The 72089-nt window shown below is 34.7% G+C and overlaps 1 protein-coding gene across 1 annotated transcript; it reads right to left on the bottom strand.

Moving 5' to 3' along the window:
- Positions 1-40708: 40708 nt before the first annotated feature.
- Positions 40709-71775, bottom strand: LOC144252295 (1-phosphatidylinositol 3-phosphate 5-kinase-like). The gene is given in 13 exon segments (XM_077794712.1): positions 40709-40887; positions 41425-41484; positions 41487-41571; positions 42922-43033; positions 44168-44325; positions 46610-46748; positions 54387-54476; positions 56386-56557; positions 56560-56592; positions 63719-63890; positions 64815-64933; positions 70126-70277; positions 71606-71775. Coding segments are annotated over 13 exon segments (1641 nt in total).
- Positions 71776-72089: the final 314 nt, after the last annotated feature.

Here is a 72089-nt window from a genome sequence, read left to right as displayed (position 1 = left end):
AATATCCCTTCTTAGTACCTCAAAGTCAACTGATTAGAGCAAGTGACTCAATGGGGAGGCCACTGGGATGTACAAGGCCATGTGCAAGGGCTTAGGCCACTGGGAGTCAATGCAGAATTCTACCTCCAACAATGATGAAGCCCTCCATTCCTACACTGCTCTTCCACGTGTTAATTCATGAGTGTGAGTTATTCAAAATTTAAGAATATTTAGAATATGTAGAATATTTATTTTGTAGTATAAAAATTAATGAAATAAATCATGTATTTTATTACTATCAATTATGCCAAATTCAAGAAAATGTTAAAATAGGAAATAAAAAAATGCTGTGGAGTTACTGGATTTAATATATTTGGGTGATAAACGGAAATAATTCAGACACTGAAATAGGCACTTCATATATTTTTTATTAATTCTCACAATAACCCAGTGAGATGAACAGTATTAACAGATTAGGTTCTGAGGGGCTAAACAACTTTCCCCATATCACAGAGCAGATAAGTGGTAGCCCAACATATAACAGTTTAAAAATAAATAACATGCGAAAAGGAAATGAGAAAGATCATGTGCTATATTGCAAAGTGTACAGGACTTTGTCCAAAGATTCTGGTTTACTAAGTGAACCCAAATCATTTTCTCAATGTTTTTATACTTTAATTTTATTTATTTTTATATGGTGTTGAGGATCAAACCCAGGGCCTCACACATTCTGGGCAAGGGCTCTACCGCTGAGCCACAACCTCAGCCCCTCAAATTTTTTTTTAACCTTGATTTTATTGAGAAGTGCTGGGGTTCAAGAAGAAAAGGAGCAGCTTTCTATTCCTCACAATCAAAACATGTACACATGGGTTTAGCAGATGGAGACCATTGTCACCTTTACTACTGATACAGAGTTGATAGGTGACTTAAGACCACCATATAACAATCCCTGCCTGATGAATAGAGGGTCTGGGTCCTTCTGTACAAGGGAAGGAGGATTCTCTGGAACAGGCACACTTCACAAGCCCTGGGTGAAAAAGCAGAGAGACCTACCTGCATGTGGAGTTTTTTTTTAATTAGACCAGTTCCACACTTGTGAAATTTGACCAGTGGCTGCACCTACCAGCACAGTAACTCACTTTTATCTCCAAAGACATTAAGAGAATCAGGGGAAAAGGCCAGGGGCATTTAGGAAAAGTCTTTTAAGTTGCAAGGGCAGTAACAATGCAATAGCAACTCAAAACACTGAATCATATACATAAAAATCTACTATTTATTTCCAATAAAATACAAAGTATTTTTCAATCATGAAGATGATCAAGTCCTGATGTGTATAACTTGTAGACAGGATTTTTATAAAGCTCAAGATAAGAAGAAAAAGTGATGACTAATTTATAAATATCATCATTTATGTCAGGCACTATCATAATTCACATATAAGCATCTTGTGAGTTTAAAGTTTGTTTTCAGTTGTTTCCTCTGCTGTGTATCTCCCTGAGGCTTCTTCATACATTTAACATCAATTCTCATGATGTACAGGAACTTGCTAAGGAAAATAACATTGACTGGAAAGTTATTCTGTGCCAGGGAAACTTGATGCACACTGTTCACTGAACCCTCACTACTGTCCTATAAGACATTACAGAATTCTGTGGTCAAATAACTTGTACATGTTCATACAAATCACATGGATGGTATCAGGAAATGCCAATGGGAAACTGGTTTGGGATGAATTTTTTCAATGCTAGAAACTGGGTCTAGAATATTTTGTGTAGAATACTCCTTACCAAAGGTCTCTTTATGTAGAACTTAAGGTCCGTTTTCCATTATTAAACTCCTAATGTGTTAAACATCATTGCTTTGCTGCTTTGACAACTTTCAGCATAGCAAATATCTTTTCAATGAGCAGAAGGCAACTATTACTAAAGTTTACCTATGAAGAACAATGGCTGAATTAGTTACTAACTAATTCACTTACTCCAGAAGTCTTCCTTTATGAATTATTAGCTAAATAACTATAAGATTCTGGCCACCAATTGTATAAGTGTACATTTAACCCGACTTTTCCTTTTTGTACCAAAATAAAGACATTTCAACAAAGAACATTATCTCTGTAATTTATTAATATACATTTTTCTTGCCATGTAAATAGAAAGCTTAGCACCCAGACTGGGTTCAAACATGGTGAAGTCAACGACTTGGTAATAAGGGTGGTAAAACTGTAGAATGGGAATTTGGATGTTGCCCAAGAAATCCTATGATATGTATAGAACGTGTTTCCCTAGTTAACTCTGGCCTCCAACTACCTCCCCAGATACACCACATACTGACACCAGGCACTGTCCTGGCCAGTGCATGCACACATTCTGTAATCCTCTCAACCACCTTGAAAGGCAGCTCCACACCTCAAGCAAACGAAGGCTCCTTGGAAGAACTGTCTCCCTTCCCACTAGTGTCCATTCAGGCAGCCATGGACTGCATGACTTAACAAAAATGTTATTCCTCACAGTTCTGGAGGCTGGGAAGCCCATGATCAAGATGCTAGCAGATTTGGTGTCTGTTGAGGGCTTTGCTTCCTACTTCACAGATAGCTGTCTTCTCATAGTATCTTTGCATGGCCAAAGAGGATAAGAGAGCTCTCTGGGGTCCCTTTTATGATGGCATTAATCCCATTCACAAGAGCTTGACCTTCATGACCTAATTACCTTCCAAAGGCCCTCTTTCCCAACACCATCACATTTGGGGTTAAGATTTCAACATATGGATTGAGTAGGGTGGGTACTGCTGAGGGCAAACATCAGTCTTATCTGAGCTATTTGAAAGAGGCCTTTTCCACTCAAGAGGGTACAAGGGAGCACATATTGAGAAGCAGGGACTGAAGTACTGCAGAGAAGAGAGGACATAGATAGGAGTATGATCAAGGCTCACTATTATGAGAACAAGAAATAAAATGATATTACTATTGAGTGGAAACTAGATTTTAATACATGATTCAGACAAGGACTTTTTTTTCATACTTATTACTTAATTGCCTGTGTGGGTTGTAGAGCAAATAAAAAAAATAACAGCTAAACTATGTTAGCACTCTTAAAAATTAATTTACATTTTATAAATGAACTACTGATTGATTCACATGGTAACATGAAATTTTAATCTCAGCAAAGAAAACGTTTTACAAAAATAAAAAAGCATAAACAAAAAAGCTTCAAACAAAGCATATGGATAAAAATCACATATTTGCTAGCCCAGATTTTATTTATATGTGTAAAACACATTAATATAAAACAGTAGGCACTTTAATTTATATTAGAACTATTCTAAACTAATGTGGATAACAAAATTCCTTCTCAAGCTTACCTGGTTGGTTTTCTTTGTAATATTTTTTAAAGTACTGGTTTACATATTTAAAAAGCCTAGGATCTCAGCCAATACTATTTAACACTATATTATCTTGGCAAACTCGGCCATTAGCTACTAAAAAATGGTGAACTAACATAAGGCTAATTGTTAATGGCCTGGCAAACTGACCTGCTGTTCACTGATGTGTGGAATGGCAGGGAATCATTCACTCCTTTTAGAATTATTGGTGCCTAAATATAGTGCAGATTCTTACAGGCAGTAAGGAGCAGCCGTGCCTCATTATATGACAGGCATTTATCGTTTGTATGTAGGAAGACAGGAAACCCTGGACCTATCGGGCTGTGGCAAGAACTAGAAAGTTCAGTGCCATTCATAAGAGAAGGGTACCTGGGCAACATACAGAAGTGCCTGGGCCAGGGCAGCGAGTCATCCTTTAAAAGCTGTCTTATTCTCTACTGAGCCCACTATACTTCCAACCCTCTCGCATTCTGTCTCCACCATCTCAGCTTATATACACTGCTTCTACTACACTCTGGAAATTAAAAAGTCCATGAAAGTGAATTTTATTGGATTCATAGGCACCATCCAATTTAAATTCTTTTCATTGGACAGAGAACTCAAACTGGATGGCCTCACAGGCTGCCGGTCTCCAGCATATCGGTGTGCCGAGTTGCTTTGGGCTTAGGAAAGGGTTGGATCAACCAGTAATGGTCATTGTAATCAGGAAACATGACAAAAAAATGTCTAAGTTATACAAAGAAATTGCTTATGGTCTCTTTATTATTCTAACAGGAAAACTGCCATGGATAGTCCTAAAGGTCTGTGGCCTAGTCATCTGGCCTACAGTTCAACTACAACTGTGAAAAACAAAAAAATAAGTATTTGTTGATTCTGGCCTTCATAAAATAGTTTTGAGCTGCTCACAGCAGGTTTTCAGCAAGATTAAGGTAGGTTGTCTTCACAAGGGTTTTGCATTATCCTTCTACCTTAGTTTACATCAGGTTCTGTGAGAGATGCTTGAAATTAGGTATTCAAGTTAAATATATTTTCTTCTTCTCCTTGAAGTTTGGGGTGGGAGGAGAAATAGGGGGTATATCACTTTTAAAGTAGCTGTGTAAAGTTTACATCTATTTAAAAAATCAAAGATTTGAATTACATTATCATCTGAAATTTAAAATGTGAAAACAAATCTCTAAATTCATTTACAGATAACTTTCTTCAAGTCAACAAATTGTCATGTTGAAAACTGAACCAACACTCTCTGAAAAATGTTTACTGCCATCCAAAACAAAACAAAAACAAGAAACAGACTTTTATCAGTCTTTATCTCACTCATGATTATTTTACACCTATTGCTACAACTGTTCTGCAAGCTCCTTAAGGCAAGTAGTGGCATCTTTCATTTCTGCAGCACTAGTACCTAGCCAAGAGTTTGTAGCCAAGTTTGTTGACTGAATGAGTGCAAGCACTGCCTGGATTTAGTTGCTTAAAAAAAAAGTCTTTTCAATTAGATTTCACAAGTGGGTTAAATAAAAAATAATCTTCAAAGGAGAAATCAGTAGTGGGTAGAAGGCAATGAGTAGGGGGTTGGGGGGGTTGGTACAAGGTAGCAGTAAATGTGGCATGAGCCTTCTCAAAGTTCTGTAATGAAAAGTGACATAGAAATGAAAAAGCATGGGAAGAATAAGGGCCACTTTTGGGAAAAGAGGCAATAAGACAGGAGAATAAGGAATCAAAAGCTGAAGAGGGGAGTTGTGAACCCTGGACAGAAGGAACTCTTCCTCCTTCAAGATGCAATTACCAGTAATACAAATGAAGTGAAAATAAACACATCCAGTTCACACAGTGATTTTAAATATATGCAAATATGAATAAACTATTTGTATTACTTGGTATTCTGAGTAATCTGAGGACACATTAAAAATTTCACCTATTTTATTGCTGCCCTGAAAACAAAAACATTCTTCACTCATACATTTGTATATATTTTTATGGAACAATGGTAGGAACTGTCAATTCTTGTTTACAATATTTAAAATCAGTGAATGCTGTAGCAAATATAATTACCAAAATTAAAGCTTGTAAATCTAATCTATGAGTTAATTTAAGCATGAATATCTCAAAATCATCAACTTATTTATATTACTACATGAATCAACATAAAATAGCTTCCATTATATACAATGTAGGTTTTCCTAGTTAAGTAAATTTGGTTAGAAGCAGAACAAAGAAAGTATTTTAGAATTATCCAGCTATGCTGATATTTTTTCCAGTGAATCACATATCCCTGTACACACACACACACACATACACACAGCAATTAGAAAAAAAAAATTGCAAAATCTGAAAGCAAGGGCGGGAGGAAGAACTTAGTATTATGGGGCTGGGGATGTGGCTCAAGCGGTAGCGCGCTCGCCTGGCATGCGTGCGGCCCGGGTTCAATCCTCAGCACCATGTACAAACAAAGATGTTGTGTCCGCTGAAAACTAAAAAAAAGTAAATATTAAAAAAAAAAGAACTTAGTATTAAAATGATATGAAGCAAAACAGCCATGGATGGATTTATTCTAAAGGAATTTCTATCCACCAGGGTGTCTTCACTGACAGTATAGAACAAAAGTGTTGCTGAAATAGCATTATGAAGAGCACACACATTAATGACAAGTAGAAGGTAAAATTACTACTCCTATGGTAGGCAGAATGTGTCACCAGAAGCTCCCATGCCTGAATTAATCATTAAGACAACGAGTATCAACTCCCATCATAGCCAAAGAACTAGGATTTCCCAAAGATGTCTCATCCAGTTTGTTCAGTGTCACACTTGCATTCACTTCCAAAAGACAGAAGAAAAGAGCAATCTTCTGAAATTAGGCTAATGCTTGATATTTCCACCTATGAGCATTTAGAAATGAGCACAGTAAAGATAAACCAGGGCCCCTAAAGAGCAGTGGTGTGGCCAGGCAAACAAATGTTGCTTAGAAGAATCACTTAGAATACCAGGCAGACTCTGCCTATGCACACCTTCTCAGGAGTGCTATGTGTAAGTGATGTTCCTGAAGGTGTGATGACAGCCAGATCCTGTGAGGCTAAAACTGCCAGGAAGTTTTCCACAGATAAAGTAGCATGTTTGCAGCAGAAATGTTCATCAAATTCTATGTGGAAAAATCTAGATGTACTGATAAAGCCCTGCTGCCAATAAGCTAAACTCCAACTAATTATACTGGACATTCTTAAAAACTCTGAAGTTCAGCAGCACTTCCCAGACATGAAGCTGAAATGCAAGGCTGGCAGCAATTCCAGGTTCTCCACTCCCAGGAGCTTGCTCTGTTGAGGCAATGACATGCATTCATGTCCACAGTACTGACTATCTGATGGTACCTCAGGCATATTTTTGTATATTGACTAAATTATCCCTCTCTTGTTATTGTCAATTCTGATTTGTTGCATAAAATAAGGACTTTAATTAGAGGAGACTGGATTTTTAAATGATTTTTAAAAATAGTTACAAATAAAGAATTATCTCTCCAACAGATAAAATGTACCAAATACATCAAATATTCAATACAACATTTACCCAATCTTTCTAAAATTCTATTACCAAGAAGGCCTCTACTTCTGAGCAAGACAAAGCAACAGGAGGTTTAACCTCCCTCCAAAAACAGCCAAGAAAACCAAACAAAATTAATAAAAGCAGTTATATATCATCCTGGAAAGGACAATAATCCTTTAGAGATGGGAAATAAGGTGAGCCCTGTTTGTCCCAGATTACACCTGGGAAGGTTCTAGGTGAAGCACAGAGGGGAGCAATTAAGAAAAACTTGTTCCACTTCCTGGGCTAAGACAGGACTGAGATTTGGGGAAATCAAGGCAGCTCAAATTCATATGAGAGAGTACCAGCCTGGTAAGAATCGAAGAGAAAGAGAACCCCAAAGATTTGCTAAGGGCTCAACTCAGGTGTTTAGCAGAATACTGATCACATAAGTGAGAAAACTACCCAAAACCAGGGAAAGAACCACCAGAAACAGCAGCACAATAGGCCCTCTGTACCTGCAGGGTTCATATTTAACAGACTCAACCAACCACAGATCAAAAATACATTTTAGAAAATTGGGTTGAATATGTACAGATTTTTTTTCTTGTCATTATTCCCTAAACAACTATTTATGCAGCATTTCCACTGTATTATAAGTAAGCTAGAGGTGATGCAGGATGATGTACATAGATGATATGCAAATGCACTGCCATTTTACATAGAGGAGATTTATATCTCCAGATTTTAGTATCTGTGGGGTGAGGGGAGTGTTTCTGGAAATAATCCCCCACAGATTCCACAGATTGTATGTCCTCTTTTCATTTCCTGTTTTTTAGAACAGTTGGTTCTCTGAATTGGGTAGGGGGAGAGTATTTCAGTAGCATAGTAAAAATGAAGGGCAAAAAAGCCACTCCCACTGAATTTCATTAAAATCAACATCATTAAGTTAGGGCTATTCCTATATAAAAAGTACAGTCATTCTGTTTTACAAACAGCCTTGGATCTACTATTTCAATGACACATGGACATCAAGTACACATAAAACCTGTGGTACTTTTAAATATAAAGCTTTCAGTGTTGTTTTCATTTGAAAAAAATATACTTCTGAATACAACTTAAGCAACTTAGCAAGACCTTGTATCTAAATAAAAAAGAAAGGCCTGGGGAGTAGCACAACAGTTAAGGACTCCTGGGTTCAATCCCTGGTACAAAAAAAAATAGTTTGTTTACCCCTGTAGATACAACGCCAAATATTTGTTGAATAAATATACACCTTGTAACAAATATCCAAAAGGAAAAATTTAATGCCTTACAATAGAAAAAAAAAATTTGATTCAACACCTTGGATTCTATTTAAACGGTTGAACCACTGTCAAGATACTTTTATGATCAAAAAGCTGAGGTTTTTTAGACATATCAATATTTTTAAAGTGGGTTGCTTCTTTTTTTAATATTTATTTTTTAGTTATAGGTAGAGACAATATCTTTGCTTTATTTTTATGTGGTGCTGAGGATCGAACTCAGTTCCTCACAGGTGGTAGGCGAGCACTCTACCTCTGAGCCAGGACCTCAGCCCAGTGGGTCACTTCTTTAAGACACATGATAACTATGTCAGAAAGTCAAATATACCTACGACTTAAGGAATAGAAATAGCATTCTCAAGGTAGGAAAATTTACCTAGTGTGTATAGGAAGCCGAAAGGAAATGAGAACAGAATACAAAAACAAGATATTCACCTGTTATTAGGAAAATATGTCCCACGTATTATGTTAATAAGTAAATCAAAGTAAGGGATACAGGGGTACAAATTAAACAGTTACAGGATTCAAGGGGCAGTAAATAAACTCTCTAGTCAGTTCAGTTATTAGGAACTTGCTTAAGACTCATGCTATACCCCATTATTTGAATAAAGAGAAGGTTTTCAGGTACAAAGAGAACAGACCACCATGCTGAAACAAAAAGTATTTTTATTAATCATTTTGTTATGCTTTATGTGAACAATCTCCCAAAAAAGAATTATAGATATACATAAAATACACAGATATAACCATTGGGGAAAAAGTCCCAAGAACAATACCTGAGAGCAAAAGCAATGATGGAGCTGGGTTCTTTCTCACAGACTGCAATGGGCACCCATTCATGTTCATACATTAAGTAGTGTTTATCTGGATCACTGTTTAAATTTTTAAAATGCATTAAATAAATAAAACTAAAATTAGCAGAAAATCAAATACAAAATCCATTAACACTCTGTAAGTAAATTTCAGGACAATTTTACCTAAATACTACAGAATTATAATTAATTAAGCAAAAATGTATGCAAATTATGAGAACTTGAATCAAAAGGAAACAAAAAACAATCAAGAAAAAAATTGAAGGCAACCGGAAAATTGTCAGAATTAGGTTTCAAATCACAGGACTACAGAATATTGACTCCAGAAAACTTTCTATTGCACCAAAATTTTGGCCATATTAATCTCAAAGAGAATTTCCAAAGAACCACAGAAGTCTAAAATACTTTGTTCCAGTATAAGCTTGAGAGAAAAGTCTTCTAGAAACTGTGAAGAAGACATACTACTAGTCCAACAAGAATAACCCAGCCACTCTACTGTTATTACATGAAAACTCAATGGCGACTCCCTCTCAATGGAAATTTTGCTCCCCTGACTTCCACTCTAACTCTTCTAGGTACTGTTAAGGCACATTCATTCATTTTATTTAGGTGCCATTTACTCAGCCCCTAATGGGCAAGGTTACGACATTAAGGAAAACAAAGCATTTTACATAATTAAGAAATTAATAATGGTGAAAAAACAGACATGGTAGAGTTTGGAGTGGAAAAAAGAAACACAAAGTTTGTATAATACTCACAAAGGAAATGGAATACGATTATAGCTATTTCCTGGAAGCAAATTTGCAAAGATGGCTTTCATGGTTGACTTCTCTTTCACCTGGCTGTCTGTGGATCCCAGAAATATCCATCAAACACATCTAGAATAAAAAAATATTCCACTTGTACACTAACATTCAGGAAGAATAAAAAATTAAAGTGTCAACTTTATTTCCCCTTGGGGAATACTGGCAGACATATCAATATCATAATTATCAGATGTGATTCAAAATTTCTAATCTAGGAAAAATGACTCTTATGGAACGAAAGAGAAAGCACAGTGAAATATATATATCATTGACTCTAGAGACAGGTTTTCTTCTTTACATTTTAGCACCTCTGAAACTGAGATTATTCTACCATCAATGGTTTCTGCTGCAGGAGACAATGAGTAGCCATAAGGGTATAACTGCCCAAATATACATGAACTTCATTACAACTATTCATGTGATCAAGTTCAGGTCCAATTAAGTAATGAGCACTGTGGCTATTATACCTGAGATTAGTAGCAATTGGAAAGTAATTCCAAATTTTATATTGAGCAATTTATTACTTAAACAGAAAGCAAGGAAAGAAAGGACAAGGCACTAATTTACTGTTAGGAAGTAAATATTTTTTTTGGAAGAAATGGCAGTGATTTCTCTTATTTCTTTTTCTTTTTTCAAAGCAGCAACCCTATACTTCATGGAACTTACAGAAGTAAGAGCGCCAGAAGGTAGATAAAGCTGAATCACATTTTGTTATTGTAATAATTACATGTCAAGTAGTGCAACTAAATAAAGAAGTGATAGAATGAAAAGCTCTATCTTAAAAAGCACTTTTGGTAAGTATAAAATAAATATCCTAAGAGTTAAGAAAGCATTATGTCAAAGAATTAGCAGTGATTTTTTTTCTTTCTCAGAGACCCATATAAGCCAGAGACAACTAACAGCCTTAGAGTCAATGAAATATAGAAAAAGTGACTTAAACTGTACCTTCGGAACCACTGGCTGTATCTAGTTCAGGTGGGCCTCCCACTGACTGCTCAGTCATGACTTCAGGTGAAGTAGGCAACTGGAGATGGGTAGAACTGGTAGAACTTTGGCTGGACAGTGTTGTCAAGAAACGATCCTCTAAAAAAAAAATACAATCCTAAGAGTCATTTAAAAATATTAAGTCTATTTCAACTTAACATTAATGTTTTTAAATGCCAATTCATATTTTTAATTGCTAAAACACAGAATTTTAGCTTTTTAAAAATTATCAAGGTCAGGTAGCTCATGTCACAGAAATGGAAACAAAATTCCATATATGACTTGACCACAATCAAATCTCAGGGGACTATATCAATCAAATCTGACTCCTATTTAACACAATACTCTTTCCACTATAACACAATGTCTTAGGACACTATGGGAAAAAAATCAGATGCTCATTCTGGGGGAGAAAAGATACTAGATCATAATTATTATAGAAAAATACCAAAAAAATTGAGTTGAGCTCTTGCCCAACAAAAATAGTCTATGAAAATTCTCCCACAAGGTTTCTACAATAACACCAAATTATCTAATAAGATACTAGAAAAGATATTTTAAGCCTAGGAAATATTTTAGTGACATTAAAAATATAAATTAAATGTTAGAAGATTTTTTTAGTGAAACCTAGGGATTCAGGAATGAGCAAAATAGAAATTCAATTTCCTGTTCTCTATTCCTTCTTCCTTCAATAGCAGTCCTCTCTATATTTCATGTGTTTCTCTCTCATAACTTATCTTCTTACAATATATTATATGATAAGCTTAAGATGATAGAGTTACAAATGATCTATACGTAGGGGGTTAAAAGTTTCTGAGTAATTGTATTGGGGAAAAAATGCTAAAATTGGCAGTTAAAAACAATTCATTCAGTTATAAAACAACAACTTATGCAAACTTTCCAATGGCAAGTGGTCACTAGACTCAAGGACCAACCTTTCTCCCCATTTTGAAGTCCTGGAGAAATATTCCGTGGAGACGCATCCATTGCATTTATCTGTAAAGAAATAAATACTGTATTCTTAAGGGAATACTAAAATCACATTTTTAAAACTGTCTAACCAAATGAATCTTGAACTTTTTCATGTCAAGACCTGTTATACTAAAAATAACAAAGAACCACCTTTATAATTTAATGTAGCTTTTAATTAGAAATTAATCAATCTACTTTTTATTAGAAATTAAACCTGAGAACATTTTATAATATTCATTTATTCATTTAAAAATAATAAGCCCAAGATGGGCTTGGTGGCACAGGCCTATAATCCCAGCGGCTCAGAAGGTTGAGACAGGAGGATTGCAAATTCAAGGCCAGCCTCAGCAACTTAGAGAGGCCGTAAGCAACTTAGTAAGACCCTGTCTCAAAATAAAAAAGTAAAAGGGCTGGAGGATGTGGCTCAGTGGTTAAGCACGCCTGGATTCAATCTTCAGTACCCTAAAATAATAATATAGTAATAAGTCCATTATAATATTAGCACAAGTATAAAAACATTGAGTAAATAAAAAATACTTATTTTCCAAAATTAAAAACAATTGGTGAAAAAGTGGCACTGTTTTGCATTTTTCAATTATCTTTAGTGTCTAGCTAGCTATATTCCTATTTGGCTTCTGCATTTAATCTGATGAATACACTGTTATGATTAAAGTTCTGGCTCCATACAGATATGTGATTAATAAAGAAAAACTTACAGAAGCCCTGAAAAGGTCATAAACCCTCAACAGTCCTTGAACCACACTTTGAGAATATTGTTCTAAACAGAAGCTTACTTCTTGGCATTATGGCATCTAGAAATACGTAAGATTATCATTAAGCTGGTAAACTTTTTTTATCCATTGAACCTTCTCAAGTCCTAATTATCTGTGGATAAAATATATTTAGAATGACTATCAGTGCCACATGATTTCAATAAAGTCATTTCTAAGTTCACTGATTAAATATCATCATATCAGAGAGACCTCCTTGGGCACCCTACATAAAATAACCCACCACCACTACCTACTCTTTCAGCAAAACTATCTCCGGTTATTTCTTCCTTCAGAGCCTTTTTATAATTATAGGTTCACATGTGTACTATCAGTCTCTTACTTACTAGAAAAATATTTCATGAGGACAGTAACTATATGACCTTTATTTCTAATTGCATCCACTATAACCTAGAAAAGTTCCCAGCACATCATAAGCACTTGAGAACTATTTATCAAATAATTAAATATAAAGGCAGTGCAACAGAATTTCAAATCAATCTTTAATCTTTCAAAAAGATAACTTTCTGTTGAATGATGGTATCTTTTCAATTCTGTATCAACCTCTTACACCATTACCTTTGCAGTTCGTTCAGTGGGCAAATGGAAAGGTCACCAGGGGTTTGTGCTTATTAATAGCCCTGAACTAGTTGGAAAATACTAAAATTTAAATGATCGTTAATAATCTTTTTCTTACTCTCACCTAAACTGTAAGGGAACAGGATTCCTACACATTTGTTTAAGAGACAAAAGGAAAAATCATTATATATTACTAAAAAGCAAAAGTTTCCTGGATCCATCAGTGCATGAAAATATTCCTTTACAAATACAAAACACTACATAAAAAGAAGACACTCGCTCAAAGCTGTTGTGATATCAAAGCATGAGGACCTGAAAAATACTGGTAGCAACTCATGTGAAATTTGGGCAGCATGATAAGAATTCTAAGATGGTCACCAGCCCCTGGTGTGTATATACCTTCTTCCAACTACTCAAACACTGAGTTAGTTACTGCTATGAAGGAATTTTGCAGCTGTAATTAAAGTCCCAAGTCAGTTGACCTCAAACCTCAAATTCCAGGTGGGCCTGATGTAATCTCATGAGTCATTAAAACCAAAACCGAGTCTATAAATAAGAGACAGAGGAAGTAAGTGATCTGAAACACAAGAGGGATTTGACTATTGTTGCAGGCTTTGAACAGGTCAATGAATGCAGATAGCCTGGAGGAGTTAGGAATGGCCTCCAAATCAATAGCCACCAACAGAAGGGAAGCTCATTCTTTTTTTTTTTAATGGGGAATTTCCACAGCCAGACATAATCTTTTTTTATTTGTTTAATTAGTTACACATGACAGTGCAATGATCTTGACATATCATATATTTGAATCAGATGCGGTATAATTTCTCATTTTTCTGAGTGTACAGGTTACAGAATCACATTGGTCATACAGTCACACATATACATATAGCAATAATAATGTCTATTTTATTCTGCTGTGCTTCCTAATCCCCCTTCCCTTCCCCTCCCCTCCCCTCCCATTACTTCTCTCTACCCAATCTGATGTGACACACTTCTTTTTTTTCTCACATCATTATACATATATTCTGTAATGATGAGGGTGTCCTTCCATCTTCCGTGCAATTCCCCTTCTCCCTCCTTTTGCCTCCCACCTCTCTTCCCTATTTAGTGGTAATCTTCTCATGCTCTTCCTCCCTACCCCATTTTGAGTCACCCACCTTATATCAGAGAAGACATTCAGCCTATGTTTTTCAGGGATTGGCTAAACTTCACTTAGCATAATCTGCTTCTTATCACCACCAGAAAATGAACTCTGCCAGTAATCTGAATGAGCTTGGAAGAAGACCCTGAGCCTCAAGTAAGACAGAAGCACTGGCCAAAATCTTCATTTCAGTTATGTGAAATTCTATGCAGAGAACCTAGCCATGCTTGCCAGATCTCTGGCCCACAGAAACTATGAAATTATAGATTTATATTTTTAGACACTAATCTATGGCAATTTGTTCCCCAGCAAAATAAAACTAATTCACTTAAATTAAGATGTAGAACTTACCCAGTTCAGACACCTTAAGAACTTCTCATTTTAAGCACAGAGATAAATACTCAGAGTAAAACAAACGAGGACTATATTACACACTCTTGAGAACCCACATCTCTTCCTTTGAAGCACTTGCTATCACCATGAGAGTATCTCAGTGACTCAAGTGGAGAACAGATTTATGATAAATATTTCAAATAAATGAAACAGAACAGATCATTTATTTCAGGTTAGTACATAAAAGTATTCCAAGTCCTATATCTCCTTGAAACCTCACAACTTCAAGATGGAAAATCTATTAGATATTAATCAATTATGTATTAAACTACCACTTCTAAGTGTTATGAATGGAATCAATTATAGTGAAGGTAGGAAAATAAACAAAAGTTTATTTTCCTACCTTGCTTTCTTCTCCTTGTCTCAGTCTTTCAGGACTTGGAGGAACTGAAGGTCTCTTTCTACCTTTTTCCTGCTGAAAAAAGGTCCTGCAACCTGCAGTCAAAGAATATGGTTTGTTTTTTAGCACTTTGAATATTTATAAATTTTCTTTTTACACTCTGAAATCACAATTGTTTCCTATTTGGATTGCAACAGACTTTAAAGTTGTACCTATCTAGCACTAAATTCTTATCATATCTAACCAACAAATCAAGAGCTCTTGTTGATATCACTACAATTATAAAAGAATAGCAAATTAGTATAAAGAAAAATATTTCTAAAAATAAATATTTAAATAATGACATAAGATAAATACAGTAATATATTTGGAATTCTCACCCCTGTTATGGTTTATATATGGGTTATCTCCCAAAAGCTCATGTATTAAACAATGCAAGAAAGTTCAGGAAAATGATTGAATTATAAGAGCCTTGACCTAATAAGAGCATTAATTTCCTGAAGGGATTAATTGGGTGGCATATAGACAGGTAGGGTGTGGCTGGAGGAGGTGGATCACTGACGGTATGCCTTTGGGATATATATTTTGTACTTGGTGAGAGAAGTCTCTGTCTCTGCTTTCTGGATCTACTTCCTGAGGTGTTTCCCTCTGTCATACTCTTTTGCCATGATGTTCTACCTCCATCCCAGAGCAATAGAGTCAGCCATCCATGGCTAAGAACCTCTGAAACCATGAGCCACAAATAAACTTTTCCTTCTCTAATTGTTCACAGCAGCAAAAAAGCTAACTAAAATACTCTCATAGCAATTATTACTCATTGCACACTAATTATTCCAATTATTACTCATTGCACACTAATTCTGTCAAATTCCATTCAGCAGCATACACATTTGAAACAATACTGAAGGTTGTTCCCTTCTTTGGTTTTTATATCTTCACAAGCAATCTACAGGTTAGACCATACATTTTAAAGGATTTAAAAAACTGGAAAGGAGGGGGTAGGTGAAGTTTCTTTATAACTAAAAAATATGATGAAATGTCTATAATTAATAAATTATTTAAATTTATCAAATGTCACGGCACAGCCAATTTGGCAATAATATTAATTAAATTGCAAAATCATATACCTGTTATTCCAAGCTTGCAGAACTTCACAAAGACTTTGTTTCTTGGCAATAAGTGACTCAAAGACTGACTGCAGTTGCTGAGGAGTGTCTAAAGAGGAAGACATGAGCCTTACTTGCATCTTTTCAATCCAGTTCTTGAACTCACTTTCTTCCATCTACGAGGTAACAAGATAAAATTTCAGTAAATAGGCACTATATAGAAAACCCTTCCCCACAAAAAACAATTTCTAGTAAGCAGACAATTGACTTTTTGATTTTCTATTAAAGAAATGAACTACCTCTTTTTGTGCAAAGATATCTTCCATTTTATCCTCTCTTGTTTTGCTAAATGTATCAGTTTTCAAAGATGCAAGTCTTTCGTCAACAGCTAGATATACCTGTGAAACTCTAAAACCAGAGAACATTACATACTTTAAAGAAGGTGAGATCAAATTTTCCACTCCACATAAACAGGGAAAAAAGCAGACACTAGACACAAAACCATAACTGAAAAAAGTCCTATCTAATTAAAAATCATATAATTGTGCACACCAAAAAAGACCTGAAGGATATACTTCAAAATTTTAACAGTTGTTTGCATTGTCAGAGTTCAACTTTTTAAAAAATGCTTTTCTGTATTGTCTACTTTTTTTTTCCATAAAGCACATATAACATACAATTCAAAAAAGTTATTGACATTTTCAAAGACGGTTAAATGAACAAATCTTGATACTTGATCCTTGATACCTGTACATCACAGACTTTTTTAAAAAAAGAGGATCACCAAAGAAACTGAAACTTACTTCTGAAAGAAGTCCTTAAGGCTTGAAGAAGGGACACCTTTAATGGGGCCTGGCACTTAATGAATATTTTAGGGAGTGGAACACATACTTCAAGGAGCTGAATGGGAGAATAACTGAGAGAAGAAATACAAGTAACAGCAGAAAAATGAAAACTATTTTAATACCTTGAGCAGAGATATATCCAGATGGTCAATTAAATCCTAATAAGGCATAAAGAAAAATAAAGTTTCTATAAAGTTGTATTTTTTAAAAATCAAAGTTATTGAAGACAAATTTCAATCATAAATATTTTCCCCAATTTTAGATTTTGTTTTGTTTCATCACTACACTGTGATGCCATCAGTATCCTTTTGAAGTTATCCTCATTTGTTATAAAAACAAAACTGATTTTGATATAAACCTTCTCTATGAGTAAGGAAGAGACTCCTTCCTATAATAGGTATAGGTATAGATATTCTTTACCTTTCCACTCCTGAGGAATCTTCATGAGAATATTTCCTTTCCGCCTGAGGTACTGCCTAGTCAATGCTATGCCCCACCTACACAGTACTTTCACGTTTAAAGCTCTTGCTTAAGAAAAGAAATAAGTTCTAATTAGCAAATGTTCCCTCAGAGTCTAAAATGTCCCAGATGCTATTTTAGATACTGAAGATATTTCCTCATGATTCAGGAAAAACAAGTAAATATTTAAAATAAAACAAATAAATTGGGGCTGGGGATGTGGCTCAAGTGGTAGCGTGCTTGCCTGGCATGCAAGAGGCGCTGGGTTCAATACTCAGCACCACATAAATATAAAATAAAGATGTTGTGTCCACCGAAAACTAAAAAAATAAATAAATATTTTAAAAAATTCTCTCTTAAAAAAAACAAATAAATATTTAAAACACATACATCAAGTGCTAAGTGTCAGAGAAATACAAAACAAGAAAGAGAAGCAGGGGAATACTAGTCATGAGAGGGGATCAGAGTAGGGAAAACTGGAACAGACACTCATGCAAAGTAAGTAAACAGTAGGCAGATACCTGTGAATGAAGAGCTTAGAGAAAGAAGAACCAGCACAGGGCTCCCAGGCAGGAACCTACCTGACACAGGTGAGGCTGAGCCAAGGGGCTAGCACATGTGTGAGGGGACAGTGATAGGCCCTAGGCAAACAGACAGAGCCTGTAAGGATTTATAGGCCAGTAAATGGACTCTGGACTTCACTCAGGGTGAAACGGGGACTCTGTGCAGCATCTAGAGCAGAGAAATGACCTTGGTTGATTTTTCCTTTAATAAGATCATACTTAGCACAGGCTGTGGGACAAGGCCAAAAGGAAACTGTCTGAGACTACTAAATTTTGAGGGTAGTGAGAAGTGTTCAGATCCTGGATATATTCTGAAGCCAGAGCCTGAACCCTTCCTCAAATTATTTAATACCACAGTGGTGATTATTTACTTATTAAACTTGAAATTTTAGCTTTATTACAAGTATTTGATTTTCTTTATGGTAGTTAATACCTTAGCAAAAATTCTGACAGAGTTTCTTGAATGCCAAAACAAAGAGTAAAACCGAGGGGCTGGGGCTGTAGTTCAGTGGCAGAGCGCTTGCCTAGCATAGATGAGGCACTGGGTTCAATTCTTAGCACCATATAAACAAATAAAATAAAGGCATTCTGTCCAACTATAACTACAAAAACGTTTTTTTTAAAAAAAAGTGAAACCGATAGGTCAACCAGGGTTCAAATCAAGACCCCAAAACTTGTTAGCTCTATAATGAACATACAATATTATTATCCTCACTTGTAAGGTCTATAAAGTCTATAAGTAAGGATAATAATACATTTTTAGGTAGATTAAGTTAACACTGATAGCTCTTAGCAGTGTCTGGTTCTGTGCTTTTGCAAGGGTGGAGGTGGGAGATGACACATACAATTTAATTCAATCCAGTAACAGTAGAAATGTTGCAAAAACTTCAGGAAATATGACAATGTACAAGATCCCTTTGATTCCTTACCTGAAAGATGCCACCATCTGGTTATAAGAAAAATACTGGTGATAATCATGATGAATAGAGTGACCACAAGGCTCACCACTGGCTCTACGTGAGTACTGGTGCCCATAAAATCTAAGTTCAAGGTACTTTGCAAATGACATAGACCAGGATTCATTGGAAAGAGCAACAACTGGTGTTACCTGGAATTCGACAAAAATAATTTAAGTTATCTAATAATAATGAGAACTTCATTTTTTAAAATGTCTTTTCTAATACAAACAATATATTCTGAATGCAGAAAACAGGGAGAAAAAAGTTTATAGGTGAATGGAGCTGAGGGTTGTGAGGGAGAGAAATATCACTGATAATCACATGACCAACAACAATACACCTGTATGTTTACGTTCTATATATGAATATATATTTACACAGTAAATGTTATTTGTACAAACTCTTTTCCTACAATTTTATAAGCTTTTATTCTTTACTGAGCAAGAAATCATGAATATTTTTATCATAAGATAATCTTTACAACTTTTTAAATGGCTGTAGGATTATCCTATTACATTAGAATATTAAACCCAATCCCTACTTATGTGCATGTAAGACATTATAATTTCCACCTTATTTGGATGATGCTGTGTTAAACATCCTTGTACATACATAAAAACATTCATAGTTACATCCTTGAAATAAATTAATAAAATATCAAAGGACATGAACATTCTTATGGGCTTTCATACTTTTTGACACACTGTCTTCCAAAACAGTTGTACTAGTTTATAAAACCTCCAGTACCAACAGTATTTCAGAATATCAATCTCTACTTTCTTACCAATCCTAGGAATTATAAATATTTGAAATGCCATTTCTTAAAAAAAAGTCATTTTATTTAATTTCTACTTGATTTCATTGCTTTGATTACTAATGTGAAATTTATTTGCACATTTACTGTCCATTTGTATTAAGTTGCTATGTTATGCTCTTTGCGTATTGTTTCTATAACCATGGTTTCTAGAAATTTAATATATTTAATATTAAGTATATTTATGTTTGGTTTTTTTAAGTTGTAACTTTTCTTACACTAGAAGTTCTTCATTTTTGTATAACAAAACTCTTTTCTATCAGAATCCCCAAAGCAGAAAGTTTTGTCTTTAAAATAAAGTGCATATACTGAAGTATGCAAGATATAAAGTTCAAATTCAAGCTATTCCTTTAACGCAATGATCAATCTACAGAGTTCACAAAAAATATTACCAACTATCTAATGAGAACTAAAGGCCTATAAGATAAATATGAAAGTAAGACTGATAAATGGAAGAATGATTTTAGGCTGGTATATTTGCTAATGCAGGAGGAACTAGATTTGACAGCAGATATTATCGTAAGTCATACTATTATTTTCTAATTGTCATATATTCCTTCCAAAAATAAACTAAAAAAAAAAGCCATGGTAACAATGAAGTTAAACTGGATATATACTCACCGTAATTTGGATAAAAAATTATGTATGAAAAACATGATCATGCTGCCAAATATTTGCCCCAGAGTTAGAAAAGTAAAGAAAGGCACATGAAAGAAATAAAACTCATATCTTTTTCAAAATTGTACATGAAAATCAGTAGGGTTCACTTTCAACACTGTCTCATTCATACCTCTTCAGAGAGAAATACTGATATAAGCTCAGATTTATTGTGCAAACATCCTGATATACTGCAATAATTAACTTTACAAATCTGTCTTATCCCCTAGATGAAAAGTCTGTATTCTTTTTTCATTCCTAGGACCTAGCACAGTACCTCCTGACACACAGATGGTGCAAAATGAGTGATTGCTGAATGAATAAATAAAATAATTAATAACTGTCAAGATACGGTCTCAATATTTTTACTGAACACAGCACCTGAATTTTACTTAATGACTGATATATTTCAGTAGTGAAATTGTCAAAAAATGAACATTATTTTGAACATATAGCAAAGGAAGATAAAATAAGAGCCCAATTACAACCAGTTTCAAAATATTATATATTACTACCTCCCCAAAAAACTATACAAATAAAGAAATAAATGTCATATATTATAGTACCAAGGTATATTTACCTGTTTGCAGATTCTGCACCAGGAATATATGAGAATTGTATGTTGATATCCAGGTACTGGAGAATCCAACTCCTTAAGGATTATCCGCACACAACCTTGCCCATGGACAAAGCACCGAATGTGATGCACCATAGGAGTATCGCAGAACATGCTAGGGCACTGATAAGAAGGCCTTTGACAAACAAAAGAGCCCTTCTCATATTAAGCATAAAACATAGAAGCCAAGAATAATGAATACTGGTTACTCAGAACCACTGTCAATAAAGAGCAGCATTCTTGCTAGAGTATTGATGACCAGTGAGCAAAGTGTACAGCACTCCTGCTGCTCTGAGCTGCAGCTGAACCCCTGTCATCAACTACTGTGTGTTAAGTCATTTCTATTTGTCCAACAATTTCAAGATGATTCATTTTATCCATTAAAATCTAGACATTTTGGGGGACTGGTATTCCCTTTAAAGGGGGAATGATAGAGATTAAATTACTTGCCTTTTGTCGTGTAAGTGAGGAATGATAGCACTAAGATTTAAAATGAGGTCTAGCTAGCTGCCTCCAACACTTCCCTTGCCTGTCATTTGAATCACTATTGGACAAGACATTTGAAAAAGCCCTAGGGATGGCAAGGTTATTAGATTGATAAATATATGAGAAAAGTGCCGTATTAAGACATCCCAATTTGAATATGAAGTAGATTACTTCTTTGCATGGCATGGTTTAATGTGGTGTTAAAGTGAGGACCATATAACACTTGACATCAAACTCATACTTATGTTTTAGGTTGAAATTCTGGTCTTCAAAAAGCCATAATGGAACACAAGGAAATTAGCTCTTACCTGAAACAGTATCTCTCTAAAAATACTCCTAATGTAAGATCATTCTTCCCATAAAATTCCATTGTTACAATCCTAAAAGAAGAGATCACTTCTTAGAAACATAAGGACCACACAGCAAATACACTTCATGAGACCACACATTCTGATTATAAAATGGGCTTATGATGAAGTATTAAAGGAGGTAATATTTGTCGTTATAGAACAGGTTTTACATCATCTTGTAAAACAACTTTGGACTAGCAACACCATACCATCTTTTCCACTCCCAGTCCATTAGTACCTTATGAAATTATTTAATGAGGATGCATAAACTATAATATTAATTAAGTAAAACTGATCTGAGTTAGAAAGAGGTAAAAGTTTCCTTTACAAAACCTTATGCCTCCTAAACATAAAAAGAGGACTCTGTCGTCTGCTCTCTAGTCCACACCTTTACTGAACATGGAGAACAGCAGCTCTTCTTACTAAGCATCCAACTGTTAACTTTTTATCTAATCTACAAATGCTCACAAACAAGAGTTAGGTTATATGCCTTTAAAAACCCACTTCTTATTCAAATTTTGACCTAAGGAGTCCCTTTTCTCCCAGAGAAAATCCCTGTGGGCTTCCCCAACCCCCATCTGCCTACTGGACCTATACCACTGCTATACCACTTCCAGAATATCACTTCTGGAAGTAAGTGTTTTGTCATGGAAACAATACTGCAGAAAGTATAATTACATTCTTATAGTACTTTGTCTTGTTTTGTGTGTGGTACTGGGGATGGAACCCAGAGACTCACAAATATAAACACACACTCTACCACTGAGCTACAAGGTACATGTTAAACTAAAGGTAAGCTATGTCATGTAAAACTATATAGTCTATGTGAGCATCATGTGCCTGTGATTTGAAACAATAATTTATAACATTATAAAATGTGTTTTATATTTTCAACAGAGAATTAAGTTTTAGAATAAAACCCATTAATAACGCAAAAGACTGGGCTGTGGGTATGCTCAATGGTAGAGCACATGTTTAATATGTGCAAAGCCCTTGGGTTCAATCCCCAGCACCAAAAATAAAAACAATATAGCAAAAGGCTGATTGCTTTTATAAAAATGGTATCTGAAGAAAAATTTGCCTAACAGTTATCATCAAAATTCAACTTGTGTGTGTCAACTTTCTTTCTGTAAGTACAAAATTTCTCTTCTATCCCTCACATTTTTTTTCACTCTCAGGTTATTCTCATTTATTTCTTCCCATAAACAAATTACATATCTACAAATTTCAGAGTTTTGTCAACTTAGCTATGACCAGCAATGTGCCATATACCTAAAAACAAGTATGAATGTCTACATTTTTGTCAGTTGCTAGAATTCTGTTCTTAAGTGCAATAGTTTACAGGGAGAAGAATCCTACCAAGGACTGACACAGGCACTGGGAGCATTGCTGGACTGGGCAGATGAGCTGCTAAAAAGCACACACAGTCTTTGATGGTTAGCAGGATTCAGACAGTCCACCTGAAGGAGAAGGAACACATGAGCCACTGGAAGTCAGAATACATCTAATTCTACCTGCTTCTAACATACAATATATTCCACTCTATTGGTAAAGTCTCCTGTCATCACTGCAGTAGTTCTGCTGAGAATTTAATACTACAAGAAACTATATTTAAGGAAGAAGAAAAGTTGATATTTGAAGAAAGACAATCTAAAAAGTCTAAATTAAAATATAAAAAAAATACTAAATAGTTTGTTTTCTTAAATACTCTTTCAAAACTGTATTATTTGGGGAGAAAAATGAAACTAAAATGTCCATATGAAAGTCTAATCTGATAACTGAATATAACATTAATCATAGATGCCCAGAATTCTAAATTCTAAGGTATTTCCTCACCTATATTTTATGCCTGTTTTTGATCTCTATGAGGTAGCAACTGCTATCTGTTGAAATTCAAATTTATGCTACAGAAATCCAAAAAGAAGTTCTTAAAATACACGAAGCCTCTGTCCATCTGAGGAGAAGCCTTCCACCCCACCTCCCAAGCTCAGTGGTTTGTAGTTTAAAAACATATGTCCATCCTCTTTGCTAGCTCTCTAAAACATCCACACACACAAATACCCTCATAAGTATGAACACACAGATGATTTTGTTTTATAAAAATTATAAAATGGGGCTACATATATTAAAATACAACTTCCTTGTTAACATACAACAATATATCACAAAGCCAGATGTCATAGTGTCTGCCTATAGTCTTGGCAACTCAAGAAGCTGAGTCAGGAAAATTGTCAAATTCAAAATCAGTCTTAACAATTTAGCTAGACTATGTTGCAAAAAAAAATTAAAGGTGGGGGGCTGAGGATTAGCTTGGTGATAGAACATTTCTAGGTACAGTCACCATTACTACAAACACACACACCAAAAAAAACAAAAATGTATCATCAATTCTATCCATGTCATTAAATGCAATCCAAATCATTGTTTTCACTACAAACAACTAAACACATTGCTTCAATAAATATCCTAGTACATATATTCTTAGCAAATGCAAGCATCCTTATACAAACAGATTTAATTGGTTCTTCAGCAATAGATTATAAAAAGGAGGAAGACTGGGTCAAAGGTATATAAATGTACCCATACATTAAGATACCTCCCTATCACTTTCAAGAAATTTACAGAAGTGTATAGAAATTTATGCAAGTTGTTTTTTCCATACCCTCATTAATCATGGATCTTTTTGCCAGTCTCACAAATAAAAAAAAATGTTTAACACCATTACTATTTAGCATTTCCTTGATAAGGAATGAATCTGAATGTCTTTTTTATTAAGCAATTGCATTTTCTCATATTAAAGTAGATTTCTTCATTAATTACTACCATTATTAGTAATGTGCCCATAAACAAATCTTTCTTTATAGAAAACAAAAGAAAAAGATCACTTTCATAGCTAGATAACAATGCAAAGTGTAAAGCCAGTGCCGTGGCTTACCTTTGTGGACCACAATACATCACCTGGAATCAGCCCTCTCTCTTCATCAATCTCAGTTTTGCTTCCTGATTTGCCACTGGCAGTACCAGAAGCATCCTTTGAGTGAGCAAAAGGGTCTGAATGTTTTGACTGAATTCTTCCTCCTCTGGCTCAATAATCAGCCAGCATTCTACCCAAGCTCTGGCTATCACCCAGATGCTCAGCAATCCTAGTGCTCACTAGCTCATGTGAGGGCAAGACTTGAATCGACTTGGCCTAAATACTTCCATTTATGCCCTGAAACCCAGAGAGATCCCTGAGCAGCTGTTTCTTCCTCCTGCTCTCCATTTCTTTGAACTCTTTATTGAGAAGAGGAGACCAGTAAATCTGCTCTGGAAAATAATCTCGAGTAGAGCATCTCATGCCCTTCTCAGTTAAAAGGAAAGGTTCCCAGAATGTGATTACTGGGGAGATACAAAGGATCATATCTTTTAACTCCTGTTTAAAGGCCAAAGAATAAGTCTTTCGTTTATCTCCAGAGGGGGTAACTTCCTCAGTAACATATAATCCAGTGTCATCCTGTAGAGGGTCTCTAAAGGTTCTCATCTGGCTTTTGGGATCTTGCTCCTCTATTTGCTGCAAAATCTCTGGCTGTTGATTGCTGACAGCATCCTGTTTGTCCACATGAAGTGGCAACAATGATTCTGGTACCAAATGGAAAAGAGCACAGGGGACACCAGCTGGGCAAGCAGAGGTGGCATACTCTTGATGCTTCAAAGAGGCAACAGTCTGTGGAATACTTTTATTTTCCTGCTCACCCTTCTCAAACATAATCCTGGATTCCAGCAAAGTGTTATCATCAGAGGGCAGAAACTCAGGAGGGTAGTCAGGATCCTGGGGAAGGGAGGTTCTGCTATACTGCTCCTGCACAGCCCCATCTTCCTCCTGTCCCTCAATCAGAGAATGGAATGAAGGACTTTGCATTAATGTGGGAGGCATAGCAAATTCATCCATGAGGAAGGAGATTTCTAGTTGAGAATGATAGGCTACACAGATCATAAAAATTAGGATCTCCTTGACTCGAGCCAGCTCATAATCAGAGCCTCCTCTGAGCTTTATTGTACAGCCTAAGTGCTGCGGGCAGCCTTCAAAAAAACATCAGTGTTTTGGTTTGTTCTACAAATAAACAAACAAAAATTTAAGAAGGTTTAGGTGATAATCCAGAAGTCCCAACAGAATTAATTCACTACCTTAACGTCTTAAAAACAAAAACCACCCTTCCAAGAATAAGACTACAGTTGCCTACACTCACTTAACCACTGCTGCTTGATATTTCCTACTAACTAAATGCTGCAGTACTAAGGAGGTCATTAAATCTCTGAAATCCCCAATCTCAAGTGAATCTATGCCAAAGATCACTCACCATTAGGCAACTGAAATATCTGCATATAAAATTTGTGACAAGTGCCCAAGTGTGGTTTTGTGAGTAGCTGGTCCATTGACATCACTAAATCACCCTGGGTCATCCGACTGATTCGTTCTAAAACTTGCTACAAGAGAAAAACATTGTATTACAAAATTAGAAAAAAATAAAAACCTTAGTGAATTTAACCTGGAAAAGTAATGGGGATGTGAACCTCATAGTGAATTTCCTTAATTTTAATAATTAAAATCAGTTTTTTATTCTAGAATTCAAAGCAAATGAACATTATAAACAATAGTCAGAGTTAAGTCTACACTGGGTTGCTAAGTAATTAAAACATGCCCACTAAAATACAATACCCATACTAATAATATTATCAAAATGCATTTGAGTATCATGCATTATCACAAGCTACTGTGGAGGAAAAGAAAGAAAAACTCCCTAGAATTGGCCTCTATTCTGCAGAGGGTAATCTTCTCAAAGGAGAGAACATTTTTACTGCTGTACAATTCCCCCAAACAAAGTAAAGGACCAACAAATACTTGCTAATTAAACTTTTAGTAAGTGTCATATAATCAAGCAGATTTTCTTCTAATCTGAGATTCTTCAGTCTTAATAATGAAATACCTACCATGTCTTCTATGGTGCAGCAAAGAAATAAAGATAACTGTAGACCTACCATGCACAAATATAAAGTGAAAAGCTATGGATTTAAGTGACATAAAAATTAAAAAATAAGAACTCACTGACTTTACGTTAATGACCAAAGTAATGCCATGTTCCAGTAACATGTCCTGGGCAATCCGAGACACAGTTTTCTCAACCAGAACTAATGTAGGTAGAACTTCAACTATTCGCTGGACATAATTCTTCAAGAATTCCCTTTCCTAAGTAAGATAAATCAGAAATATTATGCCTGTTACAATTCAAGATCTGGACATATTAAAATATCAGGATAATTTGACAATTAAAATTGCTTTGAACCTAAATATTTTTATTCCACAAATAAATCTATAAGCAAATTAATTCAAACACAACCAAGAATTTCATTAATCATTCTGAACTATATTACTTGTGCTGAAAAAAATTAGGAGAAACTGCCATCTCCAACAAATTTTACTTTGAAAGATTTTTAGTGCATCATTATCCATAAGTACTAATACATTTAATTAGCTCTTAGTTTAAAAAAACTACAGCAAGACCAACCAAACTCTAACCTCACAGCTCCCACTTACTGAATTTTTTTTAATACGGTTATAATCCTCTTTTTTGAAACCAACAAAAGTCACCCTGTTTCTAGATATCAGAATAAATGACTCTCAAACAGATGCTATTTCAGCTACTTTCCTAATTCCAATCTCCCAACTTATCATATTCCACCCTGAATAGCTACAGAGATCTAAAACTAATGCTTAATATGATTTAATAACAAACGTTTGATTTCAAAGCAAATTAACATTGAAAACAACAACCAGAATTAAGACAAAACAATTCATTAACTACTTCATAAAACTTCTGGGCTCTAGATGGCAGACAACTGAAACTGAGCAAGCTTGCCACTCCTATTCCATATGTCCAAAGTATTTTCTGAGCAAGACTATAATAATGTTCACAGCCACCAAAAATGCAAGAGCTTATTGTTTATTCCCTTTAATGAACCTGCCTGTTAGGAGGTATGGTCCTTTTAGCCTTATACCTCATACAATTTAAGATCAGGATATATTAAAATATTAGGACAGCTTGACTATTAATATCAATCTCACCTAAATGGTTTTTATCACAATAAATCCTGGTACTTTATTTCCATCAATTCCAAACTGAAATGTTAGAGGTATCATTAAACTATGTTTAAAAGCATTGATGAAAAGATAAGACACTTTCTGTTATCTGAATCAATCCATGTTTATTAACTACATATTTGTCCAGAGCTTACCTCTCTAACATGAAAAAACTTTAGTTTGTTAATAGGACTGAAAGAATGGAGTACTAAAAAAACAGATGAAGCATAAAATTTTTACAAACAATATCTGTTTAGTTTCAATTACACTAGTTCGTTGATCCAAGTCATACAATTCTAGACATCTGAATAAGTCTACAATCAGGATACATCCCTATAATCAATAAAATTATGATTATTATCCTGTGAAAGTCATATGACATCTTCTGTGACACCAAAAAAGCCTCCGGAGCAGTATCTGGGGCTTTAGCCTGGTGGTAGAGGGTGTGATAAGCAAATGCAAGGCCTGGAGTTTAATCTTCTGCAGCCAAAACCCAACATCAAAGCATCTTGGAATACATGAACAATAATAATTGTGTTTTTTCTTTGAAATCTCAAAAAGTCACAGTAAATTAGAGTTAGAAAGACTGGTATAAATCTAATCAAAACCCCTCCATTTTATTGAAAACATAGCTTAATTCCAAAGATGACAGAGTTCCAGAAAATGCACTTCATTAAGTAAAAGAGCAGAGTTTCCAAAGCACTGTGTGCTGGGTGTGGTGGCACACACCTCCCAGCAGCTTGGGAGGCTGAGGCAGAAGGATCACAAGTTCACAGTCAGCGTTAGCAACCTAGAGAGGCTGTAACTCAGTGAGACCCTGTCTCTAAATAAAATGTATAAAAGGGCTGGGGTTGTGGCTCAGTGGTTAAGTGCCTTGTATTTAATCAATCTCCATAAAAATAAATAAATACATAAAAGCACTGTGCCTTTGACCACAATTTACTCCCTCACTTTTTCTGTGATACCTATGAATTTAGAACAAAAGTGATTGTTCCTATGACTCCTGGAAAAATGTGATTATCTATGAATTTTTAAGAAATGCTTTTCCTATGTTTCTTGAATTGAATATAAATGTTTCCCTGTAGTATTATATTTACATTGGTAAAAACTTTCCATTTTGAATGACCACAAACTACAATAGTATTTATGGGAGAAAAGAGTTGGGGCAGAAGACTTAAAACCTATGCAACAGCAATAACAAAATCACTAATTGGAACCTTAACAGAGAACTTGGAAAGACCAGGTACATTGTTCATCATGGCTGGAGGCTGCCTCAAGAGAAATTTTAAATGCACAAAACTATAGCAGTACAAATGGAAATGGAGCTCAGAGCAGCAGAGCTACCAAGAAGCCACCCAGAGCTGGAAGGTGCACCTCGCTGGGGAGAAAGTCCTGCCAACAGATGCTCACTTTCAATTTCTTAAAATAGAGCTGAGAGACTTCTTGCTTATGTGGCAGCCAAAATGAGGGCTATAATCTTACTCCGCTATTCTGGAGCCCCATACTTAGGAACAGCCCCAGAATCAGCAGCTTCCATCTGACACTATTCCCCAAGTTTCTAACTACATACAAGCTATGTTCTAGAAATGTGTTTTAGTAAAAGTGACTGTATTATAAACTGGAAAGTCTTTTAGAGATCTGAAAAGTTGGTGAAACTCTCTCAGTATATCAATGGTCCAGGGAAAACAATATTTGGATTTTCATTTTTTCTTCCATAAATTCCCAGTCATGTACATTTCCCTTTAACACTCTGAAGCTTTAAAAATAATGAGTGACAGAGATTTTGGTAAGCTATCTGTAAAGTTTAATTCATAGAAGTGTCTTCTATAACTAAATTTTAAATAAAACAAGAGCAACAAGTTTCCTTTCAAAATAATTGAGATAAGCATCATTGTACATAGCCATTCCTTCAAATTACCACTTTCAGTAGTGAGTGCTTACCTGAAGCACAATAGGATCAATGCAAGTAAACTTAGTTTCTTCTCTGTAGAGATACACAATGGAACACTTTAACAGAAGAATCTTGGGGTTTTTAACACAAGAATTCATCTCGAAAAAAAGAACAGACTGTTAAAGCTGTTAAAGGTTTGTACTTTATAGACCTTCTTTAATAATTAAGTTCACATGGTTCCTAATTCCCGCTAATTTAAAATATCTCATTATATCAGTATTAATTTAATTCTTCTGGGTTATTCTTTCATTTTCTTAAAAACAAGTAATCTTTTCTGATCAATGAAAAATTCTTTAAAAATTTACTCTTTTGAAACACTAATTGAATCCATTCCTCTATAATCTAACTTTTTCCCCCTAATGTTGTAAGAAGAGGTAGGAATGGGTCTTACAGATAGGCTATCTTAAAAACTCAAAGAGATCAGCAAATTTGAAAGCATATTTAATTCAAGATAGAAAAGGAAGAAAAGAATTAAAATGCCTCCTGAACATTTATAATGAAATAAATTTCTAAACAATCACAAGTTGGCAAACTGAACTGGGTAACATGAAGTTCATAGAGAAAGTCTTCAAGCATGTTCAAAACCATGTGACTAAAGTCACAGGCAAAAGGGACCGAGTTCTCTAATCAAGATTTCAGACTGACCCATCTTAGAGACCCCAAACAGTACTGAGAACAGTGACTCACTAGCTGGGGAATTATATTCAAGGTTCTTTTAGCAAATTAAAGATTCTCTAAATATGGTCAGTAGGACAAGTTGGTCACTCATGCATACATTTCTACCACAGTTACACATGGTTTTCTTCAGTTCCTGAAAACAGCATGACACACTGACCTTTTAATTCAATAACAACCACCAAAAACCCTACTTAATCTGATTTAAAGCACTACTTTAAAAGGTAATGTGCCGCTTTAATAAGTGTCTATATGTAAATACTAACTTTGGACCACTGCTGAAAAATAATACTGAATTCAGGCAACTTTTACTTATCTTTGATCACTAACAATTCTCTAGAGGTAAAATGCCTTACAGTTGAAGCCCTCTGTATCTACAAGGTCCACATCCATGGATTCAACCAAGCATAGACAGAAAATATTCATGGGCAGGAGGACTGTACCTAAATAAATATGCAGATTTTTTTCTTGTCACTATTCCCTAAATATACAGTACAGCAACTATTAATCTAGTGTTTATATTGTACTAGCTATTATAAGTAATACAGAGATAATTCAAAGTATGCAAATACTACACCATTTTATATGAGAGGTTTGAGCACCCTCAGATTTTAGTATCCCTAGGGAAACCTGAAACCTTCCTATATGGAAGCCTGAGCCTCCTTCTTCCACCTGGTGAATGCTATTATCCAAATTCCAGTTCATTCATCATCAGCTCTGGGGGACTGTTATGGTTTGGTTATGAGTTGTCCCCCAAAAGCTCACATGTGAGACAATGCAAGAAGGTTTGGAGGAGATATGATTGGATTATAACATTAAGCTAATCAGTGAATTAATCCCTGATGAGATTAACTGAATGGTGGCTAGAGGCAGGTGGGATATGGCTGGAGGAACTGGAGTCACACTGGGGGTGTGACTATGGGTTATATATTTGTATATTGCAAATGGATTCTCTCTCTGCTTCCTGATCAAATCATGAGCTGTTTCCCTCTGCCACACTCTTATGCCATGATGTCCTGCCTCACCTGGAGCGGCCCCCTCCCAGAAATGGAGCAGTCTTCTATGGACTAAGACCTCTGAAACTGAGAGCCCTAAAATAAACTTTTCCTCATCTACAGTTGTTCTAGTTGGGTCCTTTAGTCAGAGCAGCGAAAAGGCTGACTAAAACAGGGACCTTCCAAGAAACCTCCAAACTTTCACCCCTGTGACAAACATTACTAGTTGCCCCTCAATGTCTTATTCTCCTTTTTTGCCATGTTTCAGAAAGACTAGTTAACAGAGCACAGAGCCATAGTTCACTGAATTTCACTGTTGAACTAAATCACATTACCTTTTTATGTGCTATGTTCTTGGTACAAACAAAGCCATTGACAACCACAGAATCAAATTTCTTTCCACCTGGGATCTGATGGAATAATTAAAATTAAAAAAAAATAAAATTAAGTGATAAATCCTTAGTATCCAGCCAGATGGTGTTAACATTTTCTACTATACATCCAAATAAAGACAAGAAATTCCAGGATATAAATCTTCCTATCAACCAATGATTAATGGCATCTCAGCATGATTATCATCCTACTCCCAATTTTCTTATATAGTGTTGGTACTCTAACATACTCACTGATTGAATAAATTAGTTGCTTTGGCAATTAAAACTATTATTTTAAATATCATAGTAAAAAATACAAAGTATCCCATTACTATCTAATTAAATTAATTACCCACTGTTTTCCTCAGAATGGTGACAGTAATCTGAAACAAGATTTTCTCATAACTGATTTCTTTCTTAAGAAGAGGAAGCAAGAAAGGAGAAACTATTTTGGGGGATTATCCACCCAACTCACACATTCTGTCCACCTCTCACTTCCTCTGAGTGGCCCTCATGACCCCTAAGTGCACTGCTAACAGAGCAGACACCAAACTTCCCACACTCAGCAACCCTCAGGGTAATGACTCTTTTTACATTTCCATTAAGTCACAAATGCTACCAGGCCTGCCTCACTGATTCCTAGCATAGGCAGAGTATTAGCAGAGCTCACCTTTTTAATGTGTACAAATTGACGAATATCCATATCATCATCCTGGTTCTTGACATCAGGTCGCACTGTCTGAACAACCTGGCAGACCAGTGACACGATGATGTCCCTCCAAGATGGTGACAATGAGTCACTATGGAGCAACTGCTGGAGTAGTGCCACCATGTGGTTATGATTAGCTGAACTATGAAAATGTCAGAAGAAAGAAATGTGCATAGTTAATATAACCAAACACATAATTCTCAAGATATAAGCAGTCTACAATGGAATAAACATTTCAATTACACCTCACAGATGAATCTTCTAGGTCAATTTATATTTTCTCGGTGTATCTGTACTTTAATGATTTTGTATATAAATAAAATCTGTGAATAAATCCAACCAACATTCCCCATTAATTTGCTAAAATGAAATTTCAGTACATAAATTCAAATGTGAACAGACAAGTCCCTTTTTAATAAGATATTTCATCAGAAATCAGAATAGGCTTTATTTTCTAAGTAATCTTTGTATTTTTTGCTTTATAAGGAAGAGGAACTACACATATGCCTAAGTCATTGAACATAAAAATGGACATTTAAAATTTAAAAGCTCTCTGCCTTACAGCAATCTCTCCATAGCTTGTTTTTCCCCATTCTCCTCCCTTAGGAGCTCCAGGTTGTTATGATGACAGCCCAAAGGTGTGAAAGGCAACTCTTTGGATTTTTCCTCCACCCGACGATTAAATAAGGATTCTAAGTAAACATAAAATATGAAGTCAGTATTTTATTGCCATGTCTTATGCCATCTACTCACATATTTAGAAATTATCAACTTTTCTTTTGAAAATTTTTTAAGTTAGCCAATATAAAATACAGGTATGAAAGGGCAAAGATGTAAAATAAATACATAAATTATATAAAATATATATAATAATAAACATGTACATATATAAATACATTAAAAATATAGAAGCAGTGATTGACAATGTATAGCTCAGTGGTAGAGCACGTGTCTAGCATGTGCAAGACCCTGGGTTTGATTCCCAGCACCACAAAAGAGAGAGAGTTGTGTATGCTAATTTCACCTACAAAATTACAAACTGACTGCATTCAACTGAAATCTGAATGCTGGCAGAATAATATATAATAGTGGGGGTACTGAACTTTCAAGAAAGAAGCTCAACTCAGATATCCCAAAACAGAAGGTGACAATGTAGAAATCTATATAGACAATCCTTTATGGGGTTTCTTTTTCAATATTAGCAGAGACTTTTAAAGAAACTTGTTAACAAGATAGACCTGAAAATAAACTACAAAGAAATATTAAAACATGATACATAGCAAATTATACAAAGTTTTATAAAATCATTGAAATATTTTAAAGGGTAAAAATGAATCAAGACAAATTCAACAGATAATAAATGTTTTGTAGAAAATATGCTTACTCTAAATAACTGAAGTGACTAAATAAATGGAAAGAAAGGAGATAGGTAATGCTTAGAAAAATCCTCTAATCCTTTCCCTTTTAAAGCATACTAATCTAGCAAAAAACTTCCACTAAACAGTCCAACAGTCATTACATAAAATATGTGTGCATGATGTGGGAGGTACAAGACCTGCACATTTCAATCATATAAACTGCCAGTCTACAAACTTCCAGTTGAACCAGATGCTTAGAAATGAATTTAGAAGGATTGCCAAGTGATCAGTTCCCTTGCACTACCTTGCCCTACCTTCTCTTTTATCCAAAACTCCAGAAGCCAAAAAGACACTGGGAAGGGAACTTCTCCCATATTCAAGACCTAAACTAAGAAGTATTGTGAACTAACTGGGTATGTTCTTACTTTACAGTAAGCTAAATAAGGAATGGGTAATAATAGGCTTATATTCTTCTATATTCCTGTTGTCCCCAAGAAACTGATCAGCAAAATTAGTTCTTTAGCCTCTTTTGTCTATTTCTTTTCCCAAGTCTACATGGGAAAGCAGCATCCTCAAATGGATGAAATCTACCTATAGGCTTTTTGATAAAGCTAACAATCCCTGATGATATGTATATCAATATTTAATACTGTATTCATGATGTAAGACACTATCCATGCCTTTAAAAGAATAAAATTCAATTTTTTTAAAAAGTTTTTAAACAATTACTTTTCAGATCCTTCTCTCAAACGAAATCTAAATTTATATCCTTGTCTTTCAACATTCTCAAAGCCATTATACACATTAAAACTGTGTTAGTAGTACTAATCAAACATATTTTCAGTACTTCTCTGTTAGTCAATGTGCTAAGCCCTAAGGATACCCTCCTGAGCAAAAGAAACACCATCACATGGACAGTTGTTGATAAAATTACCTTTGATGAAGGCGTCACTTATTGAGAGCTGTTGTCCTCCAGCGTCAGAAATCAAATACTCTGCATACGAAGGAGAGAACAGAGAGGAAGGAAAGACACATGACTATAATGGGCCGGCATAATTATATAGCGAGCACACCCACACACAACAATGTATTACTCATATAAAACCCATCACTGCTTTGTGAACTCAAGAAAGCTTCAGACTAAATTTTTTTTTATACTTGCACTTCATACTAAACTTAATAACTCAACAGAACCATGAAACAGTTCACCTCAGTTCAAATGTCAGATAATTTTTAACATCATTTTTCCAAATAGTAAATATTCAGATACCAAAACTGAAAGTTTATGAAAACTAAAATCTTTAGTAATTTGCATAAGCCTAAAATATTACATTGCTTTTCTCATATGTAACTGTATTTTAATACATAATGACTTTGTCTATATACAAGGTAGTTCCCAGAGAAGCCATCTGAGAAAACAATGTAAGGTTTTTTAAAATTGCAGAATATAAACTATAAAACAAATTCATATGAAAGTGACATTGGCAAAAAAAAATAAAGATATAACTTATCAGATTTTTAATAGTTTTGAATTAGATTTTGTTTTTCAAAAATTCTAACCCAACATTGCCATTTGCCAGGAGGTAACTCCTGAACAGGCGCTGAATGCTTTTAAAAATATTAAAGTGAAACTTACTCTTTACTTCCCTTTGAACTTTCCTCTAGGAGGGTGACCAAGCATAGCTCAAGTGGGGTTCGGTATACTATGCAAAGCAAGCCACAACACAATTTAACTCCTTTAAGGTGAATGTTCTCCACAAAATTTTTTCTAAGTTCATTTATAAACAAATGGGCTTTAAAAGGACCTATGTTTATGAGCCACTATGATCATCTTCCCAACCAGGAAGCAGAGAAAATATTTTATTTAGAAAATTCAAGTGCACCATGCCAAATACAATAAAGACAATGTTATGCTTTATTTCTATATTTCCCTTGCAGAAATGAATAATGCTAAATTCTGTTAGTTCAACTAATGTATTACAAGTCTTTTACAAATTTTACTTTTCACCCTAAAGCTTAAATACAAAGGAGACTCCAGAAATTGTGGATTTTCCCAAACATTTATTATGAAAAAATTTCAAGCATACAGAAAATATTGTATACCATCTACCTACATTCAACAATTGCTAAGGACTTGCCGTATCTTTCTCTTCACATATACACATGCTTTTTTCCTTGACCATTTAAAATTACACACATCACATTTTACCAGTACTTCAACATGCATCCTTTTAAAATAAGGGCACGCTTCTTTATAGCCACACCACCAATTACAGACTTAAGAAAACTGTCAATATCTGTTTTTCATTTTTCTGGTACTAAGGATCAAACCCAGGGCCTCATGCAAGTTAGGCTCTGCCACTGAGGTATATCCTCAGCCCCTGACAATACCTTAATATCATAGAACTGGTCCATATTGAAATTTATCCAACTGTTCTCAAAATATCCTCAAACATATAAGCAAAAAAGTTCATACATAATATTTGGCCCTATGCTTGCTCATTCTCTTTTAATCTAGAACAGATCTCCTACCTTTATTCTTTTCCATGATAAAGAACTTTTAAGCAACCCAGGCCAAATGTCTTTGTGCAATATCCCACATCTGGATCTGAGCAACTATTCCTTCATGGTATGTTTAATCTGCATCTCTCCCCCATGTTTTCCTGTATATGGGAAATTATATCTGGAGGCTCAAGAAAGCCATTATTTTCTCTTTTTTTTCAGGTCATACTTGCGATAACTTTCCAAGAATGGCTCAGAATTCTGCTTGCACCACATAATAAAACACATTTCAATTGTACAATTCTCTAAGACCAATAGTGAAAAATTAACCAAATCAAATGTCATATTTTAAGTGCAGATATTTCAAAGTTTTTGGTTTTTTGTGGTTTTTTTTTGTAGATGGACACAATATATTTATTTTTATTTGTTTATTTTTATGTGGTGCTGGGGACTGAACCCAGGGTCTCACACATGCGAGGTAAGTGCTTTACCTCTGAGCTACAATTCCAGGCCTCAACATATTTTATAAACCCAAATTTCCTCAGTCATAAAAGATAGAGGATAATTGGTAAAGAGCATTGCTTTTAATTCCAATGGAAAAAATCAAACATAGTTAATCCCACTTGTATTTATTTAAAGGGAATGAAAACAGGCAGAAGAACTCTAATCTTTCACATACTCTTTTTTTTTTCCATACTGGGTCCTGAACCCAGGGCCTTGCACATGCTAGGTAAGTCTAAGATATATATATATATATATATACCACTGAGATATATATCTCTAACTCTTTTTATTTTGTTTTAATACAGAGTCTCACTAAGTTGCCCAGGCTGGCCTCAAACTTGAGATTTTCCTGTGTCAGCCTTCCCAGTAGGTGAGATTACAAGCATGCACTACCATTACCAGCTCACTTTAGGAATCTTTACTTTCTGATAGGATAATTTTAACAACAAAGAACAAAATATTTTTATCACATTTCAACTTCATAAAGTAAATGGAAAAAGAATGATTCTTAGTATTTTAAAAAATAGTAAGAAAAGAAGGACACAGAGGCACACTTCTGCAATCCCATCATAGTGTAAACTTAAAATAAGTACTGAACAACAGTAAATACAAATTGACAAAGCCCTACAGTATAATTTAGGATCATCCCTTTCCTGCTGCTATCAAATTATTAATTGCCCTTTTAACATTTTGTCCGACCATTAAAATAAGCTATAAATTACTATGCTAATATTAATTGTTTCACTGCTGAGCTCCTACATTCCTAAACACACCATGCTATTTGTGTGTTTCTCATACAAAAATTCCATAGTACAATGGTGAATATGAAATTCTAGGATGTAAAGAAGATAGTGGTTAAAGAATATAAAGTTTCAGTTAGCCAGGGGAATAATTTTTTGAGATCTATTACACAGAATGATGACTATAATAACTATAATATAATAACAGTTTATGGATCATTTCAAAATTGAGAAGATAGTAAATTTCAAGAGTTCACACCACAAAAAATGATAAATAAATGAGTTGATGAATATGTTAATTAACTTGACTTACATTGTATACATGTTATTAACATCTCTCTGTACCCCATAAACACATACAATTATAATTTGTCAATTTACAATTTTTGAAAAGCTCCAAAACCGGTACTTTAAATAATAAATATGATAACCTCCTTCAACTCCCTCTTTAACAGATTTCTAGTGCAAAATTCATTGTTGTCTAAAATGTTTTTGAGAACCATCAAATGCCTAACATCATATAAAATCGTATATATGATATTCTCCTTATCTAATGACCTCATATTAACATAAGATGAAAATGGGGTTGTTTTCAAAATGTCTTATTTTACTAAACCAATGCAGCTGCCCTTTACCACAATCCTTTTCTAAATATTACAGTACACCCAATTCACTAAATTTTCCTACAATTTTTCCAACTCCCAATACCACATCAAGAAACCATCTTAAAAAATGTAACTCATCTATCAATAGTCATCTAGATTCTGTATTACCTTACACAATTCTTACAAAATAATCATCTCTGGCTCCATGACCTCAGACCCAAATTCTTTCAACAATCTTGCATGTGGTCTGCCTAAACCTGGCAACAGACTCACTGAAAATAGCAGGACATTTTCTATCTCTTCTCTCTCTTGGGCTTTGCTTTCCCCTTAACCTTGTGTTCTTTCCTGACAAGATAAATCTTGACAGAGAAAAAGAAAAGTTTCTTTCAATATTATACTGACTTCCCTAAATAACCGTTCTAATTTTTCTTTCTTGCTATGGCAATATCTTTTCTCAGATATCCTTGGCCTTTTCTCCAACCTTTAGTAACATCTCAATCTTTAGTGCCATCTAGACTCCTGCTATCCTGTCATTTTCCTTAGGAGTGCTGGTCCCTCTTTTAGATTCATTATCGTAAGAACATTGCCACTCACAACTTTTTTAAAGGTTTGAGATCAAAGAAGTTTCAGAGGAGTATGATGGCTTTTTCAACTTCAGGTGCTTCCCTTTTTATTCTTCCTGAAAAATGTGAGGTTGTGCTGTAAAAAAAGGCATTATTGGAACCTCCTGATCCATTCCCCTCTCAACACTCTGAAGTTAGGTTTCCTAAAATACACGTGTGACTGTGCTCAGTAGTGTGTCCCTTGCCATTATGAATTCTATGATGATAGATCACTTTCTTCAAGATTTTCAAAACTTTCTTAACTTTCCAAGAGGTAAAAGCATCAGCAAGTCATAAATGTATTTTATATTCTGCTTTTAGTGAAATTAAACTGCCAATACATATGTCCAGAACAGATGTCCTCTGTCATGGTATACTCTGCCTCTGATCCACATCTGTAAATTAATACTCAAAAACATCACAATATCCTCCAGGTGACAGTTAATTCTCACAAAAGTGTCATGTCTGCTTCACTGTCCTTTCATGCACACCCATATTTTCTCCATCATTCATCCAATTTCTGTTTTGAGGGTTTCCATAAAGATGTATACCTTACTTATGTTCCTTGCTAGTCAAATCTTCTCCTATCCCACACTCTCTAAATTTCTTATCTTTAAATAAAATACAGCTTATTATTTTAACTCTTAAAGACATTCTACCACATCTTGATAACAACTTACATTGACAATTAAGAGAAATTTGGTTTAGAAATGTAAATTTCTTTCAAATTATTTTAATAAAGATATTTAAGTTCAAAATCTTCCCATTTGTTACATTTTTTAAGCTCAAAACAGAGAGGAACAAAGAATTAGGAAAGCAGTCCAGATCTAAGTTCAGAGACAATCTGACCTGAGAAAACTAAATGCTTAAAATTCAAACTTCAGGTAAAATCATACAATAAAATACTTTATAATAATGACTTTTCAGTTATTATGACATAATAAACTCCCATAATTATTCATTTAATCATTCATTTTTTTTCATTTATGTACTTTTACATAATGCCATGTTAGGGCTATAATTTAAATTGGTTTTGATTATATCCAATAATGTAAATCTCACCATCCATTTTTTTTAAAGGCATTTTATTTTTTATGTACTGCTATCTTAGATTTTAAAAATGATTTATCTAATTTTTCCTTTTACATCAAATGCAATTTGGATATGGCTATTATTATTATTATTATTATTATTATTATTATATAAGTAGACTAATATCAACATAACTAAAAATAACAAATTAATTCACTTTTTATTAGAGAAGAATTTTTTAGTAAATATACTATATGTATAATAGGCCTTTTAAACTCCAGTAGAAAGATGTTTTAAATGTGTGAATAATTTCCCCCAATTTAATTCAATCATCTGAACAGGTTTAAAAAATATGTTATTACAAAATAGCATAGGTGAATAGGCTTTAAAATGTTAAACAAAGAGAAAAGAATAGAGCAGAACATCCATGTTATAAATGCAAAGAAATGCCACCTTGAAAGTTGCACATTATGGGAAAAGCAGTCAGATGTAGGTCCTTTTAAAAGACTACAAGCTTTAAACTGGGCATGGTGATACTGAGGGAGAAAACAAGAAACAAAAAGAACCAACCAAAACGATGTAGGGAGGAGGTGTGGGGAAAATGAGAAAGGGTGAAATAAAACCCACATCAAATCCCCTCAGCCATACTGGAACAGAGGAAGCCAGAAGGACAAGCTGGCATGAGAGCCCAGCTCTCCAGCCTATTTGGATTCCAGATGGTGACTACCTCCTACCTTTTTGGTCAGCAGGGTGAGGGGGCACATGTGGGTACTTGGAGGGCTTCTTGATATGGAAGTTCACGTTGTCCAGCTCCACATTCAGGCTGATAGACGCAGTTGAGTCACTGTCCACTGTGGACTGGAAACTGCTGACTGAGGTGCGCTTGCTAGGACTGGCAGAATCTTTTAGTGTTGGGGAGGGGAAAGAAATATAGGGAGAGGAGGGGAGTAAAAATGGGTTTTATCAGGGTATTAGAGGAAAGGAGAAAAATGTTTTTAATATACAAGCCCAATGTGCAATACAAAAATGGATACAGTATTTTCATGTACTTCTGTGTAGACTTAATAAAATTTGAACAAAATTAAATATAAAATCAATTTTTAAAATGAATAAGTATATTGGAGGTTCTGCAGAAAGAAAGTCTGATATCATAGGGAAGAGGTGAGAAAGTTATCTGCTATGATATTATTTGCTCAGAGTTATTTTTAAGCTGCTGCAAACTATAGACTACGGTAAAATCTGAAAACATACGTTGCCTAACAAGTTAGTATCTCAAGAAAATACTGTATCTAAGACAAGGATTGCTACTAGATGTTTACATCCGGTTGAAGCCATAAATTTTAAAGCAGATTTTTTTTCAACGAAATAAGTAATGCACTCATTTTATCATACACACATAATGATCCATAAAAACTAAAATGTTAGAAAGTAAAACTCACTAGCCAAATTATCGTCACCTTCTTCAGCTATCTGTTCTGTGTCGCTGTCATCAAACTTATGCCTTTAAACCAGGATGGCTCAGAGTGTCCTTCCACAGAGTTCATGGAGTCACTGTCCTGAGAAGGTGTCTCAGAAAATTCTGTACTCTGAAAGTATCAAGACAGGATCCAAGCAACTGACCCTCAATGTCAACGATGCTGGGGGTATCACACAAGAAATAAATTGTACCCAATATTTTTATAAACATAACTGAGTAAATTTATTTAGAAAAATAAACAAATTAACAAGAACTAAGCTATAAAATATTATCATACAGGCAATTCCATTGTTAAACTGTAATTTTAATTAACTAGAAGTCTTAGGTTAGCATGTTACAAACACAATATTTCTTTGATATGGAGTTTACAGGGTTTTATGTCATCCTTTAGTTATCAGAAAAGACTACACAGCATCTAGTCTAACCTTAAACAAACTCTGGGTCACATCCTGAAAAAATAACTGTCATACTTTAACAAATATACACCAGTCTTCAGGGTCATTTCTAACTACTGAGTTTCTCATTTTAGGTGCTAGGGATGTGCCTCAATGGTAGAACACTTGCCTGGCAGGGGTCAGGAAAGACATGCATTTAATCACTAATACCTCAAAAAAAATTTTTAAAGTTATTTAGTAAACATACACACACAACATATATATTTAGTGTGTGTATGTACTTTATATATATATAAATATACATATATGGTTATATAAATATTTTTAAAATTTTCTATCTTTAAGTAATTTTCATTTCCCTTGAGTTAGAAAAAGATATTATTTTATCATCAGTGCACAGTTTAATAGTACTAAAGAGTCAAAATCTGTTTCTATTTACTTTCCATTTTTCAATCATTTTGTTATACATGCAACTTTTAGTTATAAAAACATAAACAGTAAAACTGAAAGCTATTAAATGACAAACTATAAGTTAACTATAAAACTAAGCCAAGTTTAAGCAAAACCACACCAAATAAAGTATTTAATCCTAATAGCAGGTTTTCATCTTTATTAACTTACTTTAAAAAAAAAAAATATTTTGGGCTCGGGATGTGGCTCAAGCGGTAGCGCGCTCACCTGGCATGCGTGCGGCCCGGGTTCGATCCTCAGCACCACATACAAACAACGATGTTGTGTCCGCCGAGAAATGGAAAATAAATATTAATTCTCTCTCTCTCTCTTTCTCTCTCTCTCTCTCTCTCTCTCTCTAAAAAAAAAAAAACTTAAAAAAAATAAAATAAAATAAAAATTAAAAAAATATTTAAAAAGGAGAAAACAGCATTGGGACTAGTGGTATAGCTCAATACAAAAAAAAAAGTTGTAACTTTCCTCAAACAGCAAGGAAAATCTATTAGAAAAAAAAGTTTCTTTGGTTAATTCAATTACTTTTTATTCTCACTGATGAAGAAAGACTTCAAAACATGCTTGTTACATTCTCATTAGGAGTAAAAAATGAAGATTACCTGCAGTGGTCTGTAGAGTGCATACTCATCCCTGAAAAGCTGGTCATGATGACTAACACAATCCAGCCAACGTCCATCAACCATTGCTTGTCCAATTGCTATAGCTTGTGCCCTGAATTAAGAGCAAGAAACATGAAATATTTTAAAAGTCAGTCAGAATAATTTTATAGTATAAGACATAATCTTTTTTTTTCCAGTTCAGAGTTCGAATTTCAAATTATCCTTGGACAGATAAGGAATAAAACAAGAGACTGGGGAGACTGGATGCAAATTAAAAAATTCCTCTAGATACCATAGTAAAGGATGAGAACCTATGGTAAGGCAGTCCTAAAAACCTTATTTTAATTACAGGAAATACTCAATGCATGCACACACCCCTCTCCATAATGGAAGAGTAAAAACATGCTAAAAACAGCATGCCTCCTACAAAGAACTTACAGTCTTGATGAAACAACAGTAAATATTACAGATATAGATATAAAATGTATGTATGTGTTTATCTGTGTATGAAAGAAACATTTTATTATGGAGCATTTCAGTTTATAAAACACTTAATCAACATTTATTTCTTTCCCAAAGTTCATTCACAGGACCAAAATATTTCTCCCATGTTGGAACTAAAGGGCTCAAGTCATAAAAAGATTGAATAATTTTACTAAAGGCACAAAACTAAAGAGATATAGCAAAAAATTGGAATCCAGTTCTTCCCTGTTTAAAGTTATTTCTCTTATTTAAACATTTGTTTCTTCTCATAAGAGGAGAAGCAGCTCATCTGAGCAAGTTGTAAAACCTACGGGAATATGTTTGTTAGTTTGAAAGGTTTTAGGCCCTTTCTGTTATTCTTTTGATTTGTAATCCTCCAGACATGGCTTATAAATCCAATTCTCAACACAGGTTATAATGTCTAGATTGGAGAACAGTAACAGAAGAATCTTTTAACCTTAGAATCTAGCTACGTTCTCCAATCTTGCTTTACTAAAGAGTTCTAAGTTTGAGGAATTACCACATGCTTCTACTTTTAATAAGATAAACTTTGACCCCCCCCCATATTTGGCTCCTTCCAACTATTCTCTACTGGTGAAAACCAGATGGAAGGAAGGTTGACTAATTAGTTCCCCAAAACCATCAAATACATTAAAAAAAGGGAATCTACAAAGAAATGTTATCCCTATATCTTCAAATATGTGTCCTCATTTAAAATAAATTAACAAATAATATCAAAACCTCTTTCTTAAGATCACAATACCTGGTAGCAATATGACCATTTCGGATTAGCCAGTTAACCAATTCCTTTCCTACAATGCAATTGGGATGGGTTCTCAGCCAGTACTGGTGATCCTGAAACTCCATTCCACTACTGTGATGGCAGATTTTTTTCCACAGGTCCTTTAACTGAACACTGTCCTGCAATACATTGAGAGCAAGTGTTACTCATAAGAATGCTATTTACCTGTACAGATGCTTTCCTGTGATTTTCACATTCATAAAAGGAACTTTGATTTGCATTTCTTTAGAGCAACTAATTTTTTAAAGATTCTTTTTTTATTGGTTGTTCAAAACATTACAAATCTCATGATACATCATCTTTCATACATTTGACTCAATTGGGTTATGAACTCCCATTTTTACCCCAAATACAAATTGCAGAATCACATTGGTTACACACTCACACTTTTACATAATGGCATATTAGTGACTGTTGTATTCTGCTACCTTTCCTATCCCCTACTATCCCCCCTCCCCTCCCCTCCCATCTTCCCTCTCTACCTCCTCTATGTTGTTCAATTCTCTCCCTTGTTTCCCTCCCCCTTTCCCCTCACAACCTCTTATATGTAATTTTGTGTAACATTGAGGGTCTCCTACCATTTCCATATGCTTTCCCTTCTCTCCCCCTTTCTCTCCCCCCACTCGTCTTTGTTTAATATTAATCTTTTCCTCATACTCTTCCTCCCTGTTCTGTTCTTAGTTGCTCTCTTTATATCAAAGAAGACATTTGGCATTTGTTTTTTAAGGATTGGCTAGCTTCACTTAGCATAATCTGCTCTAATGCCATCCATTTCCCTGCAAATTCTATGATTTTGTCATTTTTTAGTGCTGCGTAATACTCCATTGTGTATAGATGCCATATTTTTTTTATCCATTCATCTATTGAAGGGCATCTAGGTTGGTTCCACAGTCTAGCTATTGTGAGTTGTGCCGCTATGATCATTGATGCGGCAGTATCCCTATAGTACACTCTTTTAAGATCCTCAGGGAATAGTCTGAGAAGGGCAATAGCTGGGTCAAATGGTGGATCCTTTCCCAGCTTTCCCAGGAATCTCCATACTGCTTTCCAAATTGGCCTCACCAATTTAGAGCAACTAATTTATATGATTTAATATAAATGATGCATAGATGAGGAACAACTTGAACTAATTCCAAGCATGACTTTTCTGTTAAAAATCAATGATCCCAAGTACTATATTTTTGGATCAATGGCACATATTATCCATCTCCTAGTTAAGTACAAAATATATTCTTCTTTTTTGGAAACTGGATAACGGTAGAAGATGTGACAACAGGCAAATCACAATAATCTAAGGTAACTGTTCCTGGTAGCCTTTATGCCACCATATTCATTCCACCCTTTTCAGCACCACCCAACTGCTAGATAAATCTTCAAAAAAAAAAAAAACTTTATCCATTGCTCAGCAACTACAGATTCAAATCTAAACTTGAGTGACCAAATTCATTGCCTTTCACTGGGTAGTCCCAAATAACTGCACTCTCAATGCCCACACTCTCCAACTTAAATTTTCTCCCAATTAATAAATCCTACTTTATTCCATGGAAATGCCATGCTTATTCTTATCTCTATACCTTTCCTTACATCTATATATAAGATTCACTTTCTTTACTACTTATCCAAATCCATTTCGTCCTTCAAAACATAGAGCTCAATACCTTTTCTGACACCCTAATTAATGATCAATTTTTTAAATTTTATATCATTCATGATGCTTTTTAGTATTAAGACATATATGTATTTATTTTACCATTAAAAACATTTCTATTGATTTGATTTCTACCTCCTGAATTAAAAGTTGAGGATAGAAGCCATATCTTTCATTTCTTTGAATCACTCTGTGGATTGAACACATGATTTTATATATAAGCAAATGGAAGAAACTAAATATAATCTCACATAAACTGAATAAACTGTCTCAAAGGCTTCTCCATGTGTATAAGAAACTTGTTTCAGGGGGCTGGGGATGTGGCTCAAGTGGTAACACGCTCACCTGGCATGTGCAGGGCGCTGGGTTCAATCCTCAGCACCACATAAAAATAAAAGATGTTGTGTCCACCGAAAACTGAAAAATAAATATTAAAAAAAATTCTCTCTATAAAAAAGTTAAAAAAATAATGCTTCAAATTTTAAACAACAAGCTTAACCTAAGAGTTAAGCTCTCTTATATTATGTAGGAAACTGAATTCTGATCTTGCCAGAAGAAAGGGGTAAAAAAATATTAAAGCAATAAGCAGAGAAAGAATACTGACCAGTTTCTCAGGTGATCTGAGTAAAAAGTTAAGCTAATCATTTCTGTTTAACTGATATGCTATTTCATTTATGTTTCTTTAAAAAAAAATCAATGAAATAGACATCCTTATGATCAAAACTAGCAATGGGTCAAAGACAGTGTACTAGTACCAGAAGAATTTTGCATTCATCCTCAGTGGTCTCTGTCCTAACATATGTTCGGTTAGCCTGGGGACTGACAGATGTCTCATATGAAGGTACCATAGGAGAACCAGATCCATCCAATGACAGGTTAGTAATGCTGGCTGATCTGGAAACAAACAAACAAACAAAAAGTAAAATAGCAGTTGTAAATTCATCTATAAATAGAATACAGTAAACATTCATATTTAAATAAATGCTTACTTGCCAATGTTAAGGGCAATTTCATTTTTTTATTGATTATTTTTAGTTATGTATACAAGACAGTAGAATTTATATTGATATAATTATACAAGCATGGAATATATCTTGTTCTAATTAGGACCCCATTCTTATGGATGTACATAATGTGAGATTCACTGTGGTATGGTCATATACGTATATAATAAAGTTATGTCAGATTCATTCCACTGTCTTTCTTTTTCCTATCCTTCATTCCCCTTTGTCTAATCCAATGAAATTCTATTCTTCCCCTACTCTCTCCTTGTTGTGGCTTATCATCCACATATCAAAGAACTTTGGTTTTGGGGAATAGGTTATTTCAATTAGCATGATAGTGACCAGATGAATCCATTTACTGGCAAATGTCATAAAGTCATTCTTCTTTATGGCTGAGTAATATTCCATTATGTACATGTATCATATTTTCTTTATCCATTCATCTGTTGAAGAGCACATAGGTCGGCTCCATAACTTAGCTATTGTGAACTGTGCTTCTATAGACATTAATGTAGCTGCGTCACTATAGTATGCTGATTTTAAGTCCTTTGGGTATAAACCAAGGAGTGAAATAACTGGGTCAAATGATGGTTCCATTTCTGAGGAATCTTCACACTGCTTTCCAGAGTGTGTGCACCAATTTGCAGTTCTACCATCAATGTGGGAGTATATCCTTTTCCCACACCCTTGACAACATTCATTGTTACTTGAATTCTTGATAACTGCCATTCTTCCTAGAGTTTACTGTATTCTCAGTGTAGTTTTAATGTGCTGGAGATGTTAAACATTTTTTTCATATATTTGTTGACCATTCATATTTCTTCTTCTGTGAAATGTCTATTCAGTTTTTTGCCCATTTATTAATTGGGTTATTTGATTTTTTGGTATTAAGTTTTTTTGAATTCTTTGTATATCCTGGAAATTAACACCCTGAGGTGCAGGTGACAAAGATTTTCTCCCATTCTATACGCTCCCTCTTCATGCTTTTGATTGTTTCCTTTGCTGTGAAGAAGCTTTTTAGTTTGATGTCATCTCATTTATGGGTGTGAGGACAATCCAGCTGTGACATCTGTTAACCCATTGATTGCCAGAGCTGATTCAGCTGATTTGGCTGCCTAGGTGGGTGCCCCCTTACCCGCTCACAACTTCTTGTATGTCCTCCCCACTGTGTGCTCAATTGAAGAGGATGACCTTCTCCAATAGTGGAGGACTGTTCTTTAGTCAAGGGTATATTAGTAGCTGCATTGCCCTCCTAGAACCTCCAAATAAGCTCTCAAAGGCACTTTTAAAAGTAGTTATGATGATTATGTACAATGTCATTATTGGGAAAAACTAGGTGAAAGATACTCAGAAATTGTACTATCTGTGCAATTTCTATGTGAGTCTAAAATCATTTAGAAGTAAGTTTAAAAGAAAGTAGAAAGTAATTATGGAAATATTACAGAAAAATAATTATATAGTTATATATCAGTAATATTTCAAAGGAAGTAGATATAAACACTTGTTAAAAATATTAAAAATTAGGGGGTTTTATAGAGAAATATAAAAAATGGTAAATAAACATAGAAATAATATTACAAATCAGGAAGGAAAAAACTATAGTTCAGAGGTCAAATCCATCCTGTTTTTGTATAGCTCAAGGAACACCAATTCTGAACCCCAACTAAGTGAAATGTTATGTTCAAAAAAAGAATTCCTCTTTTCTTATTAGCAGACCTACATTTAAAATATTGTCCCCAGTTATTATTAAATTTTCATTTCATGAGTTAAAAAAACTAGTGAATATTTGTTTCTTCTGATGACAAAAGTACTTATACATGATTTACTTAAATGATTTATAAGTGTATTATCAACAGCATCAAGCAAGGTATTTAAAAAAAAATATGTAGCTAAAAATTTACTTCGCTTCTACCTAGGAAAAATGAAACCAAATTTTAGCTTCCAAACAAAGGATAAAAGGCAGAAGCATCTCTGTGTTAGATACTATGTAACCCATTCATTAGGGCAACACACACACACACACATACCTTATTTAATCCTCACTGTATTTTGTAGAGTAGGTATTTATAGTTCCATGTTATAGATAATGAAAGCCAGAATTAGAGCTTTAGTTAATTTTGGGGCAACTCAGTTAATAAGCATGAGGGCTGCCATTCAAAAGTAGGTTTCAGCCGGGTACAGTGGCACACTCCTGTAATCCCAGCAGCTCAGGAGGCTGAGACAGGAGGATCATGAGTTCAAAGCCAGCCTCAGAAAAAAGTGAGGTGCTAAACAACTCAGTGTAGACCCTGTCTCCAAATAAAATACAAAAAATAGGGCTGGGAATGTGACTTAGTGGTTCAGTGCCCCTGAGTACAATTCCTGGAACCCACCCCCCCCAACCAAAAAAAGAAACTAGGTCTCAAATGAAAATCATCTTCTTTCCAATATAAAGATTTAAAAATATTTTTAAATAATTTAAGAAATTATTCAGAGATTTAGCAGAAAGTCGCTATTAATGATTAATATATCAAATAACCTTTAAGCAATATTTTTAAAAATAATCAGCTATGCATTTCTTGGCATATTCTTTCAGTTCAAAGACTGCCACTATGTCTTACTCAATTAAAATCTCTTTTCCAGTTGGAGCATTAGTTCATGCATTCTGCTTTGTCTAATGTTCTAACCATCCTGCATTTATGCTATTACAGTGGCAGTAAGAAAAAAGCAAATTGGTTAATTTTGTTGTCAAAAGCGCTAATGAATATGCTAGTGGCAAGAATGCTGATGAAAATTATAAGCATAGGGCTGCCATTCATTGAATAAATTACATCTCTCCTAAAGACCTTCATCAATCTTAGAATTACTTGAAAACACATGAAGATATATTGTAAACACAGCTATCTCTTTGAGTACATGCCCACAGGAATACTACAATTTATCTTATTTTTTAAAAACTTTCCACATCCCTCTGCTGTATTTCCTTCCTTCTCTTTATAGCAAAACTCCCATTTCCAATTATTCCTCCATCCTATTTTAAACCCCAACCAACCCACTGAAATTACCTAGTATGCTTTAACTCATCTTACTTAACATTTCAGCATTTTAATTCCATGAAAACCTTTCTTCACTTGTCTAGTAAGGCAAACACACCTGGCCTGGTTGGCCCCTCCATCTCCTTCTTTATTGGGTCCTCTTCACTTCCCCAATCTCAGTCCTTGGTCCTATCTCCTCTTTTCACACTCACTCTGCTGACGATCCCCATCCAGGTTTATAACCTTAAATACCATTCACATAATAATGAAACCCAAGTTTATATTTCCAGCCTGTACCTCTTCCCTAAATTCTGGACTCATATATCCAACTGTCTATTTGACATCTTCCTTGGATCTCTAGAAGGTGTCTAATTCAGCTTGACACCTGTTAGTCAGAACTGCATATGCCTATAATCCCAGCAACTCCAGAGGCTAAGGCAGAAAGATCACAAGTCCAAGGTCAGCCTCAGCAATTTAGTGAGACCATGTCTCAAAATAAAAAGGGCTAGGAATGTAGCTCAGTGGTAAAGTACCCCTGGGTTCAATCCCCAGTACCAAAATAAATAAATAAAATCAAACTGTTACTCCCTGTCTTCCTCCATCTCAATTAATGGCGATTGCAATTGCTCAAGTCAAAAACCTGAGTCATCTTTGAATTCTCTTCCTGTTGTGGCCTACATTCAATTGACTAGCAAATGTCATTATGTCTATACTCAAAATGTATACAAAGATCATTATTAGGAACATTGATAAAAACAGAATACATACAACACATCAGATGACAGAAATTTCTTACCATTATAATTTCCAGAATTTATACATGATTATGTAAGGGACCTTAATTTTTTGTTCTAAGGGAACACACTTAAATATTAATAAGTAAAAAATAAGACTTCCTGTTTCTGGCCTGACATGTAAGAATCTTAGAAATTTTTACTCTGTCCCAACAACCAAAAAGCTAAAAAAACTGAAAAGTCAGCAATTCTTCATAGATCTGTCAGACAAATGAGATCACAGGACAAACTGCTACTCCTATCATAAGAATGAGACAGGTGCGTACAAAGAATAACAATTTACTGGAGCAGAAACTCACAAGTAGAAACCTCTCTGAAAAACAACTCATTTTAGGTAGAAAAACCTGAACTATAATTGACAAATTACAGATAGCTCAGTGTGAATAAGCCTGAAAACTCTAGGTGGGCCAAGTATTGGGGAGTGGGGCATGTATTTGTGAGTTTCATTTTCAGGAGTGCTACCAGGTCCTAGTGGTGAATGTCAAAGAAAAAGGCCCTCCAGCTCCCCACCAAGGGAGGAAAAAAATATAATTTTGAATATGCCAGATCTTTTTAATAAGGCCTTCCCCGAGAAGAAACTATTTTATTAGAGCCTAACCTAGTAAAATAGCAGAGCTAAACACTCCCCCCTCCCCAGGGGAAGAGAAATACCCAATACCAGCCCCCTCTAAACCAACCATGTAGGGGAAGAGAAATACACAACTCTATCCTCTTCCAACCATCCTGTCCCACCTAAGGAGGGCAAAGGAGTGGGGACAAGGACAGAGGGATAGGGAAGTACTTAAAAAGTTTATAGTCCCATGGCACAGGCTCACCAAAAAACTGAGACTTAACCAAAGGAGTCTGAAGATACTTCCCCTCATCCATGCCTTATTATTACATGACTAAAGAAAGGCCTATTTACTGCGGTTTCTTTCGCCTACTATATCATGTCTAGTTACTAACCCAGAAGGCATACTAAAAGGAAAAAAAAAACAGTTTGGAGATATAGAACAAATATAAGAAAAAATTGGGTACGGCACAAATGTTGGAATTAACAGTGCAAGAATGTTTAACAAAACTTGTATGAGATCTAAATGAGGAAAACTACAACACATGAATAAAATAAAGAATAAATAGATATTTCATGAATAGGAAAACTCAATATTGTCAAGATGTCAAGTTTCTCCAAACTTGATCTGATTCATTGCAATACCAATCAAAAACCAGCAAGTTACTTTGTAGACATCAAAAAAGTAACTCTAAAGAATATAAGAGGCAGCAAAACATCCCAAATAGTCAACACACTATAAAAGGAGAAAAAGTTGGGGAACTGATACAACCTGACTTTAAGATTTACTATAAAGTCACAATAATCAAGGCAATGGTATTGGTAAAAGAATAGCCAAATACGTCAACAAAACATAAAAGAGCCCAGGAATAGACTCACATAAATTGCCAACTGACCTTTGACAAAGGAATAAAAGTAATACAAAGGAGCAATTAATCTTTCCAAATAAGTTTCCATTCTGAAAACTCAACTGTCCATCCACATATTAAAAAATAAATAAATCTAGAAAAGAACTGATACCCTTCACAAATTAACTCAAAATGGATCATAGACATAATTGTAAAAGGCAAAACTCCTAGAAAATAACATAACAGAAAATCTAGATGATCCTGGATATGGTAATGAGTTTAAAAATATGACACTCAGGTCACAGTGCATGAAAGAAATAATTGATCATCTGGACTTCATTAAATTCTTCTGCTCTGCAAAAGACAATGTCAAGAAAATGAAAAGACAAGCCATACACTGGGAGAGAATATTTGCAAAAGACACATCTGATAAAGGACTATGATCTAAAACACAACAATATGCTAGGTGTGGTAGTACATGCCTCTAATTCCACCAACACAGGAGGCTGAGGCAGGAGGACACACGTTAGTGAGACTGTCTCAAAATAAAGAATGGAAAAACAGTGGGCATGGGGGCTGATGTTATAACTCAGCAGGAAGGCACCTCAGGAGTCAATGTTCAATGTGAGTAATGCCAAAAATAAAATTTTTTAATTAACAATGAGAATTAAAAAACAATAAAGTTTTTGCTGTATTTAAAAAAAATAAAACAAAAGTTTTTAAAACTCAATGATGAGAAAATAAACAAACTGATTACAGATGGGCAAAAGATTTTGACATCTCACCAAAGAAGATATACTAACCACAAGGCAGATAAAAAATATGTTCAACATCGTATGTCATTAAGAAATGGCAAATTAAAACAATAATGAGATACCAATATACATCTATAACATTGGCCCAAATCCAAAATACTGGAAACACCAATGCTGGTATCATGAGGAGCAAGAGAAACTCTTGCTGGTAGGAATGAAAAATGATATAGACACTTTGAAGAACAGTTCGAAAATATCTTACAAAAATGTTTCTTACCAAATGATCAAGCAATCATGCTCCTTGGTATTTATCTGAATAAAGTGAAAATTACTTGTACACAGGTATTTATAGTAATCTTACTCTTTCAATTGCTAAAACTTGGAAGCAATCAAGATGCCCTTCAGTAGGTAAACAGATACTGTACAACTGGACAATGGAACATTATTCTGCACTAAAAATATCAAGTCATAAAAGATAAAGTGAAAACTTTAATGCCCATTACCAAGTGAAAGAAGCCAATCTTAAAAATCTACATATATTCAGTGAATATAATTCTGGTAAAAAGGAAAACTACAGAGACAATTAAAAAAATCAATGATTATCATGGGTTAGAGGGAGGGATGAACAGACAAAACACAGCAGATTTTTAAGGCAGTGAAACTACTACTCTGTATACTACAATGGTAGATACATATCATTTTGCATTTGTCCAAATCCATACAACCTACAATACCAGTAGACCCTAATGGAAACTACAAACTTTGAATGATAATGTGTCAGTGTAGGTTCTATAATAAATATACCACCATGGTCCCAGATATTCACAGTAGTGAAGGGTTGAGCATATGGAGAACAATGGAAAAGGGCCTCTGTACTTTCTCCTCAATTTTGTTATCAGCCTAAAATTGCCATGTAAAATAAATCTGATGAACTAAAGAAATAAAAGATAACAATGCGTGAAATATACTCTCAAATGGTTCAGGAAAAAAATGTATGTGCATGTGTAAAATGAAAGAATAGGCAAAAACATAAATAAGTAAATCTTAATGAATATATGGATACTTATTTTCCTATTCTTGCAAATCTTCTGCAAGTTTGAAAGTTTTTTAAAACAATTAAAAATTCAAGAAAAAAACACTCTCCCCATCTCATTCAGAGTAAAAGTCCTGACAATTAACTGTAAAACTGATCTACTTCAGACTCACGGGATTGTTTCTTATTAGTTGCTGGGAACTTGTCATTCCTGTTTTCTTGGTACACTCTTATACAAAAGGTCCACAAGGTTTCATTCTCTCACATCATTCTCTCACATCCTTCAGGTCTTTTTACTAAACTAGAAGACAGAGGATGGTGTAGGTCCCAATATCTTAAGCCATTGATGAATACTGGAAAGAGCTACTCAAAGAATGAAAGCAAGAGCTGACCAACAAAAAGAAAATGATAGTTTAATTCAGCTTTTAGAACTGGGATTATAACAAGCAATCACCTTTTTTAATGCTTGTTGTTATTACCATGATAGGAAATAAAAAACAGACACAGAATACAGTGTTTCCATTTAGCATTTACCTATTTCTAGCGGGGGATTTCCCAGCATCCTCCTGAACAGATACAAGTCTTGTTGACAGAGCAGTGTTGGAGGAGTCTGGATGAATCAAACTACAAAGAAAATAGGAAAATATTGAGATCACTTGGAACAGTAAAAGACAAACCCAATTCCAATGAGATATTTTAACATTTAAAAGCAAATTAAATCTTTTCCCCTGAAATTGGGGGATTATGGGTCACTTTTGCACTTGCTTGGATTAAGGTGAAAACTGTGTGATTATCATATCAAATGTCAAAAGAATGATAAAGTTTTTTAAGTGTACCAAACATTAAGAACACCAATAGCCAAACACGGTGGTGCATGCCGGTAATCCCAGCAACTCAGGAGGCTGTGACAGGAGGACTGTGAGTTCAAAGCCAGCCTCAGCAATAGTGAGAAGCTAAGCAATTTAATACAACCCTGCCTCTAAATAAAATATAAAAATAGGGCTGGGGATGCGATTCAGTGGCCATGTGCCCCTGAGTTCAATCCCAAGTACACCCCCCGCAAAATAGCAATAAAATAATGAAATTGGTTGGATCAGTGACTTACATGATAATTTCCCAAATCACATATAAGATGGAAATGATTTGGGAAATATGAGTTCTAAAACTTTACTCTCTGTCCCCACAGCCCACTGGAATAGCAAAATAAAAAGCAAACCTAGGTCTAAGAGCAGGTTCTACCTCTTACTAGCTGTGTGACCAAATTCATTATTTAATCTTTCTGAACTTCAGCATCTGCATCTGTCAAAAGGAAAAAACAGTGCCTACCAAAGAGGTATAATGAATAAAAGAGAATGAATATTAAATAATTAGCACAAAGTCTAAAACTATTATTCTACCTTTGACATCTATCAAACACCTCTCAGGAAGCTATCATACTTGGTTTGTTTTATAAAATTTGTTTTATTAAATTGTACCTGCCAATTAAGGGCTCATATAGCCAGATCATACACAATTAAAAGATATTACTAATTAAAATAAGCAAGAATTGAAGACTTTCTGTACTTTGTACTATATTATTAAATATAGAATCAATTTTTAAAATTTATAATAGGTATGTAAGATATAAAGAGTCATGATACTACAAACATCAAAAGATTCATCAAGTAATTTAAGAAAAAAAGAACACTATCACTGATTCCAATGTACCTATGTTCCCACCATGATTTATTTTGTATACTTCTGAAGTTTACATAAATGAAAGGTTTGTGGATGTATGATTATATAAAACATCTTTTCCATTTTATATTATGTCCCGAAGATTCATATATGTTCAACTATAGTGGTAATTGGTTCATTTTTTTTATTTGTTTAAATATAATGTACAGTAAAATTCCTCACTTCCTTAAGATGTAACTGAGAAAATATATCATCAGAAAAATGTTGGTTAAAACTCCAAGTTCTTTGATATGGTCAGATTTGGTATTATGCTTAAGAAAATTATGTTGCTAGAGAAAGCAATCAGAAACTGATGAACCTAGGACACTAACTCAAACAATTCTAAGTAACTTCCAAGTAACTTTCCCTACTACCAGTCCATTTAGACCTGCAGAAAGACAGGAAATGTACCTTTGGAAGGAAAAAAATCTAATTTCATTTAGAAATATGAATACAAATCTCATTAGTATTATCCCTAAAAAGACTTCATTAGGAATTATTAATCTCAGTGACTTCTATTGCCTATTCATCAAATATCATGAAGTTTATATACATGCCATGTGCTATATTTGGTGCCAACAGTAAAACAGTGAGTGAACAATAAAGATATAGTCTCTCATCTTACTGAGATTATACTCTAATTGGTCAATAACCTCACTACCCATAAACATCTATGATCCTGCTGGAGGTGAACCAAAGAGAAAGGAGAAAATGGTGAATTTGAAATAATTTGAATAAAAGTCAACCAAAAGCACTTATAAGTCAAGAAACTTAGTATTTCTCAAGTTTAAATAAAATTATATTCAAGTGCCAGTACCTTTGCCAGGCCAAATCATCCTCTAAGAATATGTTACAGCTGTCTTTTCTACTCCCAACAGGTGTTCGGGGTTCACTGGGATCAAGTACAGACACAGAGCAAGCAGAATCTGAAAGAGCACTCAAATCTTCCCCAATGGAATTACTGTCTGTGGAATGAGCATAACTTAAGCTATTTTTCTACAAAAGGTGCAAGCTCGGAGGTCTCCTGGGAGGAAAAAAAAAAGAGAGAGAGAGAAAAAAAAAGGAAAATGAGTAAAAAATAGCAATAGTATATTATTTAAAATATTTTAAATCCTTGGGTTACAGATAATCTAATAACAGGGAAATGTCTTCAAGTCTTAAAAGACTACCCCCCCAAAAATTGTTTTAAATGTTTATTTTTTAGGTGTAGATGGATAAAACACAATGCCTTTATTTTTTTATGTGGTGCTGAGTATCAAACCCGGGTCCTGCACATGCGAGCCGAGCCCTCTACCACTGAGCCACAATCCCAGCCTCCCAAATTTTTTAAAGAAATAAAATGCTTTAGCTGGCTCTGTTAAATATTTTAAGAATCATCACTATAATAAATTTATCCAGGGGCTGGGGTTATGGCTCAGTGGCAGAGAACCTGCCTCACACATGTGAGGCACTGGGTTCAATCCTCAGCACCACATAAAAAAATAAATAAATAAACAAAATGAAGATATTATGTCCATCTATAACAAAAAATACTTTAAAAAGAAAAAAAGAAAAAAGAAATTTATCCAAGTGTCCAAATTACTTCAAATATTTATAACAAGGTAAGAAAATTTGACCCAATAATACTAGAAAACTCTGTTTGTAAGATATCTTTTCAAAATTGTAAAAATGAAATAAGGGATCTATCAAAGGTAGGAATTTCAAGCAGAAAAAAATTCAATACAGTAAATAAACCAATGTAAATGTAAACAACACAATTTCCCTAGGCAACAAATGAGGAAATTAAAGTTTCTATTATGAAGCCCTGAAGAGTGGCCTCTAGAAGGGTACACAATTTTGAAATAAACTAATAAAATGGCCTAAACACAATATGATATATTGAGATAAACTTTGCTGAAATTCTTATAACGAAAAGTTAAAATAGAAATGAAATGTACTTGGGAGAACAAACAAGATTACTTAATACTTCTATTTTTTTTTTAGGATGTAGTCCTGCCCAAAAATAAGTGTTAATTTCTACCTTGTTTTTCTAAAACATTGTTTTGTGATTCCGTAACAATTTGGTGTATTAAAAATGGAGGTGAAATAGTCATATGCCACATAATGTTTTGGTTAACAAGATCACATAATACAATAATTGTCACATAATGGAGCCGAAAAACTCCATTTTGTTCCCCCCACCTGCAGTACTGTGGATCAAACCCAGGGCCTCAAACTTCTGAGGCAAGAATACTACCACTTATCTGTAGCTCTGGCCCTTGAAAAATTCTTATCACCTGGTGATGTTGTAGCCATCATAATGTTGTAGGGCAACACATTTCTAATGTTTGTGATGCTGTTATAAATAAATCTACTACTCTGTAGATCTTATAAAAGCATAGCACATACAATTACATATATTACATAAAAGTTGATAATGATGATAAATGACTATGTCACTGACTTATGTCATTATGATTCTACACTTTTTATCATTATTTTAGAATGAACAACCTTTTACTTATAAAAAAAAAATTTACCATAAAACAGTATACCATGTTGGATCAGTAGCAGTCTCTCAATTGTTCAAAATGCTATGTTGATACCGAGAAGGCTAGATAGAAGGAACACCTGAGGCCAGAAGTTCAAAACCAGCCTGGGCAACTGCAAGACCCCAAAAACCCAATCCACCCTACCAAAAAAAAAAAAAAAAAAAAAAAAAAGGGCCACAGGGATCTATTAACCAGCACCATCCAGGTTGGTTTAAGTATATTCCATAATGTTCACACAAAGATAAACTCACCTAAGTGATGCACTTCTCAGAACTTACCCATCATTAAGCAACACAAGACTATATTTAACTTTACATGTAATTTAACAATTCTACCTTAATTATTTATTACCACTACTACTAAAAATCTGAAGTGACAGAAAAGATTTCTAAAAGTTCACTGTACTGCTTTTGCCATAATTTCACCAACTATAATAATACCTCTGTTTTATTTTAAAACTACTATTATATAATACTTAATTTTATTAAACTATACATGTATCTTAATCAAAATAAAATGTCAGTTGTTGATATACTAATTTCTGTCATCACAATTTAAAAGATAAAATCTATTAAAACTATTAAGAAAAATAGATCTGCATCCACTTCAATCAGGACCCCAGAAAACAGTAACAACAAAGTGAACACCAGTCTAGGATAATCAAAGCACTAGGATAATTACCATCAACTGACCAAGGCAGAATTTCAGTGAGGATGTGAAATTACTTCCTTCCTGAAAGACCTACAGTTTACCATTACAAAAGTGGGTTTGTTTCTTACACTATTAAAGGAAATCTCCCTGAACCAGTCAGCTCTCAAAACTAAAGTTATCAAACCAATAAAGACAGTCAAGCCTGACCAGGAAAGTTTCATTTCATTAGAGCATTCATCAGCAAAGGCCACTACACATATAAGTGTATTATATGATGGAAAAATTAAGGCTGATGAGACACAGTCCTGCCACCAGAGAACTCACAGTATACTGGAGATGATGGACATATATAATTTAAAATGCTGCATGATGAATGCATAGATATTACTTTTACTATTACCATAATAATTGCTTAATATTCATGGATCCTTTGATATGTGCCAGACATTGTTCCAGGTATTCTACATTTATTCAGCGTCTCAATGTGCAATTGTGCACTAAATATATTATTCCCATTTGTGATGGTTAATCTCGGGTCAACTTGGCTAGACAAGGGGTTTGGTCAAGTAATCTAAACAGTTATCTGGGGTTGAGGGGTGCAGGGAGTATGATTAATATTTACAAATACTGAAGTAAAGCAAATTATTCTCCACAAGGTAGTGAGTCTCATCCAATCAGTTAAAGGTCTGAGGAGGTAAGACTAAAGTTTCCAGAATAAAAAGGAAATACTGCAAGGCAGAAATCCTATAGAAGTTTTCAGCCTGCTAGCCTCCTTGAGAATTTCAGACTTGCCAGCCCTTCACAATCATTAAATCACTTGAGCTGATTCCTTAAAATACAGATAAACTTCTCTCACTCATTTGCTCAGTGTGTGTGCATAACTCCATTCATTCTGTTTCTTTAAAGAATTCTCACTATTGCAGATTTTGGTACTGTTATATTTGAATATGAGATGTCCCTCAAAAGCTCCTGTAGTAATGCAGTAATAAGGTGAAATGACTGGATTGTGAGAGCTGTAACCTGATCAGTCTAGCCTAGTTTAAATGGACCTCCTGGTATCTGTAGGTAACTTGTATGTGGCTGAAGGAGGTGGGTCATTAGGTTCATGTCTTTCCTCTCTGCTTCCTGACCCCACCATGAACTAAGCAGCTTTCCTTCACCACTCCCTTCTGCCATGAAGCTCCATCTCATCTCAGGCCCAGAGCAGTGGACTCAATTGACCATGGATTAAACTTCTGGAACCAGGAGCCAAAATAAACTTTCCCTCCTCTATATTGTTTTTGTCAGGTATTTTTTGTCACCAGACACACAAACATAACTAAAACTGGTAAAAAGAATGGTTCCAAAGGAAAAGAATTTTAAGGATAAGGTTCCTGAATGGGCTTTCATGTTTCTAGAACTGGTTCTCTGATTGGACTGAAAGGCACTAATGATTTTATTTCTAACAGCAAAGAGAATATTGATAATCTATGGTGTGCTTAGCAATACAAACATGCAAAATATCACCTATGTATGGATACTCCTAATCAAATACTTATAAGAAGCAAGATTATGAGTTACTATGTATTTAATCTTTGAACATTTTTGTCAAACTAATAAGTATATTAAGATAAACTTATTGTTCCTAATTGCACTACACAAAGTAGAGAAATAAAAGAATAACCTCAGGATTCAAATTCCCAGTTCAAGAATTGAGCTAATTAAAAGTTTCTGTCTTCCCTGAAAGAATCCCTTATCTCCTATGGCCTCAGTGCTAAGATTGCTGAATATCTAACCAATTCTCAAAATACAAGTGGCTGAATTAATACACATAACAACAAAGACAGAGACAGGAGTGATGGTTCTGTTCACAAGCCAAAGAACATGAAGAACTACCAGCAACCACCGGAAAACAGGAGAGAAACCTGGATGAATTCTCCCTTGGAGCCTCCAGAAGGAAGTAAGACTGCCAACACTTTGATTCCAAGCTTTTGGCCCCCAGAAATGCAGAAATGGGAGAACAAATTTCAGTTGTTTAAAAAAAATACCAAACCCATAACTTCAATTAACAATCTTGCAGTATGTCTGCTAATAAAGTGAGGACACTGATTAGGAAGAAATGGGATCCTGAAAATTAGAATGAAGATATATGGGAAAAGCCAAAAGAAGCTAAGGATATTAAACCCCCAAATCTGAACCTCCTGTCGGAAGTAGCCTTTCCAAGTCATCCGAAATTAACTCTGCTTTGCTTCAGGAATTTGTAATGCCCTCCCTCGAGTGAGGTGCCTTGCAAGATACTTCTAATTCCCCTCAAGATCTATTCCTAGTACCTCCATCCCATAGTCAAGTCCTGTCAGGTCTTAAAGGTAAGGTACAAAGTAAGACCAATGAGGATGTATGTGGTATACCCGAAGAACCAAATGACTATTCCAATTAATATAGACAAAAACCCAAGGAATGTGTGAGATGGCTATTGAGGGTATAGGATAAGAGTGGATAGAAAATTGGCCCAAGTTGAATTTACTGATATGGGTCCATTAAATAGAGATTCCATATTTAATCTTGCAGCTTGAGAAGTTAAAAGAAGCTCTTAAGTCTATTTAGTTGACTGGCTAAAAAATATGAATCTTTAAAAGGTGGCTTATATTAAAAATGAAGATAAAATGCCTGAACTTCCCTAATATACTACAGAGCAAGGAATACATGAGCTTAGGAAACAGGAATGAGTCAATTTTGCACATACATAACCACACTCCCTCTCTCTTATTATGTGATGCTCTGCATGACCTTTGGGCTCTGCTAGCAAGAAAGACATCACCAGAGGAGTACCCTAGACCTTGTACCTCTACAATCAACAAAAACAGGTATTTGGTTTTTTTTTTTCCCTGATGCCAATTATGAAACAGGGATTGGTATGTACTGGTTTTGGTAACGTAGCCAAACCTGCAGAGGAATTCAGTACAGCTCAATTCATTGTTCAACAGCTACTGGGTTTATTTGGTCAAGATACTCGTAATATGGAAGCAGAAGCTTCTCATACTTGTTGTATTTGGAGCTATCACCAGGAACTAAAAGCTAAAGTAAACAGAAGATTTTCTTCCTGATAACTTGAATAATCTGGATGTAGACAAAACCACTGGGACCTAGTTATGATTTGATTATTTATAAAGTAATGCTAATTGTGCTAATACTTGGAAAGCATAAAAAATCTAGTTGTAAGTGATAGTAGTGTTTGATTTGATAGAAAACTAAAGTAAACTTTTAATAATAGTCTCTCTTTACATATGACTTAAGGAATTTATCTATGGATATTAGTAACCTTTTTCTATGATTTGCCTATAATAAATCATACTTGGTCACACACATAAAATAGAGTGGATTTGCCATATAAAACCTGCTCCCTTATCCCTGAAAGATATACCTTTCAGCACAACCATGAAACATAAATTTGTGAGGGGAGACTCAGAATCCCTGAAGGGCTCTGGCTGCTATTGCTTTTCTTTTTAGGTAAGAAATCACTGGTACCACTGAACCAGGAAAACCAAATGCAATTGGGATAACTGGATCCTCAGGTATCAGGGGCCAAAGGGATTTATGGCCTTTGAATACTGTGACTATACAATTAAAGCAAGGAAACAGTCAACTTTTTCAGGGATTACCAGCACTAACTCTAAACTGAAACTAATTCCAAGGACTCAAACATCACTGTTGTTCACCAGTCACAGCAGAGGCTTAGGGAGGCATGGCAACTGATGGGAGTTTTAGCTCAGGTACATGTGACAGTGAGTTTAGTGGATCCCCAAAGCCCATTCTGTGGTTATTTCATCAGTTCTAGAATATATAATTGATATAGACATATTCAGCAACTGGTAAAATCCATACATTGATTCCTTAACCTCTATTATGGTGCTTCTGGCCTCCAGAACTGTAAGACAATAAATTTCTATTGTTCTAAGCCATTCAGCCTGTACTTTGTTATGGTAGTCCTAAGAGACTAAAATGCCAGCCAGGCATGGAACACACACCTAAAATCCCAGTGACACAGGAGGCTGAGGCAGGATGATCACAAGTTCAAGGCCAGCCTCAGCAATTCAGCAAGTCCCTCTTTCAAAATTAAAAAAAAAAGACCAGGGATCTAGCTCAGTGGTTAAGTGCCTCAATAAAAAGGAAAGAAATCAATCCTAACCGTATGAGATAGATTTTATCCTAAGGGTAATGGTAGCTCTGAAAAGGTATTTATCCTAAGAGTACTAAGCAGGGAAATAACCTGACATGATCAATTGGCATTCTACAAATACTGACTTGAATATGAAAAATGAATTCAAGATAGGGAAAAACTAGGAGTAAGAAAATCTCTTAAAATCTCTAGTCAATCTGGATGAAAGATAATGAACTCTGTAGCAATTTTAGTTTCTTTTTTTTTCAAGTGAATGAAAGCAAAAGGAAAATCTATACAATAACAAAAATAACATGAAAGAAGTCAAGAGCATTTTCTTGAGTAATTTCAGTACACCTTCCACTCCAAATCACTGCATAAATCCACACACCATTGTCAGCTTTCTTCTGTTTCAACAAATAACTTGAATTTTCAGTATTGCTAAAATTTGACTATATTCCTTATGGAAGAATAAGAGTAAGATACAATTTGCCAAAACATAGTGTCATATAAGTCAAGAAAAAACTTTAAAAATAAGAACTCTCATAATAATATAAATTAGAAATCTACTCTAACCATCTTGTCTGGTAACTTTTAACATCCCTAGAGCTTTCTGCTAGTATCTATGATACACTGTCTTTTATTCTAGTTATTTTTTAACTTTCCATCTACTTTATCACTTGACTGTGAAGTGCTGTCGCCCTCACTATTGCATCCCCAAGCCTTACACACAAGGCCCAAAATAAAAATTGGCTTATTGTTGGTCCTGTATTATAATTATTTTATACTTATGACCTTTAAAAATTGTAATACTGTCAATAAAATGCATTTACCTGTATAGCCCATAAATTTTCCAGGGATTTCTTGATTACAGCAATGACTGCAGAAAATCTGCCCACATAGTTGGCAATGGTGTCTGCGCCTAAAGGTTGTGAATTTTTCACTACAGTCACAGCACTCTTTACATTGGCTATCTGGCATCCAGTATTGCTTCAGGTCACTATCCTATAACAATAAAAATGTGTGAAGACTTCTTGAAAATACTGATTTTTATATTGTAATGGCAAATAAAATCCTTGAAGATTTTTTTTTACAGAAATGAGAAGTTAATTCTAAAATTCATAATAAATGCAAAAGACCAAAATGACCAAGAACAATCCTGAAGAATAAAACAGGATTTACATTACCATCTTTCAAGACTTATTCAAAAGCTATATAATTTTAAATAGTACTGGTGCAAGGACAAAAAAAATGGAGATATGGAACAGAAAAAAGTAGCTTAGCATACACTAATGTGTACATGATTTTTGTGATAAGATTTACAGCACAATCAATGACATATGGTCTTTCAAAAACTATGGTGCTATCCTCATGTCCATTATATCCAAATAGACATGAAAATAAAAGGAAACTTGACCGTATTTATTCACACAAATAATAAAGCTTCTTAAAAAGAATCATAGGGGTATATCTACAGATCCTGGCCTGAAACTAGCCTTAAAAGGAGAAAAAAAAACACTAGCCTTAAAAGGAGAAAAAAAACTGATACAATTAACCACATTAAAGTTAAGAACTTACGTTAAAAAAATTGTGGTTTTCACAACTGAAATAAATAATAAATATACTATCATTTTATTCTTTATTTTTGGTACCAGGGATTGAAACCAGGGCACTCAACCTCTGAACCACATCCCCAGCCCTTTCTTATATTTCATTTAGAGATAGAGTCTCACTAAGTTGCTGAGGCTGGCTTTGAACTCAAGATTCTACTGCCTCAGCCTCCCAAGCCTCTGGTATTACAGGTCTGCACCACCACACCCAGCTTAACAAATACATTTTCTTTCAAGTCATATTATGTCATTTTTCAGTGGGAATGGTATGATCCCAAAAAGTATGTAAGAAGAAATCTTCCAAAGCACTAATTATTACCTGGCTTATTCCCTCCATGATTTCTTTGAGACGTTTTAATACTGTGCTGAGGCTTCGAAGCTGAACAGCTGTACGAGGATCATGACCTCCAAAGGTAGGTTCTGCCTTCCTTCTTGTATCTGAGTCATATTAAAAAAAAAAAAAAGAGAGAGAACAACAAAGGCAATCTTGTTAATGGTTCCTTGTGTCTATATAAAACACTGCATCTATGTGATGTGAAGTGCTTTTATTACTTGTATTCTCCCAACCAGTGACATAGGTTGAGAGTTAAGGGTGGTCTTTATAAGGGTAACAGACTGTTGAAAGTATTTCTTATTGCCATGTAAAATACTATTTCACAAGCAAGTAAAAGCCATCTAAGACAAGAACTATCTGAGCTGATGGTTTGGAGGCCTAAAACAGCAGCATTATCTACATGGTCAGAATTCAGTAATGATTTCTTTTGCTCTTTGGTCCCAACCTATAATAAATACCTGCTGGACATTTAACAGAAGAAAAAGCAACTCCAGAGGATTAAACACTGGCCATAAAAGGAGCAAAAAAAAAAAAAAAACCAAACAAACTAATAAACCAAATTAAAGTTAAGAATTTAGGTTAAAAAAAATGTGGTTAGTTTAGCTTAGTCTCTATAGTCAAATAGGTAAGCAATAGGATCAAATGGTTCACTTCTGGGGCTAATCATCAAAAAGAAATAACTCACCCCTAAAGATTCTGATAGAGGGCTGGGGTTGTGGCTCATCGGTAGAGCACTCACCTAGCATGTTTGATCCTCAGCACCACATAAAAATAAATAAAACAAAGGTATTGTGTCTAGCTACAACTAAAAAATAAATATATTTTTATTTTTATTTTATTTTATTTTTTTTTGTTTAATCATCTGCTTTTATTTTTTTTTATTGGTTGTTCACAACATTACAAAGCTCTTGACATATCATATTTCATACATTAGATTGAAGTGGGTTATGAACTCCCAATTTTACCCCAAATGCAGATTGCAGAATCACGTCGGTTACACATCCACATTTTTACATAATGCCCAATTAGTAATTGTTGTATTCTGCTACTTTTCCTATCCCCTACTATCCCCCCTCCCCTTCCCTCCCATCTTCTCTCTCTACCCCATCTACTGTAATTCATTTCTCTCCTTGTTAATTTTCCCATTCCCCTCACAACCTCTTATATGTAATATTGTATAGCAATGAGGGTCTCCCTTCATTTCCATGCAATTTCCCTTTTCTCTCCCTTTCCCTCCCATCTCATGTCTCTGTTTAATGTTAATCTTTTCTTCCTGCTCTTCCTCCCTGCTCTGTTCATAGTTGCTCTCATTATATCAAAGAAGACATTTGGTATTTGTTTTTTAGGGATTGGCTAGCTTCACTAAGCATAATCTGCTCTAGTGCCATCCATTTCCCTGCAAATTCTATGATTTTGTCATTTTTATTGCTGCATAGTACTCCATTGTGTATAGATGCCACATTTAAAAAATAAATATATTTTTAAAAAAAGATTCTGATAGAATTCAAAACATCTAAGAGAGTAGATTTGACCATGATAAAATCTGACAAATGTCCAAGCATATTATAACTGCCAGAGAATTGCTAAAACTCTAGTCCTATCCTTCTCTATTGCACCCAACCCAATCCTGTAGTTCCAAACTGAAAGGGTCAGGTATTTTGGTCATAGTGACAAAAAGTTAAGATACTCCAGCTGTTTCAAAACCTAAGGGTGAACAGGAGGTGATCTGACAAAAAAGATGAGTTATCAAACTATGGACTGACAACTCTGTAACCATGAACCCAAAATAAACTTTTCTTACAAGTTGTTCCTCTCAGGTATTTTGGTCATATTGACAAAAAGTTAAGACACTCCAGCTGTTTCACTGAAATGGCAATACTAAACATAAATCTATCTATAATAAAACAAGCCCAGATTCTAGCTTTGTAACCAGAATGGTAGATGCCCACCAAAAGTGCCACTAGTAGGTAACTGTACTTTTCTTGTGGACCAAAACTACTGCAGTTTCTATTCCTGGATTAGTGTTATGGTTTTGATATGAGGTGTTCCTGAAAAACTCAAATTAGTTAATGCACGAATATTCAGAGATGAAATGTTTAGGCTATGGACACTATAATCTTATCAGTGAATCAATCAATTTAATGGATTAATAATCTGAGTGGATTACTGGGTGGTAATTATAGGCAGCTGGGACATGACTGGAAGAAGGAGGCCAGTAGGGGTATATCCTTAGGCCTTATATTTTGTTCCTAGCTACTCACTCTCTCTACTTCCTAACTGCCAAGAGCTGAGCAGCTTTCCTCTACCATGTCCTTCTATTCTAACATTCTGCCTTGCCTCAGGCCCAGTGTAATGGAGTTGGCTGACTATGGAGTGAAACTTCTGAAACCATGAACCCAAAGTAAACTTTTCTTAAAAGTTGTTCCTATCAGGTATTTTGGTCATAGTGACAAAACGTTAAGACACTCCAGCTGTTTCAAAATCTAAGGGTGAATAGGAGGTGATTTGACAAAAAAGATGAACATCCAATTAGCTTAAACACTCTAGTCTTATAACCCATGGAGCTCCCACTAACCTAAACAGACTGCAGTTATTTCCAAGGTTTCAAGTACCCACAGGCAAATGCAGTCTAAAAATTTTAACATTTGTCTTCATTCTTTCAAGAGAAAGAGACAACAATCACATGATTTTTAACATATTTATTGTCATATTTATTTTTGTTACTCTCTTTCTATGCCTAATTTACAAGTTAAACTTTATCACAGATGTGTACATATGGGGATAAAAAACATAGGGTCTGGTACTATCTGTGGTTTCAAGCCTCTACTTGTACAGAAAAGAAAGGAGGTTTAGAGTATATCCCTGCAGATAATGGGAACTACTATAAAATGGAAAATCTGGGGCTGGGGTTGTAGCTCAGTGGTAAAGCACTTGCCTAGCATGCATCAGACACTGAGCTCGATTCTGAGCACCACAAACAGATAAATAAAATAAAGGTCCATCAACAACAACAACAACAAAATAATAATAATTTAAAAAATAAAATGGAAAATCTGCCTCAAACTCACTATTTGCCAGATTTATATTAGGTGTGCTTTGTTTTAGTTGGGTGGCAAATAAAAGATTACAAAGAAATGAGAGGTTGATATCTAAATCCAAATTTACAAAGAATTACCTAAAACAATTTAATGAAATAATCACTGTATCTAAACTGCACTTATTTTAAAATACTTTGAAAACTTTTTATCTTAATTTAGCATTAGTAATACCTCAGAGGTGGTACTAAAATGTAAGTATTAGAACGACCAAATTATTCTTGAGTCTCAAAATATAAAGCAACTATCCATGAATTATAAGTTGAAAAAGGAGACAAAGCTGTGAGAATTACAATGGCAATGCTCCGCATACTGGCAATAACAAACTATGAAGCCCCTTGCATTTAGCTACTTAGAAATACAAGATAGTATTAATAACATCATCCACTGGAAAAGGATGAGTGAGGCTCTTCCTAGAACCCTGAGCACTAGTGCCCTTGAATTAAGATGAACAGACACTGAGAAAATCTAGTCTAGCTCTTTGCTCTTAGGCAAATATTCTTAGCTGCTTCTTATAAAAAGATACCAGAAAATTAAATTATTTTCCTAAGGTCTAAAGCCAGTACATAATTACAGTTCTTTAGTGAAGAAAGGAACTTATTTGGCCAAACAGTCCCAGGCTTTTGAAGTTCGAATGCATCTAGGGTAGAATCCAAGAATAAAGACAATAAAAAAAGGTAGAGGGGCTGGGGTTGTAGCTCAGTGGTAGAGCACTTGCCTGGCATATGTGGGACACTGGGTTCGATCTTTAGCACCACATAAAAAAACTAAATTAGTAAAATAAAGATATTTAAAATTTTTTTTAATATAGAAACTGCAACAAATGAGACATTAGAAGCTCCATCTAAAAATATTTAAATTCAATTGTATCATAACACGACAGGCAAAGTTAGGCAGTCTGTCACTACTAAAAGATGAGTTTCTACTCCAACTCCTCAACTGAACAAGTGAGGAAATCCTATGCTTAAAATGGAGACTGCTGCTCTCCTTGGTCTCCTTTTCTTCTTTCTGTAGCTAAGGAAAGCGTGGTATTTTGAAAAACTAAGACTCAATAATTCTGCAAAAAAAAAGGTGGTAGGTGAAATTTTCAGACAATAATGTCTTCATTCAATATTATTTAGTCAGAAGGGCTCCCTCAACAAAAACAGGCTGTTGGCCATGGGCCAGGTATAAGAGCTAAGGTTAAAGGTTAAAGTGGAGATGTTTTAAAATAAAAGGAGAGCTCCTTTATTTCTCTTCCCTTGCCCACCTTCCAATTCTTAACCAGGGGTTAAAGCTCACTGCCTTAGAAGTCCTATAAAGATGACACAGCCAGCTCTGATCCAGTTCTTCAGCAGTACTTCTTCTGACTTGATTTCTCTTGCCTCTTCCAATAAACCAAATCTCAGCTAGAAATAAAATATCCTTCTGCCAAATACCATTGCTTTCATCTATTTTTCATTCTCATGGGGAAGACTGGCCAGGGCCGACAGGATCTGGTATTCAGGGACACTTGATTTCTCAATGCTGTATCCCTTTGCCTCTATTACACCACTTCCCACTGCCTTCTTCTATCACCTTGATAGATGGTTGGGCAAACCATTCTACTGAGTTTAGCAATCTACCAGAAATAAAGCATAAAATATTTACTCTCTCCAGTTTCTTCACTTCACTGATCCCTAGCACGCACTCATTAGAAGAGCATGAAAATGAAGGAGGTGACTGTGTAATAAACCAGGATGGAGAATAAACAGGCAAGAAGAGCTCAGCTTATACAGCCATACTGACAGTTTGCACCCCACAAAGGACACAGGCCAAGAGCAAGTGGCAGCCCAGCAATGGAGTTGAAGAATTCTGCAGCCAGAGGCATGCACATCACATTTCACTAGCACCCAAATACAGACGCAGAATTCATTCACAAGACTGAAACTAACCTGTGTTCTCCTGGGGATGCTGCAAATTGTTCTCTGCTGAAACTCAAGCAAGTAATTAATCAAAAAGCAGCCAAGAGGTCTGTTGTTTGCCTAAATCAAAGTTTAGTGACATGTTTAAGAGCTTTTATTCAGATATCAACAAATTCTTTCACTAATTAAGTAATAGTTTTATTTATTCTGGAGAGTACCTGACTATTCCAAACAACAAGAAAGTTAAGTCAGTAAATAACTTGGGAAACAATGACTGTGGAAAAATCTTAGAAGAATGAAATAAGAACACTCTTTTACCTAACACTGAAGAGCGTCGCTGAAGTTCCTCATTAAGCTGTTTTTTATAAGGAACAGGTGACCTCACTGATTGTGTCCTTGAAGGGAGCTGAGGGCTGGACCAAATTCCACTGGGAGAAGGGTGCTCTCCTTGGCTCCCTTCTCCTCTCTCTGTAGAGCAAAAGAAAGGTTGACATTATTTGAAAAATTGAGACACAAGAATTCAGCAAAGAGAAAACATGAAATTTTCCAGACAACTATATTATATATATACATACATACACACACACATACATATATACTTATATATATGTATGTATATATTACATGCATAATTTAAAATTAGGCTTTTGGATTTTTTTAAAAGAAAGAAATCCAAAGAGTAGAGCAAAATTATAAGCCAATAATCACACCCTTGGTATATGTGATTTTCTGTTTTACTTTTCATTTGAAATTTGAGGAAACAGAATGCAAGCTTTTTACACAAAGGCCCAGAATTTTTGCTGTGTTTATGGAAGAGATTCCTTGTACTATTGAAACAGCACCCAATATAGTAGCTGCTCAATAAACGTTTACTAAATAAATAGAGTATTATCTTATAAAGAGTCTACATAATATAATATCTTAGATGGAATCTTATAACAATAAAAGGACATTATGTAAAAATTTTAAAACTCTGAATAAAATACATACAGTAGTTAGTGAAAATTGTAAAATCTTTACATTAGTGCAGTAATACTGATAGTATAGTAATACTAACCTAAGATGTTAATAATAGCAGAAACTGAATGTAGGGGTAAACTAAGTGCTCTGCATTATCTTTCCAATTTTTCTATAAATCTAATAAAACTGTTTTAAAAATTAAAGCTTATTTTTTAAAAATTATCATCTTAAAAATGTACCAAGTTTTTACAGTACTTTAAACCTAACCATTAATAAACTTAATTAGAACTATCAAAATTTCTACTGAGGGGCTGGGGTTGTGGCTCAGTGATAAAGTGTTTGCCTCCCACATGTGAGGCACTGGGTTCGATCCTCAGCACTACATAAAAACAAGTTAAACAAAATAAAGGTGTTGTATCCACCTACAACTAAAAACAATATTTAAAAAAAAAATTCTACCTAGTCTGGGCTCAATGGCACACAATCCCAGCAGCTCAGGAGGCTGACACAGGAAGATCACAAGTTCAAAGCCAGCCTCAGGAAATTAGTGACACTGTAAGCAACTCAGCAAGACAAGCTCTTGCCCTGTCTTTAAATAAAATATAAAACAGGGCTGGGGATGTGTTCAGTGGTTAAGCACCCCTGGGTTCAACAGTACCCCCCCCCAAAAAAAAGAAATCTAGCTTTTTCTTCTTAAGCAGAAAAATCTGGTGATATATGAATTAAGCACCTTATTAATATTTCACTTTTTCACAAAGATACAACATGAAAGTTGAATAAGGGAACTATAAAGAATCAAAACTGTAAGTTTTCTGATGCTTAAGAGTAAGTCTTCCCTTTGTTAAATCGAAAAAGATTTACAAAAGAACTATATGCTGATTTAAAAGAAGGTTCATCCTGGTCAGGAGTCAAAGGTTTAAAGTGTATAAGATGAGAATGACTGGTAGGAGGTCGAGGCAAATCATTAGCAGAGTCCAGTGTTGAGGAAGTCTTATCATCTGTGGCCATTTCATGAGTCTGCAAAAGAAAAAAAAAGTTACTGTTTCAGAAGCCAAAAGTTAATTTCAAACAATATGCATACATCTGGAAGATCCTATTCTGTGTGAGTTTTTACCTATGAAAACCAAAGAGTCAGTGAATTTAGCTTAGCATACTCAAGTGAAGGTTTAAAAACACTGCTGTCTAAATCAAACCTCAACACCTAAAGCTGATGATCAACCTAATTTCAAACATTACTATTAAAATCATTTTAAAATTTTTAAATTAAAAAATTTGCAGGTAAGGCATAAATGTGAGCAGGCAAAGAAGAAAAATATTTTCGT

This window comes from Urocitellus parryii, unplaced genomic scaffold (genome assembly GCF_045843805.1).
Source record: "Urocitellus parryii isolate mUroPar1 unplaced genomic scaffold, mUroPar1.hap1 Scaffold_40, whole genome shotgun sequence".
Taxonomy (NCBI): domain Eukaryota; kingdom Metazoa; phylum Chordata; class Mammalia; order Rodentia; family Sciuridae; genus Urocitellus; species Urocitellus parryii.
The sequence above is the reverse complement of the archived record's forward strand: the minus strand, read 5'-3'. Positions and strand labels throughout refer to the sequence as shown.